The following is a 72,089-nucleotide window of genomic DNA, read 5'->3' as shown; positions in this document are numbered from 1 at the left end:
GCAATTTTTCGTCATACCAGGCCCCCATCCACCCCCATTTCAAGATACATAGGGATCCCACATTACTCCACATGCGCGCATGACGAATTACAAAGAGTGCCCACAACCCGGCACACATTAATGACATTCGGATTGTCCAGCAGGTAAACGCACCAGTTCTCATGTAGGACATACTGAAGAGATCATGCAACGACACATGCCTTTGACTCTCGAGATGTTGGCGATGATGATGATGCTCACAGTGTATCCTTATGAGCTCGGGGAAGTCTGATATACCGCTACTAAATTAAATGTTGCCAGAATATTGATTAAATATTGTACATTACCCAGCAACCGAAGACAATTAGTTTGCGGGAAAATAGGAATACATGCAGCTGATAATTAAGCATGATGATGTTGATGTTCCTGGGAGGTCAGGACCCTCCCCCGTTTCCGCCACTTCCCTCCAGGTGGCGATGGTAATGGTTTCGAAATGGTACTGGTTTCGAGATGGTGATGGTTTCGATGATAATGGATCAACGACACAGTGGCGGAAACGAACTAGAAAGCTGGCCAGTAGGTTTTCCAGAGACGAGGAAGGAGAAAGAAAGAGCATTAAACGACAGGTTAAAAACGTCGAAGGTAAAAATTGGATAGATTCAGTGAAAAAGAAGCATAGTGTAGAACTATATCGATGCCGAAAACAGCAGATCAGGAAGGAAACGTTTTATGATAACTCAAGAGGCAGTGCCCTCCTCTTTGAAGCTAGGTTAGCGTGTCTTAGAACGCGCAGCTACAAAAAAAAATTTAACGAAGAACATGACACATGCGCTGTGTGTGGTAAATCTGTAGAAACAATATAACACATCGTTCTAAAATGTGATGGTATCCATCCCGATGTCGATGCAGGCGCAGTCACTCTTCCTGAGGCCTTAGGGTTTAGAGATAACTATAGTCATGTAAATAAATCTGCGGTGGAAATTAGCAAAAAGCGATTGGAAGATTGGTGGTACAAAAGCAGAGAGGTGACATAAGTTTTAAAGTGTAGGAAGGCGTATTTTAAAGAAAATGGCGAATTTTATTAACAACTTACAGCAGAGTTGAACAAAAATAAAGGAAAAAAAAACTCAGCATGGTGGCAACTGCCACTGCCCCGTTTCAAAGGGGACGCTCGCACCTTCCATACATCCAAATCTTGGGACTTCTCTGATGACTAGGTGAACCTGCGGCGTTTTGAAAGAAAGGGCTAGATTACGTTTCGAACACTTTGCCAACCATTAAAATCATGTGGGTCAAAATAACTGGCCTAGAGTGGGCAGTGGGAACCGCTCTCTCTATCAAGAGCACCATGGTTCTCCGCTCAAATTTCTCTGCCGCGAAATCTTTTTCCGAGACCCCCACCCCCCCCCCCCCCGGGGGGGGGGGGGGGAAACACGCCTAAGTACTCATGCGCCTCAACAGAATTCTGGGCACCATTTCGTCAACCAGCCTGAGACAAGCTGCTTGAACTCTTGAACTCAGTCACTTGTTTTCCTTCAAAACTGAACTAATCAATGGTACGCCAGCGTCCTCGACGTTTTTTATCCACGAGCACTTCGCGAGCATTCTGCGAAGCCGTTTAAAGGGGCTGTGAAGGGTGCTCTAATAAAGTTGCGGCATGCATGGGATATTGAAGCACGCCGCTTCACGAATATTGTCCAGCAAGGATGTTTTAAATGCGCTTTGTAGGAGTTGAGTTATACCCCTGTCACACGGGCATTTCGAGGGCCCTCGAACCGATAGTCTATCGACTCAAAGGCGATCGAGCGCTGCCACACGGGCAGTTTCAATGGCGATCGAGTCAATAGCCTATCGAGTCAACGGAGTAGCGCAGAACTCCATCGAGATTTCGAGGGCCTTCGAGCGCTGCCCAAGGTTGCTAGCGTTGCTTCGAGCGGCGCCAAGCGCACTTTCGTACACGACACATTCACGGTGCAATAACACGAACAAACATTATTCGCATAAAATTTATTGCAAGCAGTCTGTAAAATTATTTTAAAATTATATTAGACTGGTTTTAAGCGCATTAAGCGCATTGATTTTGCGTTGCAGTCTTTGCGTTGCTTGCGTACTTAATGTTGACAACATGGCGGCACCCTGCCCGCCCGCTTCACAGCGATAACAGCTTCGTCGCTAATCCCTCAAAGCAATATCGTGTTCTAAGCTGTTGTATTCGCCTTCGATTTGTCCATTCTTACCCTCGCATAAGGTTTCCAGAGACAAATAGCTCTTGCTTTTCAGATATCATGGCGATTTCCCAGGTCTTAAGCCTGACGAAGCAGCGCTCCGACAAAGTTGGACTGGCTTGGTTTTGGCTCGTCTTGTATTAGAGTGGCTACAGCAGTGTAAGCATATGTCTCTCGCGTACGTGCAATTAAAAGGGTTTTGAACGACTTTCGCGTATGCCTGTATTTCAGCATTTAGTATACATTTATCAAATATTTTTGTTATTTTTGCAAAATCCAAAGTAGCGATTGTGGCGCCACACATCCGTGGTGTAAGACACGAGAACCATTTCAATGGCCATTGAGATTTGCCGTGTAGCAGCGGCGAGTTCGATGGCGATTGAGAATCTCGAAGACCCTCGACTCGAGGGTGATTGAAACTGGCCGTGTGACAGGGGTATTATCTGTAGTTAAAATTTGAATTTCAGCGTCTTTGCGCCTTTCCCTCTCCTCTCGTCACTTTTTGCACGCTGGAAGGTAGGCGCTCCTCCGCCGATTCCCCCTCTGGGAGCGGAGCTTCCCGACCTGCCGGAGCTAAGCGGCTTATTGGCCGTGGCCACGGTAGCTGCCTGACGTCTGAAAGAATCAAACCAATGGCCACCTCTCTCCTAGTCTACGCAGATGCGGGGGACGGAGGAGGGTGCGAGCATGAAAAAGTCGCTGGGAAGGGCTCGCCAACTTTGACGCGCGTTTATGGGTCGTCTGCTGCGTGTAGAAGAGTATTATTTGGCTCTGGTTTTCATGGCAACACAGTGCAGTGATTAAGTGAGTTAATGTGCTCTCCTCAAAAGGCGTTTCAGAGCCCCTTTAAGGTGAACGATGGGTCTCGGCAAAAGAGTTAAAGGAGAGATAACGTGTAGTGCCTCGTCGTCTGCAAGGCAGGCCGCCAACCTAACTGATGCCATACGAGAAAAAAAAAGAATGCGTAGAAACATACAAAGAAAAATCGCACACTAAAAACAGAAGCGAGCAGCAGTGTTCCCCATTAAACGTCATATTAGAAGGTTTGAAAAAGCGACTCAGCAGCACAGCGCCAGCATGTAATCAGTTCCATTCCCACCTCTTCATTAAAAGAAGGAAAAGGAATCAGCTGCCACATCACCATACATTCATCTTCGTTTTGCATTTTTTTCGCCGCTGCAACACCGCTATGCTGGTGCGTTCGCCTCGTGTTGCGGTGTTTCGGAATAACAAGTGAATTTCCGAAAAACAACTAGGAACCGGAGACAAAGGAGAGGTTATTCGGAAGGATAAAAAAGAGAAATTATATTTGCGTCTGCTTGCATTACAGAACGGGAATATACAGAGGTATTGTGAGATTCCAAAGGGGAAGACACCGATCAAAAGCTTCGACGGTGTTATACAGATTTTTTCTGGCTTCGTTCTCTTTTCATCGAATCAACATGTGTCCTTGTTAGGAGCTACCTGAATCACATTCGCCTGTGCCGACTGCTCCAATCTCTGTGAAGTCACCGTGTAAAGTGCAGCAAGATCCCTTTACTCGACTGCAAGGCAAGAGCCATGACGTCAGCGCCGTCAACGAGCATGAACACGAAGCAGTCTTGCTAGGGGCCATCAGCGCTGCGACGAATTTATTGCGTGCTTGCTGGACTGAACTTATTTGTTTGTGGCATCAAACAAAGCTACCGCGGGTCAACGTGAGTTTGGTGCTTTGCGCGGTCCCGGGAGTTTGAGCCGACCGGCAGGCAGCCGGGCAGCCGGGCAAAGGGGAGGGAAAGTGGCGTGCTCTGACAGTAACATTCCTTCCGGGAAGACCAGAGGGATGCGTCTTCCTTAGGCTCGGACTGAACGGACATTACGGCGCAGCACCGGAAGCTAAGAGGAAACTGTGGCATCCGGCTGTCCAAACAAGGAAAACCGAACACGAAGCGTCATTGCATGAATACTGCGGTGTTGGGCTGCAACTCCGCTTCGGAAGCGGCACTCGTCGGAGTAAGACGTGGCAACTGCAAAAAGACTCGACCTCAAAATTTCGACCTCACTGAAAGACGACCTCACAACCTCAAAGTCACGCGTGAGGTTGAGGTCTGATTTGCTGACCTCACTCACAAAATTTCGAGCCGGTGCCGACCTCACCTGAACCTCACCTCACGACGTGAGGTAGAGGTCATTTTGAGGTTGAGGTCGACCTCATGAGGTCGAAACATCTGACTGTGAGTTGTGTTTAATTGTTATTGAGTTCTGTACAGAAATCAGGAGCAGAATGGGAAGGCCTGTAGCAAACTGCCAATAGCACGTCTTTTGGTGATGCGCGACACAATAACCAGAGTATTTCGAGCTTTGATGTTATAATAAACAGTACATAAAAATTTTCTGATGAACTGCTACAAGAACACCGCCATCCCTTGAGCCTTGGCGGTCAGTTGTATAAACTTGGGATTTCGGGTAGCTTGATCAAATGTTCTGTGTCAGTGACGTCATTGTTTAGCCAGGTTTCAGTTAGAAAGACTATAAGTGACTGCCTGTGATGATATTGTTACGGGGAAAAAACTATTTACATTGATTTACAAGTGTTGGGGTTAGAATAAAGAGTTCCTAGCAGGGAGCACCAACACGAACAAGATGCTTCTTCTTCTTCTTCTTCTTCGTTCGTCCTCTAACGCGGGAGGCCACTTCGTCTTCCACTGCCACTTTTTCGTAACAATATGATGCTAGATACGAGCTCGCGTTTCCGAAGATAACTACGTATATTAGTAAAGATTGCGGAAAACGAAAGGTCATTTCTGGAGTTAGGTCTTGGACGACTCTTTCGTCTTGGACGGGAAGATGATTGCTACACAATGTCTTTTACAGCGTTAGGTTATTCGCCGAAAATATATCGGTAAGATGAGTTCAAACGAGCGGACCGGACCGCGGACGCTCCAGGCGGACCTCCTACCACGGGTCGCAAACATCGCTCCACTGAGTGACCATGAGCGTCCTGCGCCGAGCCCGATTGTGCGCAGCACGCTCAAGGTAAATCAAATCAGCGACGTTTGCGACCCGTGGTAGGAGGTCCGCCTTGAGCGTCCGGGGCAAGACCACAAAGCCACACTACCGGTCATCTGAGCCCGCCTTTAGGGCCGATGCACAAAGTTGTGTAGCGTAGGGAGTACGCGACTGATTTAGCTTTAGCGAAAGCAAGAAGGTGTTTGCGTGCTTTCTGAACTTGGTGGGATAAATCTTCGCCGACAGTATACTCTGTTCCTTTAAGCATTCGGCTTTTTGACAGGAGACGATATTTCGCTGTCCAATACTGCGAACTTTACTATTATTGAACGGTTCCGGCTCTCAGCGCGTTTTCCTAAGCAGTGGGTCCGTTCTATTTGCATGGGACAATGTTGGTTCCCAGATTATCGCAGCAGATCTGAATCCGTCATTCCCTAGACTGAGCGAAGGTCTTATATGTAGGCAAATCAGGGATTCCATGGAAGATTCGATTATTACGGCTTCATTGGTTTTCGGCATCATCAATACCAGCCTCTAATTCTGAGATGAGGCGAGTTGTTTTATTTCAATTAAAGTCGTTTTAAATGATTAAGTAATGGTATGACGGTTTCATAATAGGCCTCCAATTCAGTCATGCGCTCATGAAAGTCGTTAATTGTTTTGTCTGTTGTTGTGAGCTGCGCGCACCTTGAGCTCCTTTATCTCTTCCACAAGTTTCGTTTGTCCTGCGGTTAGTTTTTACAATTCGGCCCGAACAGTGCCAAGGCTGGGAGGGCCTGGGTTTGCTTCGACGTCTCCGGACAGGATTAAGAGCAGGGCGGATGGCATATGAACATATTTCCTGGAAATCGAGGCGCAAAAATGTGGGCTCGGGAGCTGCACCAGAAAACAATTGCTTATAATAGTGGTTTTTGAGGACAGGAAATGGCACAGTAACTGTCTCACATATCTCGGTGGACACCTCAAGCGCGCCGTAAGGGAAGGGATAAAGGAGGGAGTGAAAGAAGAAAGGAAGAAAGAGGCGCCATAGTAGAGGCCCCCGGAATAATTTCGACCATCTGGGGGTCTTTAACGCGCACTGACATGGCACAGCACACGGATGCCTTTTGCGTTTCGCCTCGATCGAAACGCGGCCGCCGCGGTCGGGTTCGAACCCGGGTACTCCGGCTCAGTAGCCGAGAGCTCTGCATTTAGCAAAAAAGTGCGTACGTTTAGAGACATGGAGGGCAAAAGCAAAATGGTTAGCGAACTTATCACATAACTGACAGCCCTGTGACCGATGTTCCAAAATAGAAGTATTTTCGTCTTATCATAAACTGGCACCTAACTTGGAGTGATCACGTACAACACAAAACATCATCCGGATATCGAAAAATGGGTATTATGCATCATAAGTGTAAAGGGACATCGAGAAAAGTAAGTTTATTAGCCTGTAACTAAGTAATCAGGCGCAAGTTAGAGCGCGCATCGATAGTTTGATACCGACACTTAAAGGGAGCTATAGCCGAAGGTGAAAAAGTGCCGCGGAGCGCTTTCCGGTTTATTTATAAAGATACCGCCAAACTGACGCACCGACTGTTCTAATGAACGCAAAAGTATATCTAGTCTCCATATAAGAAGAAAAATGTCTCGTTTGCAATTTATGCACTCATTTATTCGCAGAAAATTGGGTATTTCGCCTCTAGACTAACTAAAACGCATAGAACCTCGTAACATTCGCCGTCATCATAACTACTTTATTTCTCCGTTCTTTTCTCGCACAAACGCATTGAAATTGTCTTACCTTCCCAGAACCATTTCAGATTAGAACGAAATACCAGAAAATGTTCTACTGAATGAAAACTTTGAAAGGACGTTAAGGGAACATTTAAAATGAGTTTCGTTTTTCCATTTGCTATTGCAGTGTTTACCTGTCCTGTATTGACTATTTTCTTGCGAGAATTGATGACTGCATGCACGCGATACATTGTTGTTGACTGTCTACAACATTTGTTCCAAATTTCGAAGAAGCAAATTGATGTTACGAAGTTTCTTTTTTTGCCCTCTGCTCGGACCGAAGCTCTATGGTCTGCAGTATTGAATAAATGAATGAAAAAAAAAAACTACCGGGGGCACTTAAGTCTGCCTATGTGCTATGAATGCGAAAGCATTGTGCACTACTGCTGCTTCTGTTAGCTCGTTTGTGGTTGATTATGTCTGCGGTATTCTGTCCGTTTGTGTAACTTATTTCGCGTTGGCCACCAAACGACACACCATTCGGAGCTTCGTGGGTTAATGCTCAAATATGCAGAATTTGTCGCTCTCTACTTAACATTCATAGATAGCGGGTAGTCTTCATGCCACTGCACTGGCGGGTGGCTGCTCCTGTCACAGCCACCCGTAGGGGATTGTGCGACCCATGTTGCTTTTGTCGAACAACTGCTCGCGCAGCTCACGCGAAGCTCCTCCGAACTTACCCGAGTTACTACCGAGTAACCGAGTAACTCGGGTCATCACCATCATCATCATCATCATCATCATCATCATCATCATCATCATCAGTCTGACTACACCCACTGCAGGGCAAAGGCACCCACTGCAGGGCAAAGGCTTCTCCCATGTCTCTCCAGTCAACCTTGTCCTTTTCCAGCTGCGCCCACCCTATGCCTGCAAACTTCTTAATCTCATCAGCCCACCTAACGTTCTGCTGTCCCCTGCTACGCTTGCCTTCTCTTGGAATCCACTCTGTTACCCTTAAGGACCAGCGGTTATCTTGCCTTCGCAATGCCTTCCTCTCGATTTCGAATAGGATGTCGTTAACACGTGTTTGTTCCCTCAACCACTCCGCCGGCTTCCGGTCTCTTAACGTTGCACCTATAATTTTTCTTTCCATGGCTTTCTGCGCTGTCCTTAGCTTAGGGTGAACCCTTTTCGTTAGCGTCCACGTTTCTGCCCCAAAGTCGTGAGGACCGGTAAGATGCAGCTGTTGTATACTTTTCTCTTGAGGGATATTGGTAAATTGCCACACATGGTCTCAGAGAACATGCCCCATATGCGCTCCACCTCGTTCTTATTCTTCTAGTTATTTCCCTCTCATGATCCGGATCAGCGGTCACTACCTGCCCTAAGTAGACATTCCTTTACCACTTCCAGCACCTCGCTACTAATTGCGAACTTCTGTTTCCTTGCTAGACTGTTTAACATTAATCTGGTTTTCTGCATGTTAATTTTTAGACCCAACGTTCTGCTCTGCCTGTTCATGCTAACTCACTGATCATGCTTTGCAGTTCACCCCCTTAGTGACTCAGCAAGGCAATGGAATCAGCGAATGGCAGATTATTTAGGTATTCTTCATTAACTCTTATCTCCAACTGTTCCCAAATCAGGCCTCAGAATACCTCCTGCAAACAGGCGGTGAATAGCATTTGCGAGATCGTGTCTCCCTGTGTGCGTAATAACAGCGTGTTATTACGCACACACAGCTAAGTAAAGACGCGGCAGCATGAATATTAAAATTCAATTAAATTTTATTTACGATGATGCATCAGAAACCTGGCAGTTATTTAGCCACAGGGAACAGGAAACTGGCTCCGACCAGGCAGCCGACTCGGAGGAAGGCTGCTCAGAGTCTTGAGAAGGTGACTACTTCGAAGCACAATGAGCACTCTCAGACGTCGAAAGGCCATTAGGCTTGTGTAATTTTTTTGTAAAAAAAAATTTGATAAAAACGCCGCAATAGATTGATATGCATTGTAATATACATGGGGCCTGACGATGATATACCGCGCATCTCAGAAAATTCACTCGTCTTAGGCGTTCTAGCCAGGGTCCTTGGTGAATAAATAAATAAACAAAAATATGAATAACAACAGATCGAAGAATGACACTCTTGAGGCACCACTTGAGTTTCTTTTTTCTAGCAAAGTTCAATGCCCAAAGTGAGTGTCCACCTGTCTTGCTGATTTTCAACACAACAGGCCGGTTTGATTCCCTATCACGACTTAAAGAAGCAGGCTCCCAGCTTTGGTGATTCATTAACAGCAGGTTTCGCTGTTTACTCAATGCACTTCAGGTATCCGGATGCACTCCAAAGGACACTGTTGCAGCCCATGGTAGACAGAAACGCCAGATATGGACATAATAAGCGGGGCAGTTGTCACCAGATGTGTTCGACAAAATAAGCCCATAGTCAAGAGTCGTTCATTGTTTAAGTGAACACTTCAGGGACGTTTATGGTAGATGATATAACAGTCGTTGTGCGCCGGAATGTAACCAGGTGGAAAAGAACAAAAGTGCAATGAATGATAAAGGTGGAGAACCGATAAAAAAGGCAGTTGCTAGACGACTTTCATCGATTGTTTTAATAGGCGTTGTGTCACACTGGGTTATTGCACTTTTATCAAGCAGGAGACTGAAATCTCTTGCTGACCATTACAGTAACACGACCACCAGCCGAATGCCTGTCTGAGCGAAGGTGTTGCAGCTTCGGCATTAAAGGGACCCTGAAATGATTTCGATGAGCATATTCTAGTACAACAGATCAGTAGAAGTGGTCTTTTTGGGCATTCGAGTCAAATTTGAAAGTTCAGTACGGACCCTATAATTTAGAATGAATTTTTAAAAATAGCTGCTCGCGGAAGCTCGCTACCGATTAGGACGACGTGCCTTTCAGCGCGTCCCTTTCACCGATGCCGTCAGTAGGCAGACGGGGCGAGCTTGAAGGCTGGCTCTTCTGCTCACTGACGTCATCGGGGTAGGGGATGCGCAGGGACATGAGTCGCCCTAATCGGTAGCGAGCTTCCGCGAGCAGCTATTTTTAAAAATTCATTCTAAATTATAGGGTCCATACTGAGCTTTAAAATTTGACTCGAATGTCCACAAAGACGACCTCTACTGGTCTGTTTACTAGAGTATGCCCACCGAAATCATTTCAGGGTTGCTTTAAGGAACTGAAGCGGGGTGCTTGAATAACACCACAAATCTAAAATCGCCATATTTGCCTTCAGCACTGACTGCTGGACATTATATCTGAAGTCGAGCTTCAATGAACATTTGTATTTGGAACTGTGAAGAGAAAGCTGTAATCATATACGACGCCATTGTGTCTGCTGAAAAACTGCAGCAATTGTTAGTGAAATATGCCGAGTGTTTAATCTACTTTGAACCAAGCTCGGAAAGAACGAATGCCACACATGGAAAAAACTGTTTCGGCAATTGATGTGACTTTTTCGTTCCCGCAAAATGGAACATGTCCCACATTCTGGGACAAAAATGTTCAATATTGAAGAATTGTAAGATACTGTTATGTAAATATTGAAGGTAATGGTCCATTCTTCTGATGTGTAACAAAATCATTCTTTTAACGTGTTTCCATCGATCGCATCGAGCAGTCAGGACTCCCTTGCACAACCAATGGGGAACACTTCCGACGATAGCAAACACGTTAATAGCAGAAAACAAACAGAAAAACTGCAAGTCTGCCGACGGGAGATCTGCGGATGCATTGATTGCTATACTGAAATCTTTCATTGTGAAAAAAAATTGTGCTCTTAAACTCTTTCCATTTCAAAAATGCTTTTGTCCAGAACTGTTGGGCATGATAATCTGGGACTGGTTATTCGTGAACTGCCGTACCAAAAGCGTCCCAGAGTGCGCTTATTCATCATATGCTGCTTCGGTTGATTTCAGAACAAGGAAGGAGGATACGGGAGCACGTTCCCAAGTAGCGCGTTGATGAGGGGATAGGCAATGTGCAAGACTTGCGCAACCGCTCTGTCCCTTGTGCATGTCGTTACGCAGAGCTTCGTAGCCAAATAAAAGCGCATGTTTAAATAGGCCACAAAAAGAAAGGCGCAGTACATGGAAGCACGGCTGACGGATAATCGCAAACAAACCTTGCTGCGTCGGTCATTCGTTATCATGGAGGAAGGAAAGAACTCAGGAGAGGCAGTTACGTCACATTTTTTTTAACCGCTCCCCCCCCCCCCCCCCCCCCCCCCCCCCGTACACTTGGCCTCCGTCTCGGCGCACTTGCGCATGAGCAGTAGACCATGCAGCAGACGACGCCGCTTTGGCTAGCGTTGTTACCATTGGTTGCGCCGTCAGCCAGAGACTCCCAGCAGTCCATGCGAAAGCGCGTGACTTCCGGCACTCTCTTTTTTTTTTACGTGGAGCTCTGGCTGCGTTCCAATACTCTAGACGTCTAACAAGACGTCTAGTGTGACGTCTAGGAAGCAGTCTACATGTCCATGTATTGGAACTTGTCTACTGCTCACGCCGCCTCGCGGCATAATAGTGCAACTAAAGCTTATGAACAGTTGTACTACTATATTTCACAAACTGAGCAATAACGATAATTAAAAACGTGTTTTCAACAAGTTTACACATTTCTTCTGCAATGACGTTGCGCGTATACCGGACTGGTGGATGTGCCTATCGGTCAGTCTACTTGTAGCAGACGGGGCCGCTCTCCAAAGACGACGCTAAAGAGATATGCGATTATTCTTTTATTAGTGATGCTAAACTGTACATGCTCCTCGAACGTGCTCGTCCAAACGGCCCTGTAAACATAAGAAAGAATACGAAAGACTGTAATCAATATGCGCGAAATGCGATACGGCTAATATACACTGCAACAGGAAAACACATACGTGACATTAAACCTGCTGTCTGCCGTACGTGGCACTCGGAGACAGCGAGAGACCTAAATACAGCAGCGATCTTTAATCCAGCAAAGACTAAAATCAATTCGCAACATGTCGGTGTATTTGTTCTGAGAGTGTAGAGATAAAAAATAATGCACGCGAAAGAGTTGATGCAACTAATACAGCAACAGAAGAACACATTTGTTAACCGTCACGCCAGCCGTCTTAACGCCCGTCGAGGAACCCAACGACAGCGACGAGTATTCTCTAAAATCAAGGTGCTAACGATGCCGGCTCACGTAAACAGACCTACAGCGTCCGCTGCTGTAGCAAAGCTCTCAAGTGCACGATTTTCTACTGCGTGATTCCCTGCTAGGAATCGCGCGTCCACGAAGATTAATTAGCCTCTAGTTTGCGTACCAAATAACATAATAGAATGACTCACATTTTTCCTTTCCTATACTCCGTGTACAGTCCGACGCCCGCTAGAGCACGACTCGCTCATCCGCGTACATCAGCTCCGCCATCTTTAGACAGCAAGTTAGCCTGCATCGATGTGGACTTCGGCGAAGCAGTCTTATGAGACTGCTTCGCCGAGAAATGGAACGCGTCCCAAGATGGCGGCTGTCCGGCTAGACGTCTAAGTAGCCGTCTACTTGGGAGTATTGGAACGCAGCCTCTGATGGCGAGTGCGTCTCCTCAGCTTTTCCTCTTCCCTGTCCCTTATTATCTCCAAGTTTCTAGCTTGCGAATATTGCGGGTGGTGAAGGAAAAATTGGATGGCCAGGAATGAAAACCCTAACTAGCAGTGTATGGTGTTAGAAGGATCCTTTTGAGCCAGAGCATAGTTGACAGTTTCGGATAGGAAATAATGAGTCGACTTCCGTATTTCAAGAGAACTGTTTCGTCGTCTTCCCTATCCTATTCCGCCATTGTCCTTCGCTAATCCACTGCGCTCCTCTCACCTGCAGTTCCTGAATACCACTTACTTTCTCGCTGTTCTTAAGCTTTCCTGATAGCTCCTAGTTTGCCTTGCACTTGAAAATATGATCGCATGATTCCCAGTTAGACACATAATATCAGCAGGAACCATTGTCCGCGATATGAAAAAGGCGCTGCAGTTGCTCTTAGCCCAGGCCACAGGGTGAGATAAAAAGGAGCACTTATTCCTCCAGCAACAACGCGCCGATATTGTTGCCGGGGCAGGATAGCGTTAAGTGACTATAGTCAGTGGGAAAGGCTTTCCAAGAACCGAGTTCTGTTTCCACGCGTCACCCGTCTTGGCGGGGCAATGAAAGCACAATGGGCAACGTCTTTCCAGTACATTCCTCCGCACAGGCACAGTGGAGACGGTGGTTGTGTGAGAAAAAGAAAGGCACAGTATCTGTCTTGTTCACGATGGACTCCCCAACCACGATGTGAGGGAATGAACGCAGGGTTTAGCCCTAGAGGAAAACCTCGCATTGTTTTAAACTACCTGGGGTTCTTTAACAGGCACCGGCATTGCAAAGCACACGCACGTTTTAAAATTTCGACCCGCCGAATTGCGGCCGCCGCGGCTGCTATTCCATGCAACACACCACCCTGCTGAAACGTTCCATACGAACCTCTCGTGTGGAATTATGGGAATAGGGAGCCCATAAGATATGAAAAAAAATATATATGGAGATCCATATCTCGTCTGTGCAGAGTCCATAAGCATTCTACATAATTTCTATGCGATTTCCATGCAGTGTACATGGCGTCATATGGAGTCCGTAAGTTTCCATTCGTGCATAAAGTACATACCGATTCATGTGCTCCATACCGACTGCATAAAATTTCTTCTGGAAACGTACGAAATTATGGAATTCGCCATATGGAAACTTTCTGTAGGGCAGTCCTCAGCAGGCGAATTCCATAGCCGCTGGTCCACAGCGGGGCGTACTGGCGGTCTTCCAATTTCCCTTTGCTGTCCTTCAGAACGCAGTGAGCCACAAGCACAACGCTCCCTTGCGACCTAACAACGCGCCATACTATTAACCGAAGTGGAATTCTGGATTGTCAGGATTGTGGTGGTTGTCCTGGCACAAAACAAGCGTTCTGCTCTTGTCATCGTGCTTAGCAATTGCCATACTTCCTCCTTATACACATCGCTTTTCTTCCCGCGTTCTTGTCGTATGGGAGAGTTGGGCTGCCTTATCGTTGAATCTGCGCTCCGCTCTACGCTCATGGCTAGCACAACATGTCGATCACGTACGTTGCAGACTCTGGCGTTGTAATTGCTCACTCTCAGGCCCCTGTGTAGGGACAACGCGAAAGCGGGTCACTGTGATTAAACATTTTAACTCGGAGGGTACTGTTTGAACGAGTTGCAAAAATTCCTGTCGCAATTTCTGATGGACCTTAACGCGTGACATCACTGATGCTTGCCTACACGGTGGCATAATGCGTAGGCCTCGGCACTACGCTTCGAACTCACTATGTCTGCGAGAAAACGCGTAGGTGAGTGGTGGACTCGGCTTTATGCCTATTTTACTCCGTGGCGAAGACGATGGTTCGCGCAGACGACAGCCACAAGCCAACAGGGTTCTCGTCAAACTTATACACGACACGTTTGATAGTAGTGCATCTTCATAATGGTGACAAGGGCGACCGAATGAGGCTTAGGAAATAAAAGCATCATGTAGGTATCAGACTGTGGGAAGATACAATTTCTCTAGCGCTGACAGTAGATGTAACCTTTTGTCTAGGCAGATTGCGAAGTGAAGAGAGGGGCTTTATCATGACGTATTGGGAGAGGACAAACACCGAAACGAAGACCAATACATGACACACAGTCGCGTGGGTCCTTGTTGCTGTCTTGCGCAATTTGGCACGATGTTCCCCAACCACGCCCAATCCGCTGCAGTGACTTGGTGGTTGTGGTGTTCGGCTAACGGGTCCAAGGTCGCGGGATCGAGTCTCAGCCCCGGTTGCCGCATTTCATTGAAGGTGAACTGCAAAAACGTCCTGTATTGTGTGATGCCAGTGCACGTTAAAGAACCATAAGTGGTCAAGATTAAAGCCCTCCGCTACGGCGTCTCTCACGGTCCATGAGCAGCCTTGGCACATTAAACACCACATACCATACCATACCATACCATACCACACCATACCATACCATACCATACCATACCATACCATACCATACCATACCATACCATACCATACCGCCATCTCGGTAGCTCAGTGGTGATGATTCTCGGCTGCTGGCCCGAAAAATACGGGTTCGATCCCGCTCGCGGCGGTCGCATTTCGATGGAGGCGAAATGCTAGAGGACCGTGTACTGTGCGATGTCAGTGTACATTAAAGAACCCCAGATGATAGAAACTATCCCAAGCCTTCCATGGCGTCCCTCATAGCCTGAGTCGCGTTTAGACGTTAAACCCTATAAACAATACCATACCATACCATATCATATTATACCACACCACGCCACTCCACGCCACGCCATACCATGTTATACCATACCATGTCAAACCATACCCTACCATACCAGCTCAGTCATCAACTCATTAACCCCAGTGTGTTATACATATTTTTGTACATCCTATTCGAGAGGCTTGTCGGCAAATGCACAGCCGCTGGCGGGACTACACGCAAAAACTTATTAGTTCTCGGAAAGAAATGTCATTCCAAACTAGAAAGTAAATGTAATAGCTTTCACTTTCATCCCATGATAATGTTATAGGCCAGCAGGACAGAAGACTTGCCTGACGACGACCATGAGTCCCCGTCTCTGCCGCCGGTATCTAGTCCTACTCGCGACGCAAGCAACCAGCCCGACGAATTACCATCTTCTGTGCGAGTGCATCGGGGTTGCCGCAGATCCGCGCTCAGCACCTCAACCCAGATAGATAGATAGATAGATAGATAGATAGATAGATAGATAGATAGATAGATAGATAGATAGATAGATAGATAGATAGATAGATAGATAGATAGATAGATAGATAGATAGATAGATAGATAGATAGATAGATAGATAGATAGATAGATAGATAGATAGATAGATAGATAGATAGATAGATAGATAGATAGATAGATAGATAGATAGATAGATAGATAGATAGATAGATAGATAGATAGATAGATAGATAGATAGATAGATAGATAGATAGATAGATAGATAGATAGATAGATAGATAGATAGATAGATAGATAGATAGATAGATAGATAGATAGATAGATAGATAGATAGATAGATAGATAGATAGATAGATAGATAGATAGATAGATAGATAGATAGATAGATAGATAGATAGATAGATAGATAGATAGATAGATAGATAAAGAGGAGGAGGGAAAGACAGGGTTGTTAACACCTAAACCCAGATGTCCGCAGCTTATATATAGGACTGGATCATGTCCCGCAACTCTGCAGGGGCCAAGGGCACACTTTTGTGTTTGTGGGCTTTTACGCGCATACCAACGTCGACCGACGCGTGTGCATTTTCCTTCCCTGCTCAACCACACGGTAACCGGGCTACACAGCCACCCTGTGTGCAATAAACAGATGCAATCAATCAACATACAATAGCGACACTCAATGTCGCACTTTATCAGAGCGTAATATTTCATGACCGGTTGTGCCGAGATTAATTGTCATTACCGCGCCACCGATTACGAAGCTCGCTCATTCAAGTGCCGCTGTGTCTAGAGCTGCGAGGACCGTATCTAATCGCGGTGGCCGAAGTGCGCCGTGTGCACCACTGCTCTCCGGAGTCCCGAGCACATATAACTGCGGGAAGAGCGTTACTGTTTTAGCAGCAACTGAGAAGCAAGTTCATCATGCGTTTCACGCCGGCTACGAGCATTCCCGTGTTCTTCATTACGTTCGCAGCATGGGAGGCTCTCGGGCTTCCCATGGTTCATCCAGGGGCTGACTGGAAACATCCGGGTACGTTATTTTGTAATATACACTGTGTTGCGCGTAACCTGCCGCGACGGTCCAGTGATTAAAATAAAAAGAAAGGCCTACTTGTTGCAGGTGTGAAATCGAATTGTTTTTCTTGGATATCATGAAGAGAACGCGTGCCTGTTATGTTTTTACTTTCAGTAACGCTAATAAGTGTAAATGTTTGTCAAAACGCTTTAAATAAGTGACAGTTCCTCGGTGCTTGGAAATATATCCCTTTCCGAGGAGGATACGGAAGTCGCGATATTTCTTTTACTTGCTAACTCTATCTTCTTTCTAGATATACCCTGCCCCGTTCTCTTTGCAAATTCACCCAAATAAGAACTCCATGACTTGGTGGTCAGTACTGTTAACATTTCTCAACTACGTTGTACTTTGCCACTGGACGTTATCTTGCCTGTGCATTTGTTTTAAGACACTGGTATATGAACACGGCATGAAGTGCATTCCATCTTTAATCCGTTCAACTGGCGTGCTCGATGTACGATTTCTGTTCTTGCATGTACAAAGGCAGTATTCACATTTTTTAGCGAATTATACGCACAGTTCTCGCAATTTTCGGGAGGCCGCACCTTAGTTTACAACTGCGTTCTTGTTGTGAAATTCTCTCCGGCCACCTATTCAGCCATTAATAGAATAAACTGTCTTTTTATTCTGCTCACTGATGTTTAGAGGTTTCAATTAAGACTTTTCACTGTATGGTATTCATGATTAGATGTTGATGTGCAGGTCTGCACTGCCGTTAGGTTGTATTTCTTATGGAATTATTTTACGATGACTGCTGCCACTTCTTTATTACCAAATAGTTCGTTTATGTTGCGCAATGACAAAGAATGTGTTCTTAGTCATGATCGATTCAATGACTCTTTCCTGTTCATCATCATCGTCATCAGTTTAGCTGCATGCACTGCACGACAAAGGCCTCTTCCCTCTCCCCCCCTTAACCCCGTCTAATCCCACTCTCCTGTCCGCATCTGTGGTCACTACCTGCCAGTACTTAAAGTTCTGGCTCCATTGAAGGGGGGTCCCTAGAGATTCGAGCACGGGTGGAGAGGGAAATAGAGAGGGAGAGAGAGAGAAAGCGGCTGGCGGCTTGCTTTACGCATCGCTTTATACGAAGGTGAGAAATCATTTTTAAAGGCCGTTGTTTGCCCTGTTAAGGTCACCAAACGATCCCCACGCTCTGCCATTGTAGTCGTTGTTGTGTGGCCTTGGAACAGAGCGTCCAGCTCTGGATTGAATCGTGGTGTGAGGGCATGGGTTTCCATTTTTCTTCCGCCCTTTGTGCGGAGTGCTACCAAATTGGATTTTTATCTGTCTCGGGTTAACTAGTATTAAGTAGTTAACTTTTCAACTATTAGCTTTAGGCTCCTTAATTATTGAGAGACATGTAGCCGACCATAAATGAAGTCCATATCAGGTTTTAGAATTTCGAAAACACGGTTACCCTCGGCGCTGAGGGGCAACAAATTTTGGCTACATCGCGCCCAAATACATGCGCTTTCGAAAAGCTTGCAGGCAAAGCAACTTCTCCAATGCACGCAATTCGTCGAAATAGGCAACAACTATTCAACAACTATTCAGGGTTCAGTAATAGTTAAACAGCCTGCTAGTTAGCACGTCTGAGTTGTATTTGATGTTCTGCACTGCTGACTGTGATATGCTGGAAAAAGTGCTGTTCAACTCATAAAGCCTATTATTAAAGATTTCATAAAGTCTTAGCCGAAACACCCTGTGTATATGATGGCTCGCTGGTTACGTCGATGTTTATTAAGCAGCAAGAGAGGCATTTGCAACTGGGAAAATACAAATCAAATATGAATTTTTGATCCACCACTAGATTCAAACTCTTGACGTAAAGATCGAAACGGACTCCGTGATGAACAATAGGAGTGAATGAGGGTGTAGCCTGGCCTCAGAGACAAATAATATAAGGAAGAGGAAAGATGGTGCATGGCATCATCTGGGGCAGAGCCGAAGAGACCTTTGTCCTGCATTAGTTGCACTTGTGGTGATGATGTTAAGACATCCTCAGTATTTAATTATTAACTTGAAATCAATCTCTGTTATTTCCCTGTATAACGCGAGAGGAAAGCAATATGAGGCAAGCCCACTTTCTCTCCAGCGTTTAACTAAAACACGTTCGAGTTTGTTTGTTATAGCAGTGTTTCGGCAACTAAACATCTTTGCATCCGATGTCGCGGCGTTTTTACTGCGCCCTTATTTAGTCAAACAATACCACTCGCTGAGACTATTAGATGGCACGTGATAAGGAGGCTAGAACTCCGCGGTCACGCCACACAGAATCATTATTGCTGAATGAAACTGTAAGAGCATTTCTGGGAAGATTCAATGCTGTCTTTGTTGTTATCACGAGATGTGTGCCCCCATTGAAAGTGCATCACATGCATGCCCGGAGCATTATCTTGATATGTGTGGACGTATTTCACTGCTTGTGGCGTCAAACGCGTCGGGGGTGTGTTTCTTTTGTTCTCAGTGCGTCATATCTGCACTGCCGCTATCTGGAGTGTGATTGTGGCGAAAAGCGTAACGTTTCAGCACTTCAATTATGGCTTTGTGCAAGGCATACATCTATCGCTATTGCTACAGTGAGGAAACAAAAGATGTAACATAGAAAGACATTGTTGGACTCTGCTATGCCAGGGCACTAGGAGTTGGCGCGTTCGCTTTGTGCGATAACGAACCCTGAGGTGCTTCAGGAGGCGATTAACGTGTGGCTACAAGGCGCATTCGATTTCTGTCGCTATTGTAGCCAGTATTGTAGACAGTGACTCGTTTATACGCTATGAAGCTACGGCTCGGGCTCAGTGCATCTTTTTATATTGGAACGAAGCGAACAAATTATCTTGCTGGGAAATGGCATCACCAATCTCCATAAAATTCATTGCATTTTGAAGGAAAAAGTAATATTGCAGTGATTTATAGAAGCTAGATTTATACTCAAGCTTGTGACATTTCATAATGAAAAAAAAAATGTCACAAAATTCAAGGGCGTAAAAAGGCTGTGCCTCGGGAGCGACGTAACGAAATCAAATACCGAGATCATAAGAACTACAGGAGACAAAGTTTGAAGCGGTCACCGGCGGGAATTTTGCCTTTTGCCTGCCACATTACTAGAAGAAGAAATGGCGGCCACTTAACCCAATGGCAAAGTCAGTGATCATCATCAGCAGGTTCGCGAGCAGACTGACGAAACGATGATGCAGTGCACAACGAGTTTGGTGATGGTTGCCTAAAGATGGTTTATGGGGGTTTAACGTCTCAAAGCGACTCAGGCTATGAGGGACGCCGTAGTGAAGGGCTCGGGAAATTTCGACCACCTGGGGTTCTTTAACATGCACTGACATCGCACAGCACACGGGCCTCTAGAATTTCGCCTCCATCGAAATTCGAACGCCGCGGCTGGGATCGAACCCGCGTCTTTTGGGCAGACAGCCGAGCGTCATAACCACTCAGCCACCGCGGCGGCGGGGTTGCCGAAAGGGAGATGGGAGAGAGGTCTAGCACAGGCGACGCACTGCTGCCGTAGTGCAATCCAACACACACCTGCAGGACCACATCACATGTATTCTTTCACTTAATATACGGCGACACTAGGATTCGAGCCCATGGCCTGCTGTTACACCAGGAAGATGTTCTACTTCTGCGCCGTCAGTGAGTCCCTTGACGTAACAGACGACGTCAGCGGCTGGCTACGTCTCTCCAGCTGCGTGATGCAATCCCACGCACATATGCCGCTACACCGTGTCTCGTTTACGGTGAACGACGCGAAAGTGGACACGCTCGTTGATTTTGGTGCATTCTGACCATTTTGCGCCTGGTGACGCCCGCAGTGCCCGTTTCTTGCAACGACAACAACAGCAACAACAACAACAACAACAACAACAACAACTACTACTACTACTACTACTACTACTACTACTACTACTACTACTACTACTACTACAAATAATACATACACATGGTTTCTTACAGCACAGACAACGAATACCGCAACTTTTCCTCCTTACGCTGGACACACAGCCGTCGAGAGCGGCTGCCACAAACCGCTGCAGCATTCGTGCTTGTAGATGCTTACATTATAAACACGAATACATCTATATGGGAATAAATTGGGAGTAAGCTGTAATCTAAAAAGTGTCCTAGAGGACAGATTACTCCTTTTTAATTCTTTTTGTTTAGGGCGTACGCAGTCGCTCCATTAACGTTAAGGCCACCACAAAGGTTTTCTCTCTTGCCCGCAAGGCGGGCCGAGCGAGCTGACTGAAGAACACGTGATGCTTTTATTATGTGTTGCCTATATGAGAATGAGGAAATACAGAGGTGCATAATTCGTTCGCACTCACGCTGTTTTAAGATGCGGGGTTCGATAATTTATGTTCTTTCTTCGTATTGAACTCACAGGCATACTAGCTCTGGAAGGAGCGGGGCTCTTCGAGGGAGACATCATACGCTCCGAGAGCCGCTCACATGATGTAAGTCACTTTCCCTATTTTCTTGGGGCTGGCGTGCTGGGATCGGGAAAAACATTGCAACGCAGTAAAGGCATAGCGCGACCTGCTAACAGGTGCTCCAAACGTGTCCTCACCTAGCCACATGACGAATTTAGCACTCTATAGCTATCACACAGGCGCCTGTTTTTCCAACGGGACCTACCTCGTTCCATCAGGTGAATGTTATAAAAATTTGAGACAGCTCTTAGCCGCCGCCGCTAGGATTTGCGGCGTCTATCAGTACAATGGGCGAAGTGCGTTTTTTTTTTGTGAAACAATCTCTATGGATAAACGACGAGGTTTTCTCCCAGGCTTTGGGTTCTAAGAGATACCTTGGACACTTCAAAGACAGCGGCGCTTCGATGCCTTGCCTAGCTTATGTGCGAAACCCATTCGTGTTTTAACAATGGACGTCTACGAAAACGACACAAAATGGGAGCTCTTTTGGTCGGCAAAAACCAGATTTTTGAACAATATATACCTCAAATCGCTTTTTTTTTTCACAAACGGGTTGAAACATATCAGTTACTAGGTTTTCCATTGTTCCATTCCATATTTGTCAAATCAATGCGGAAAAATGTCCAATGCTCACATTTTCACAACACGGTCACCTCATCTCACACTGTATAGGACTATAAGCTAGGCGTCCAAGATGACATGCATACATCGCACAGTAGCCGAGTGGTCTATGTCTACACCACACAGGTAAAGAGGTTCGCAAATAGAACCGTAGTCATCGTCATTTATTTTTTTCGAGAAAAAATGCAATATTTAGTTTCATATTATGCGCCACGTCGTCGGAAAACATGGGAATCAGATCTCCGTTCCAAATTCCTGAAAATGAGGAGCATGTATAATCTACAAACGCACAAAACTACCCGGCGCTGGGGGAGGCAGATGCTTTAGTAGCCTGGGAGGCTACCATTCTTCTATCACCGTTTTCATCATCACCCTAATCATTTGCACTGAAGTACAAAGGTCCCTCCCAAATCCCTTTATTCCTGTCAGAAGTGTGGTGAGTTCGGCTTCCTGATTCTCGATCATGTTGGTGACGACTTCAGCGCGAAGGCGGGACGAACAGATAGATACACAACACAAGCTTTGGGTTCATGCCGGTAGTGCATTCTTCTTGCAAGTGCTGGGATAGAGCCAAGAAATTCCTTGCGAGGTACTGATCTTCAATGTTAAGCTTGCCTATGGACTGTCTGAAGTGCACGCTAAGTGGCTTTTGCCAAGTGTTTCGCTCGCTGGCGATGGACGCGGAGAGGGCAACCATACCTTACGTAGTAGAACGATCTTGCGGGCTTCATTGCAGAAAAAAAGGTTAGTACTGCGCGAATGAGACACCACGGGAAAACAGGAACAAAAATGACAGCAGAGGCGCACACTTCAAACTGTTTATTCAAGACCGAAAGGCAAACGCTATGTAAGGCATGAACCTAGGCGCACAACAATCACTGTCATTCACACAAGACCAAGTGCGGTGCGGTTTATCGGCCTTTCTGCAACGTAAAGATTTGATCAATGTTGTCTAGATTATTCAGGTCTTGTGTGAATGACAGTAATGGTTGTGCGCCTAGGTTCATGCCTTATATGGCGCTTGCCTTTCGGTCTCGAATAAACATTTGGAAGTCGGCGCCTGTTTTATCGTTTTTGTTCCTGTTCTCCTGTCGTGTCTCATTCGCCCAGTACTAACCATTTTTATACCTTACATGTCTTCGCTGTAAAGAAGGCTTCGAGGCAGATTTTTTTATCTTGACCCTTATTGAGCGAGGTACCTAGTCTTGTTAGGTTAGCTTTTTCACGCTTCCTCATGGCCTGGGCTTTCACCTCTACAGGGCGCACCTTGACCAGGCGAAAGTTGCTGAGCACTGCTTCTCTTGCCTTGCTGCCGTAGTAATAATAATAATAATAATAATAATAATAATAATAATAATAATAATAATAATAATAATAATAATAATAATAATAATAATAATAATAATAATAATAATAATAATAATAATAATAATAATAATAATAATAATAATAATAATAATAATATTAATAATAATAATATTAATAATAATAATATTAATAATAATAATAATAATAATAATAACAACAATAATAATAATAATAATAGTTTTTTTGGGAAAGGAAATGGCGCAGTATCTGTCTCATATATCGTTGGACACCTTAACCGCGCCGTAAGTGAAGGGCTAAAGGAGGGAGTGAAAAAAGAAAGAGAGAAAGAGGTGCCGTAGTGATGGGCTCCGGAATAATTTCGATCACCTGGGGATCTTTAACGTGCACTGACATAGCACAGCACACGGGTGCCTTAGCGTTTTTTCTCCATAAAAGCTGCCGTAGTCCCCAGATGTGAGAACACCGAATACACCGTCATAAGGCAGCAAGGCAAAATGAAGTTTCCAAGAAACTGCTAAAACTAAGAAAAAAGTACTTATTCTATAACGAATACATTACATAATACATAATTTTATAACGAATACATTCCTTTTTATCCAACACTGCTTTTAGGAGATAATGTAACTGTTGGCATGTCTTGCGTCTTTAGCTTCCTAAGAGAAGCAGGATTTCTCGAGAAACTCTACATTCCGACCAACCGCTTCGCTAGTTTTTTGGTAGACCTCAGCCACTTTCTCATTTCCGAGAACAAGGCTAATGTCTTTATCTGGTTCGTTGGGAGCCTCGAGATTCTTGTCCAGTCAAGGATAGCTGCAGAGGTTACCCAACCATCTTTAAAGCTTTTTGTAGTGGACATTTCTAAAATTTCTCTTCTATGTGATCATTAGGTAGTACTAACGGTTTAGGATTTTCCTATACCTTGTGCTTGGTGCATGATGGCCTTCCGAACACAACACAACACGACACAACACGACACAACACAATACAACACAACACAACACAACACAACACAACACAACGCAACACAACACAACACAACACAACAGAAGTTTTTTTAGCAGGATGGGGTGATTTAAACAAGCGAAACCTTTTCTGAAAGCAATGTATATTCCATTTTTTATTCTCGACATCTTTATTCTCGAGTGATTGTAGGATAAACTCTTTTTGTTGCAGCAATGCCATTTTTTTATCTGTTTCCTGAAACCGTATGCAGTGGATGACATTTCATTGTTCTCACTAGGACGTGAGAATAATCTTTTTCGAAACCTTCTGAAAAAGTGGGAAGTATTGACGTGGATCTAATATTTGTAAAATCCTTCCTTTCTTGTGCAATACACTCACTTCGGCGAGCTGCATTTCTTTTTCGGAAATGTTCCTTGCGATAGGCAAAGGTGGTAAATAACAATTAAACACCCAGTTATTTCTTTTGTTACATATTTCCCTACCTTTATTTTAATGCCGTCTGCGTCACTATACTTGTTCTATTATTTAAGCCAATGAAAACCGACATCACATCCAATTCTGATACCATTATTAAGAACATTTATTTATCGTTTCGATTTCTAAGAGTATTAGAATCGACCGTAGTACGTTATTTCTGTATTAAATGCATTCGCTTGGTCAGTGCCTCTCAGTTCACTATCCCCAGTCTGAACTTTCTTAACTGGCCTTGGGCCTAAATATCTATTCAGAAGTGCACTTAGTTTCCGCCATAAGTCATCTGATTTTTTCATCGAGGAGGAAAACTGAGTACAAGAATATTGACCTCGCGCGCTCCGCATTTTCGGCAATTTATTTCGAAAAGTTTTTAGCGCTTTAAATACATCAGTGCTTCATGTTTTTTCAAACGTCTTACGTAGCCTATCCTTTTTATAGATTTTCTTCAGCAATTCAGATGTGATTGACCGCTTCTTAATGTTCTTTCGTTTGTATATATGCAAAAACATTCGTTTTATATATGCAAAAAAGTATAGTGAAAACAAATTATAAGTACTTTCGGCGCTTCTTTCCTTTATAAAATAGTGCCAATCCTAACTAGAAACTTTCTCATTGAAATTGCTCCAATTCTTTATCGAGATATACTGAAATAATTTAGTAATTTCTTTTGTATTGGAAATTTTACTTTTCGGAATACACACAGAAGTGCTGTGGTGGTCACTAATATCCGCATTTATGACGCCTGCTTTAAGAACGGGCTTGTGTGTATTGTAGTGAAGCAGTGATTGCAGACTAACATGTTTAGGGTTGCAAATCACATTCAGCAGACTGAAAGAATTCAAGCCATTTACAAATTCTCTTTCTGTGGTGTTATCTGCAAGCAGGTTATTATTGAAAACGCCACCTAGATGACACCGTATTTGTTTTTACTTACGAACGATAAAAAGCATATCAAGAAAACCAAAGAAGGATTTTAAATTTCTCTTTCTGAGGCGATAGACGATAGACACCACCTTGTTTTGAATAAGAAGAAACAGAACTTCATAATCAGGGAAAGAAAACTGACATAGCACACTATACTGAAAATTCTTTTTTTTTTGCCATCAGTACTACTCGAACTCCGCGAATATTCGTGCGATTTATAAAGTTGAGATTATACAAAGAAAGCTTGAATAGATTTTTGTGTTCAGTATACCATGTTTCGGTCAACATGGCCATGTAAAAAGCAATGGCACCTAATGTGCAAAAAGTAATTTGAGATCGGCAGTCTCAGACACTGTCGACGGAGCATTTCTTACTCCATGCATTTGTTACTCTCCCCCTTCCCTCATAGTTCATAGTTGGAGAGCCAAGGTTTCCTCCTGATACTCTTTCATTGTTTATAAACCCCAAAGATAGTGGACTGGTGCACCCGCTATACACCTTACTGCCAGCGGACTTAAAGTAGCATGAGTTATTACCTGTGCAAGCCACTGATAAATGAAACAAAAAGTAATAGCAGTTTTATAGCATCAGCAGATATCTGCCTGAATTCATACACATATCCGACACGACATCCAGATTATTGGAAGGTTAATTTAAGCAGAACGACCTACGGCGACTCCATGTTGCGTTATTTACTTCCAAAAACACTAAGTGACTTTCACCAAATAAGTACTGATGTGATAAGTTGATAACCCTGTCGACTAGAGATTTTCATATACTTTTTCATACATGTAAAATGGCTGACACAATAAATTGTAATTGCTTTTCGTTATTTTGTGTTTTTAATTTTCTTGTCTGTGCATGATTTTATAGATTAATGTAATTACTCTTTGTGACTCACAAGTGCTTTTCAGTTTTCACTGAATTCAGTGGTAGGCGCCCGGGCAGGCGTCAATATCTGCATTGTATAATTCAAAAGCATTTTTTTGTATCTAGTACTTTTCAGTGCGCGCGCAGCACTCCTGTCCTTGTGCTTGATGGGGGATCGGAACTCCTCAAGCTGCTTAAAAAGCAGCTTTTTTTCTCACCTCCCGTGCTCGTGGTGAGCATCAAACAAAGGTTTGATTTGATTTCAAACGTTTCGATTGGATGGCGTCGTTATCGCAGACTGGCATGCCCAAGACCCTACGTCAGTTACAAGATGATAACGCAGTAGAAGCCCCACCTCCCAATTCTCCTCAAACTGCTGTACACCAGCCTGCAAATAGCGGCAACTCAGTGAGGTGATGCTGCAGCACGCTGATGCATTTCGAAATAGCCGTTCGCGCTCCACACTGTACCGTCGACGCTTCGACTGCCGGTGTGGCAAGCCCACTGCTTGCAAGTCGTGCCGTTTACCTCCCTCTGCATGAAATTAACTTACTTGCGATGACGTTGCAGCCACGTCATCGCCGCGCCCTTTTCCGAGAACAGTGCCGTCGCACTGCATCAGCTGATCCGGCCGGGCACCGACGCCTCGGCAGCCAGCAGCTGCTTGGTGACAGGGCTCGTTTCGTGCGGTTTATCAGGAATGTGAGGTAGCATGTGAGTGAAGCTGACTCGTTTACATTCACTCCAAGTGTGTGTTAAATCCTCTGCGCATCTGTGCTTTTGCCTGGAAAAAGCCAGCAAGCTCTGGAGGCGTATAGCGTCGCAGGGAGATGGGGAAACGTGAGCGCTAGCGACTGCGCGTCATAACAGCCGATTCCTTTGTGACGGCGGCCTCGGTATCAAAAGACGTGTTCGCAAAATCGTGCTGTTTAGCACACGTAAAGAACGCATGCCTAATTCTCACTCAAAGAAAGCCTGTTCAGTGCGGGACAGAAATGGTCCACGGTTCTGCGATAAAAACAAGGTTGTATTTTTAGTGCTATGGAATCTACGTTGTCTCGCAAAAACCACCCGGTTTCTCCGCAACAAAATGTCCTTATCGGTCAATTGACGTGAACTCACAGGAACCATTCAGAGAGCACTGTACAATTCGAAATTCCGAAGGACACTCGAAATTAGGCCCATTCCAAAAATTTGGCAGTTGGCCAATCCCAAAACATCGGCACTTGGCCCACCTCCAAAATTTGGCACTTTTCCAACCCCATAAAATGTGCCATCTGGGCCACCCTTAAAGTTTGGCATTTGGCCCACCCCTAAAATTTCGCAGTTGGCGCATCCCTAAAATTTCGCGCTTGGCCGAATTAACCTCGAGATTTGATGGTTGGGACACCGCCCCAAGTGCGCCAGTTGGTTTAAGGTTCATGTGATTTAACGTCCTAAAGCGACTGAGGCTATAAGACACGCCGTAGTGAGGGCTCCGGATAATTTCGACCACATGGGGTTCTTTAACGTGCACTGATACCGCACTGTACACGGGCCTTCAGCATAATAGAGAGTTATAGCATAGCGCGATCTGCGATCCGCTACCGTGATCCGCTTCCGTGAGGCGCCACTGCGCATGCGCAGATCGCCCTGGGGACGCCAGATGGCGCCACGTGCCCGTCAGCTGCGTGCGCCAACCAATCAGTCGTCGGGAGCAATTATTATTTTTTTATTATTTACAGAATACTGCAGGCCCTTCTGGGCCCTAGCAGCGTGTACCCAGCGGTGCCCCGCAGTAGCGGATTGAACCCGCTATCGAACCAATGTCATTCGGGTTATCAGCACAGCACCATAACCACTGAGCCACCATGGTGACTAAATTTTACAGCTGGCCCACGTGACATGGATTAAGTTGGCATAGTGGATGGATTTGCAGTTTTGGCGTGAAAGTAGGCGTGAGCTGAAAATGGCGGGAAACGATGCGGTGGTGTGGCGCTGAGCGTCGGTCTGCACAGAGCTCAGGGACGGGGAGGCAGCATGTCGGTGTCACTCCGAAGATGTTTTGAAGCGAAAAGCTTCACTACGCTAGTCAACACAGCGCTTCGCGCGAGCCGGCGTATGTCGGAGACGAGTGACGTCACGCACTGCGAAGGTGGCCGCCGCCGACTCCATCGCCTGTTTTTCTCTCTCTCTCCCGCTCCATAGTCAATATACTGCGCATGCGCCACTAGTAGCACCGGGCCACAGGTGTCCCGCCGCTGCCCAGCGCCGCGCTTTTCCTCAAAATCCAACTTAATAATAATAATAATTTGTTTTTGGGGAAAGGAAATGGCGCAGTATATGTCTCATATATCGTTGGACACCTGAACCGCGCCGTAAGCGAAGGGATAAGGGAGGAGTGAAAGAAGAAAGGAAGAAAGGGGTGCCGTAGTGGAGGGCTCCGGAATAATTTCGACCACCTGGGGATCTTTAACGTGCACTGACATCGCACAGCACACGGGCGCCTTAGCGTTCTGTGCGATGTCAGTGCACGTTAAAGATCCCCAGGTTTCAATTTTCAGTTTTCTCTTTCTTCTTTCCCTCCCTCCTTTATCGCTTCCTTCACGGCGCGGTTCGGGTGTCCTCCGAGATATGCGAGGCGGTTACTGTGCCATTTTCTTTCCTCAAAAACCAAACAAGTGAGCCGACGGCGTTCATAGAGTTCATTGGTGTTGACACCTTTGAAAAGGCTGTTCATTTTCACTAAAGGAAAGGCTTACAACCAGCTCCGTCGGTAAGTGGAGATAATAATAATTGGTTTTTGGGGAAAGGAAATGGCGCAGTATCTGTCTCATATATCGTTGGACACCTGAACCGCGCCGTAAGGGAAGGGATAAAGGAGAGGGTGAAAGAAGAAATGATAATAGGTTCCGTAGTGGAGGGCTCCGGAATAATTTCGACCACCTGGGGATCTTTAACGTGCACTGACATCGCACAGCACACGGGCGCCTTAGCGTTTTTCCTCCATAAAAACGCAGCCGCCGCGGTCCGGTTCGAACCCGGGAACTCCGGATCAGTAGTCGAGCGCCCTAACCACTGAGCCACCGCGGCGGGTATCAGTGGAGACCTCAATCTCGCTTTCATGTACGTGGCGTTGGTGTCCAACTGCAAAAGCCTGCTTTGATTGCGTTTCGCACACTGGATAGGCAGTGAGCTCTCCCTGCCACCCTGGAAGGTGGCATGTAGTTAATGGTTGATCGCGAGAGATTGACCACCAAATGAACGCTGCGGCCAAGCTATTGCTGCGGAGCCGCGTGTCAGCCACAACGGTGTCAGCGCTAATGCATTCAGGCCACATCTCTCTCTCTCACCACCGCCACATGTATCAAAGCACGAATGAGGCGTCCGCATATCCAGGGGGCCAGTTATGCGCCCCTCCTATGCTCAAAGCCATCGCCGTCTAGAACATTGTCAACGCCAATGAGCACAGCGAACGCCGACATATTTCGCTTTGTTAATCCTGGATTGGCTGAGCTAATCCACATTAATTTTTTCGTATCGACATAGAGTCGTGATGGCGAGGGGCATAATATTTAGTCACAGGAATTTACGGGAACATTCCAACGTTAAGAAAGCGTTACGGAGGGCCGGAATTTTCTTTTTTTTGTCCGCGTAGTTGCGCACCTAATGGAGACATAAACGGCTGGTTTTCCTTGCATCTACCTCGAGAACGCTTGCCTGCATACAGTCCTAAACAGCGCCCGTAGGTTCCTTAGTTTAGAGAAAATTCTGTCCACAATCTTCGCGCAGTGCTTCTGAGAGAAAGTAATTCCTTTTCCATTGCACTCATTTGCGCAGACCCACGTCAGGCGTTTATACCAGTTCCATATTTTGAGCGATCGCAAGAAAAACTGGGCGTATCGTATCAAGGCAAAAGCAAAGCGACAGGGAAACGCGCACACAGACTGGCTTTTCCTTCTCTAATAACATCGCTCTCTTTGAAGACCGCACCGTCCACTACATCTTTTTGAAGAGAAAGCTTCACTACGCTACCTCGCAAAAATTTCGCGGTGCTTGCGGTTTTGACCTTCAAGTGAGCTAGAGGTCAGACCTCTTACGGCGTGGTTTGTGTGTCCACCGATATATGTGAGACACTTCGCCATTTCCTTTCCTGAAAACCGGTTCGGGTGTCCACCGATATATGTGCGACAGTTACTGCGCCATTTGGTTTTTATTGCGAAAGCAATACTGCTCGCACTTTCGGCCCATCGGTGGTCGTGGCGCCTCCTTACACAGCTGCGCGTCACGTGACCGTGTGACGTCACGCCAGACCGAGAGACGGGGCCCCAGCTCGCGGCATCGATGGTGGAGGCGAAGCCTTGCGCGCCGCTGCTGCGGCGCAACCGAGAGAGAGCGCTCGCTGGTGTGACGTCACGCTAGGAGGATAAAAACAGCCTCCGGGAGGCGGCCGAGCGTTTCGGACGTGCGTCCGTTTGCTCTGTAGCAATCCGCTGCGTATGAAAACTGGGACTGCCATCGATCTAAAATATCGCTGGATTTGGTTTCGGAAATCGAAGCCCTGCCTACGGATACTATTATTTTGAAGGTAGGCCGAATTTTGGAGCTTTTGCGACCATTTTAGGTTCTACCACGTGTTGAGGCTGCAGGGCAGCCTTTGCTGCCTATCCATGCGCTCCGTGTCTTCGCCGGCCACGGCAGCGGACGTGGTCGCTGGGAGCTTAAACGTGGTTACCGTAAATGGAAGAACAGCTACGGACGAAGAACTACGTGAAGGAAATCGGTTCGAGAGGAGGAAAAACCGAGATGTGCCGGTGCTGGCAAGCGTCGGCGGCGGAGAGGAGCCCGCGAGGAAGAAGGGATACCGGCCGATAGGCGGCAGACGATTAGCGAAGTCGATAGAAAAACTACCGATCCGACTGCCAAGCGAGGCTTTGAAGATAGTGCTGAGACCGAGCGGAGGAGTGGGAAGCATCCTCAATAAGATTGGAAGCCTGAACATAGCCTGCGTGATTGCCCAGGCAGCTGGAGTCGACCTATGGGAAGCGGTGAAAGACACGGTGATCCTGAACTTAAAGCAGCAATCCATCCTGATCGCTACCACGGATGGAGATAGGGCAAGAAAAAATTGGAGGCTTAACAAGGTTAAGCCCAGTGGATGCGAAGCATGTTAAGCAGCTGCCGCATACACGCCCGGCGCAAAGACGCTGGCGCGGTTGCGGGCACAGAGACTGACGCGACGACGGGCGCGCGCCGCTTCATCCCTGGCGTGACGTAACATATCACGTGATGCAGCGATGATAGCGCCGCCGCCGCGTCGCGCGCGACGGCGCGAACCGAAGCGTGGAGGCCTCCGCCGGGCGACGTCCCACGGCGCGATATGAGGCCCCATCTGCAGCCGGTGTGACGTCATCACGCGACGTCACATCATGTGATCTCACTTCAGGGTCAATGGTGGCCACCGCCGGGAGGCGACCGACGGCGCGATATGAGGCGCCATCTGCAGCCGGTGTGACGTCATGTCACGGGACCTACTTGAAGGTCACTGGAAGGTCAATGGTGGCCACCGCCGGGAGGCGACCGACGGCGAGATATGAGGCCCCATCTGCAGCCTGTGTGACGTCATCACGTGACGTCATGTCACTTGACCCCACTTCAGGGTCAATGGTGGCCACCGCCGGGCGTCGCGCGAAGGCCCGAAACCTACGTTAATATGCTTCGCATAAAATACTTGACGATAAAGAGCCTGGCCACGGGCGGGGACTCCGACGTGGTCGTCACGGCCTACGGCCGTCCAAGAAAACTGCGGGAAAGGTGTTATCCATGGGATAGACCGCGCGCACCAATGAACAGCTGAAGGAGATCATCAGGATAGATGAACGCAACCCGCCCATCCTAGGGGTGAGAAGATTCGGCAACAGACAGACCATCATGGTCCTTTTTGAAGACTGACGAGTTCCCATGCGGATTTTTATGCTGGGAATGAGTATGAGGTGCTACTTACACCGAAAGAAATATGAGGTCTGTTACGTGTGTGGCAAACTGGGCCATAGGGCAGACGTATGCCCAAACCCAACAGAGAGGACGTGCCGGGGATGTGGCCAAGAAAACCCGGAGAAAGAGCACGATTGCCAACCTGAGTGCCAACTTTGCAGAAAGCCACATCTCTTGGGGGACAATAGGTGCAAGCACATCTTTAGGATACCTTACCTAACAAAGAAGAAGATATGGGAGAAAACAGAACTGCTACAACAGCAGCAGCAAAATGCGGGGAGAGCAACCAGCAGCTTCGACAGGAGCCGCCCTAGTCTAGAACCAACCCAGGCCACAGGGGGAGACCCAAGGAGTCCAGGTCGAGTTTGAGGCCAGGGTCCAAGACCGCATCGAGATTCCGGTCCAACTCTGCAACCAGGGACAACCCTGGGGCGGATGCAGAGGCGACCACCAACGGAAGGGGGCAGGGCCTGTGGGCCACACAGAAAGACCCTGGGCTGCCGTTCCGGGACCCGAACAACCCCTGGGGCCAGCAGAATGAAGCAGAAGCCAAAAGGGTGAGCTTTGCTAGCAGCCCCTCCCAGACTATAAATCGAGAACTCGAGGCTTTAAAGAAAGACAATGCAACACAGAGGGAGCTCATAGAATCCTTACATCAGGAGATTGAAGCGCTTAAAGCTCAAATCTCTAACGGCAAGGCTCTTCAGGATGCCGCGGCGGCAGCCCAGGTACCGGTAGTTAGGGAAAACACTGCGACAGGCCTGGTACGAGCCGTGTAAGCTGATAGCATGGAACAAGATGAGGCCCGACCCCCGCCGCTAAAGAGGAAAGCGGGAGACTTAGACCCAGTCAGAGATCAGGCAAAGAAAATTGAGGAACACGAGGAATATTTTAAGATCTTTCAGGAACAGATGAGAGACATGAAGGAAAAAATGCAAGCATTCTCGGCTGCGCTCCAAAGCATCGGGACAAGCCTAGGGGCCAAAATTTCCCGGATAGAGGAGTTCTTAAACGAACAAAATGGCAGCGAAACTCAATCACGGCAATCCCAAGAGAAGCCCGGAGCTTAAAGCTCTGTGGCAGTGGAACTGCAGAGGCTTTGCCAGGAAACGAGCGCTACTGCAGCAGTACGTAAAGATGAGCGGTGTTGAACCCATAGCCATGGCCATACAGGAAACATCGAAAACAGGGGCGACGATAGAGGGATATAAATTCTACGGAAACGGGAAGATGGACTCCAGGGTGGCCACTTTGGTTAAAAAAGAATCTGGCTGTCATAAAACACGACATAGAGTCCGAAGGAACAGACTCCGTCCTGGTAGAAATAATCACCGGAAGGCGGGATTTCAAAAGCATTTTTCTTCTTAACGTTTACGGCAACCCAACGAAAAAATTCAACTCAGAAGCCACCTTTAAGGAGGCAATCAAATTCGCAGGAAGCTATCCCTTAGTCATTATGGGGGATTTTAACGCGGCACATCCGGAGTGGGGCTACAAGCAGGCAAATCCCAAGGGTAGGAAATTGCTAGAATGTATCCAAGACCTGGGAATCACACTGCATAACGATCCCTGCACGCCAACGAGAGAAAGAACAGGTGGCCAGGTGGATACTTCTCCGGACCTCACCTTCAGCAGAAACATTACTAAGGCAACCTGGGCCACCACAGGGCAAACCCTACGTAGCGACCACAGCATCATATCCTTCTCATTAGGAAAGGGCATCACGGTGAGGAAATATAAGAATCCAACCATCACAGAGTGGGATAAATTTAGGGCCCTAAGGGAAGCAGAGCACATGAGTAGCATAACCGACATATGCGAGTGGACCACCCTGCTGAAGAAACACGTAGAAGACACTACAGTTGAACTAGAGGACAAGGACGCCCCACAAAACGCGGATAGCAGGCAGCCTCCTCAATCTTTTTAAGCGGAAAGAAGCAAGAGTTAGACAAACGAAAGTCAGACACAGTTTCAACGGCACAGATGAACAACTGTTCGAGCGTCTCGCAGAAATATATATCAACCAGGAACAGGCTGGACCTCTGCCCGAATATGGTGGCGAGGACAACCCGGAGCTGGATGCATCAATTACTGAAGCGGAGGTGAGTGCTGCTTTATGCAATTTAAAAACGAAGTCGGCACCCGGCTCAGATGGGATTCGTAACCAGGTACTTAAAAACCTTGATGATGCATCCGCCACGAACCTCACGGCCTACATTAGGAAAGCATGGGAAACCGGAAAGATTCCCAAAGCCTAGAAACAGGCAGATGTATTTATACCAAAACCGGGGAAACCCGAGGAACTCAATAGTTTGCGACCAATCTCCCTTACATCCTGCGTGGGTAAGGTATTGGAGCATGTAGTGCTAAACAGACTTTCCAGGCATGTGGAGGACAATAACAAATGGCCATATGAGATGGTTGGCTTCAGGCCAGGCTTAAGCACTCAGGATATAATGCTAAGACTAGAGCAGGATATCCTCAAGAACCGTTCACATGAGTTGAAAGTTATCTTAGGCCTAGACCTAACTAAGGCATTTGATAATGTTAGGCATGAAGCTATACTTCGCGGCATACAGGAAGCAAACCTGGGCCTACGAACATACACCTACATAAAAGACTTCCTCACAGGCAGGGAAGCGATACTGAAGTTTCAGGATGCAGTCAGCACCAATCAAAATAGGGGGGTCTGGCACGCCACAAGGGGCAGTACTATCCCCATTTCTTTTCAATATAGCAATGAGAGGGCTCCCATCCCTCCTCAACAAAATTAGCAACCTCAAATTCAGCTTGTACGCAGATGATATAAATCTTTGGATCAGCAAACCTGGTACATTCGATGCCAGAGATAAGCTACAGCAAGCTGCGGACATCATTGTTGAATATTCCAAAAAGAGAGGGCTAGCCTGCTCTCCTCAGAAATCAGAGGTTCTATAGTGTACACCAAAGGCATATACGGACCTAAGCCGGACATAAACATCATAGTTGAGGGGCGCAGGGTTTCCAGAGTTGAGGAAATCAGAATCCTTGGTTTCTTCATCAATTCCAAAGGCAATAACGCTAGCACAATAAAGAAACTAGAGCAGTATACAGATAAGATAGCAGGGTTAATCAGAAGGATAGCCACCAAGAGAAGGGGGTTGAAAGAGCGTAACTTGCTCAGGCTCACGCAGGCCTTCATCACAAGCAGGATCTGCTGCGCCACCCCCTACATGGAACTTAACAAAGGGGAGGTAGACAGACTGAATATAATCATTAGGAGAAGTGTAAAAGGAGCCCTCAGTGTACCCGTAAATACCTCCACTGAAGAACTTGAAAAAATGGGGGTTCATAACACATGGGAGGAGCTTAAGGAAGCAGTTAGAATTTCACAGCTTGAGCGACTTAGCAAAACCCGGACAGATAGGAAAATTATGGCATGGGTGGGGGTAGAGCCTGACAGCAAAATAGAAGGCAAGGTAGAGATACCTCTCGACGTCAGGTCCAAAATCAAAATTCCCCCCATACCGAAAAACATGCACCCTCAGTTCAACAAAGATAGAAGACAACGTAGTGCCAATGCTATGGTTAAAAAGTTCAGAGAGCTGCCTGCCGAGGAGGTAGCATACGTAGATGCCGCTGAGGGACCAGAGGCGGCTGCGGTTTCGGCCGTTGTAGACGGTCATAGAAAACCCCTGATCACAGCCTCAGTCAGAACCCAGAACACAGAAACTGCTGAAGAAGTGGCGGTGGCGCTCGCCCTGGCAGGATCTAATGCAGGATACATTCTTTGCGACAGTAAGTCCGCTGTCAGAAATTTTCGTAAGGGCTTGGTCTCTTGGGAAGCCAAACGCATGCTGGACAGCATGCCAAAACACAGGTTCGCTGCACTGTTCTGGATACCAGCACATGAGGACGTAGCTGGTAACGAGGACGCTCACCTGCTAGACCGAGTAACCTACATCCGGGCAGCAGCGGAGCAACCCATCTGCAATAATCTTAAGGATGCCCCAATCACATACAAGGAAATTACGGATAATTACAAATTAAAAAGAAGAGTATACCCTCCTCCGGACGTATCCCTTAGTCACAAAGAGGCTTATATCTGGAGGAGGATCCAGGCGGGGGTATACATATCGCCAGCCAAAATTGCTAAAAACACAGATGATTGAAAAATGCATCGACTGTGGGGCAAGGGGTACGCTAAACCACATTACTTGGGAATGTCTTAGCTCACCAGGGGCTAAACAAGACATAACTATAGTGTTGAAGCCTGGGAGGCGGTGCTGCGGAGCGAGGACCCCAACGCGCAGCGCAAAGCAACCCGCATGGCGGCTGCAGCCGTGAAGCATCAGCTACACCGTCCTCAGCCGACGGCCTCTCCTCCTGATCGGGCTTAGGCTTCGGCCGAGCCTGAGAGGGGGTAGGGAGACCACCATCTGCCGGAAATAAAGTTTTTCTGAACTGAACTGAACTGAATGGGGCTACAGCTCGGCTCCTCGCAGTGGTCGGCGCGCTGCCTTGCCAAGGGTATTGCTTTCGCAATCTTCCAGGCTTAAACAAGCTAAGCCTTCAGCCAATTTTTTTTTTGGGAAAGGAAATGGCGCAGTATCTGCATCATATATCGTTGGACACCTGAACCGCACCGTAAGGGAAGGGATAAAGGAGGGAGGGAAAGAAGAAAGGAAGAGGTGCCGTAGCGAAGGGCTCCGGAATGATTTCGACCACCTGGGGATGTTTAACGTGCACTGACATCGCACTGTACACGCGCGCCTTAGCGTTTTTCCTCCATAAAAACGCAGCCGCCGCGTTCGGGTTTGAACCCGGGAGCTCCGGATCAGTAGTCGAGCGCCCTAACCACTGAGTACCGCGGCGGGACTGCGCCATTTCCTTTCTTCAAAACCAATGTTAAAAACCAATCTACAATTTTCTTCGAAACCAAAGGGGAGGCGCATAACTGGTCCTCTGGGACTGTGGACACCTCAGTCGCGCTTTAAGCTACGTGGCGATACTGACAGATGTGCGCTCCATGTGTTGGCCTTCACAACGTTGTGGCAGAAACGCGGTACTGAAGCTATAATTTGATAATTGTTTTTTGGGGAAAGGGAACAGCGCAGTATCTGTCTCATATATCGTTGGACACCTGAACCTCGCCGTTAGGGAAGGAATAAAGGAGGTAGTGAAAGAAGAATTGAAGAGAGAGGCGCCGTGGTGGAGGGCTCCGGAATAATTTCGACCACCTGGGGATCTTTAACGTGCACTGACAGCGCACAGCACACGGGCGCCTTAGCGTTTTTCCTCCATAAAAACGCAGCCGCCGCGGTCGGGTTCGAACCCGGGAACTCCGGATCAGTAGCCAAGCGCCCTAAACACTGAGCCACCGCGGCGGGTGATATAAAGCTATAAGTCGTCGGCGTTCTTTGTGTTCATTGGCGTTAGCGTTGACAACGCTCTCGACTCCAATGATTTTGAGGAAAGGAAGACGCATAACGGGCTCCCTGGGGTGGTGCATTCCTCAGTCGCGCTTTGGTGTACGTACGTGGAGGTGGGGAGAGAGAGAGAGAGATGTGGGCTGCATGCATTATTGCTGACAACGTCGTGGCAGACACGCGCCACTGCAGCAATAAGGCGCAGCGTTCATTGGGTGAGCAACCTTTCGCGATCAACCATTAATTTAACCGCCACTTGGCAGGGTGCGCGCGTTGCTTATCCAGTGTGCGGAACGCACTCAACGTTATCGAGGCCAAGCAGCGTCGACTTACCCGATACACCGCAGCTTTCGCTCTCTAACTAGGGTCAGCAGTAGTTCAACCACAGCTATTTTAAGGCGAAAGCCTTTAATGGCTCATACTCGCGGCCATGACACCTGTCCGTCCGATGTCATGCTCTTCAACCACTTATGACTAAATAGTCATTGTTCATAGTTATAAATCATAAACAAAGTCATAGTCATGGTTATAAAAATAGTCATTAGTCACAGCCATAGTCAAAGTCATAGTCAACTGTGCGCGCACAGCATGACGTCATCAGTCTCGGCATCCTCTACTACATTGGTACCACGCGCTAAAGGTGGCGTCACCTGCGCTCGCCTTTCCACCTCCCTATGCACGCGCTGAGGTGGCGCCGCTGGTGAAAGACTTTTATTGGCTAGAAAAAGAGTACAGGGAGGTATGATTGGACCGACCCTTAAGGGGCCGGCCCTCACAAACACTAGGTGGGGTCCCTAGTACGGGACCCCAGTGGCGTCAGCCGCTGCCCGGACACGCTCAACCAAGGCCTTTTGAGCCTGTAGGTCAGAGCAGCCGAGCAGGGTCGCCTCCCAGTTCTCCCGGGTGGGGTTGGGATGAAGGGGGATAGCAAAGTTGGAGGGACAGGCCTACACCATGTGGTAGATGTCCGAAGACTTCTCCGCACAATGCGGACAAAACCCTTCTTTCTCGGGCACGCGCGGCGCGCCCGCGCCAGATGTCTCGCAGCTGCCGCTTGAGCCGGGTGTCTTTACCAACAAAGAATAGCCTTCATTCAAAGAGGTGTCCAAAGTCGCGTGTAAAAGGCTTTGGCCTCACAGCACTTCAAACCGACAAAGTGTCCCCCTGAATTTTCTTCTGTTTCACTCCTTCCTTGAACCCTTCTTCCTTCACGACGTGGTTGAGGGGCGCACCAGACCATCGTTTATAAACGGTGCACCAGACCACACCAGATCTTATACGCTCTCTAGGTCATTCCAAGGAAGAAACTGCTATGAAGGGCTGCCGTGGTCTTAGCGAACGAGCTCAATGGGCGTGGGCTTGCCTCAGCTGTGAAAACAAAACAAATAACTAATGCGCAAAGTTGGCTCCGAACTAGAGCGCGTAGGAGCGTTCTGGAGGGGAGGGCACAAACGGCAAGCTTGCATGAAGCAGATGTTTGCAGAACCCTTATAGGTGCGTCGACTGTTGCGGGCTGGTTGTAGTGGAATTAAATTCATTAAATTGGTTTCGTGCTGTGTTGCAGTTCATGAGCGTCCGCGAGCTGTAAACGTGGGTTCTATTTCTTATGGTAGTGCCCGTCTCGTTACTACTCTGGCAGACAGCCGCCGTCTGGGCGATCCACTGGTAACCTGCTAAAAAATTTGGTGTTTGTGCTCAGCTGCTTCTGCCTAGTTATGAGGTCTTCTAAGAACACTGGTATCGGAGATCTCTGTGGCCAGCAAACCGAGGGTTTTTCGGAACTCTGGGGATGCCCAGAGGCTGTGTTTGCTTGCACATCGAGTTGTGCGGCCAGCGCACACCAAGCAGTCAGGGCTGCGACGTTAAGGGCGGCTGGTGAAGCAAGCGGCGTGGCCGGACGAACGCCGGTCGTCACTAAACTGATCTCGCGGTCGTATTCAAATGCGGATGCCACCTCAGCGTGAAAGTAGTCGCAGTAGTCACTCTCGACAATGCGTGAGGTCGCGGTGGGTCTCCTCGATGAGGTTCAGGTCCTACGTCTATAGGGCAGCCGCGGACGTGGCCGGTTACTCCAGCACCGCTTCTAGAGAGGATGAGGGCGCACTGGGATCCTGGCAAAATATTAGTTGGTCCTAGAGTGTGAATTTGAAGGTCGGACACTGTAAATAATAATAATAATTGGTTTTTGATGAAAAGAAATGGCGCAGTATCGGTCTCATATATCGTTGGACACCTGAACCGCGCCGTAAGGGAAGGGATAAAGGAGGGAGCGAAAGAAGAAAGGAAGAAAGAGGTGCCGTAGTGGAGGGCTCCGGAATAATTTCGACCACCTGAGGATCTTTAACGTGCACTGACATCGCACAGCACACGGGCGCCTTAGCGTTTTTCCTCCATAAAAACGCAGCCACGGTCGGGTTCGAACCCGAGAACTCCGGATCAGTAGCCTAGCGCCCTAACCACTGAGCCATCGCGGCGGGTTAGAGTTGTTTTGTATCCAAACTGTGTCGAGTTGGGTTTTGGCTCTAAACTACATGCTGCAAAACAAGGATGCACGTTTGTGCTGGCCGGATACAAGGCGTCACTTCTTTATGTTTCCAACACATAACTTACCATATAATATTCTACCATACAATACAGCATGCACAACCACATCGCACCATACTGCGCCGTACTATGCCATGCCATACCTTAAGCTCCATACTTTACCATACAATACCACGCCACACCATGCCATACCTTACTATACACTACCATACCAAACCATACCATACTGTGCCATGCCATACCTTACTATAAACTACCATACCATACCATACTGTGCAATACCATGTCATAACATACCACACCACAAGACGTCGCACTGTATACAATACCATACTATACCATACCATCATGACCATAAAACACAACGATCATACCTCGATCATACGATGCGACACCATATCATAAGGCCTAGAAAAGGCTCCTAGTCTGAAGGTGGAAGCCTCCGCCGTCAAGTAAAACTTGTTGCAGGGCTAGTGGCTGCATTTACTGGGACGTAGTCCAGGTGCACAAGACAGTTGAAAGCTGCGCCGTGCTCTGTTTTCCCTTCTTGTGTTAGTCTAGTGTTGCGCTAGGTCTTGATTCGAAGGCTCAGGTAACGTGCATCGCACACTATGGCTCTATAACATTATCTTTGCTGGGTTAATCATCGACAACCCTTGCAGGCATGCAGCAGGTCAAGTGATCCCGGGGGCGGCAATACAAGTTTCATGACAAGAATTACTTCTTAACACTACAGCGTGACGACAGTGAAAACGGATATGCTCATGTTTTCGCCGCTAGTATCGCAGAAATAGTCATAGTCACAGCTGTTGAGAGGCGTCCCGCGGCACAGGAAAACGCGGACGGCGCTTCAACTCTCAGTTGGGCCGTCATGGGCAGTTCTTTGGACAATGCCCGTTTATCGCCTAGTAATCGAGGTCTACATCATCTGATACTCAAGCAGAAATTTTGACAGGCCAATCCTTGCCGGCTACTCAAATATTCAGCGTGCACAAACCGGCCAATAGGTCACAATTGCTGCTGAATCTTTACGTCTATGGTTTACGATAATTGCACGTCCGTTTTCATAGTCATTAATTTGTTAAAGAATGCTGAAGTCTAAGCCGAGGCCGACAGTTAACGACAGCCAGAAAAGGACTACATGTGGTAAGAGAATTTATATATCTTGGGGCTGGTACGAACCGGCGATTCATATCGTGATACCTACGAAGCGAGGGGAATAAGAATGAGCATGGCCCTCCGGCTCGTCTGAATCCATGGCCTTCCCGCGACGCGGGTTATTCGTCGCATCCCGCTGACGGCTTTGTTGGACTTTATCGTCCCTTCGGTGGTCTTTACTGCGCACGCCCGCGCGCATTAGTTACTCGGCGTGGAACCGGACAAGGCAACAGGAGGTGAGTGTGAGCCGCTGAAAGGGGAGACCTGTGTGCCTGATTGAGTATTGGTTATCCGGAAATTATACTTGCAGCAGCGGCGGCTGCGCTTCGATGGAGGTGAAACGCTAAGGGGCCCGTGTGCTGTGCGATGTCAGTGTACGTTAAAGATCCCCAGGTGGTCGAAATTATTCCGGAGCCTTACAGGAGCCTTACAGTCTTTTCTTTCTTCTTTCACTCCCTCCTTTATGTCTTCCCTTACGGCGTGGTTCAGGTGTCCGCCGAGATGTGAGACAGATACTGCGCCATTTCCTTTCCGCGAAACCCAATTTACCAAAAACCAATTATTATTATTATTAACTGTCTCCGTTCTCGGTGGACACCTGAACCCCGCCGTAAGGGAAGGGATAAAGGAGGGAGCGAAAGAAGAAAGGAAGAAAGACGTGCCGCAGTGGAGGGCTCCGGAATAATTTCGACCACCTTGGGAATCTTTAACGTGCGCTGACATCGCATAGCGCACGGGCGACTTTTGCTGCGGCGTTGTTCGAACCCGGGTACATGGGTTCAGTAGCATAGCGCCTACTTGTGTGCGTGCGGATCCGGTTTCCCGCGCTCCGGCGCGCGTTTTTTTTGTGGGCGCCTTCCTTCTCCTCTGCCTCACATTCCATCCCTCTCTTTTCTCATGCGGGAGAGAAAAAGAGGAGAGAGGGGCCCGTCATGATGGCTCAGCCGTTAGAAAATCCCCCGAGGGAAATTTAATCCAGCAATAATGTCGGTAAATATTTATGCTCTGTCTTTTTCTGCTTAACCTGACGTTTATCCGGCAGCAAAAGACGCATTTATCGCTGAAAAAAAAATCGATTTAAATATCTTCCCGCAACTCGATTCAAATCTGTGACACCTTTACCTTAAAGGACGCCACCGTTCTGAAATGTCTGACTCTGTAGTGTAGCCTCCCGAATCCGCTCTAAAAAATAACGGTCACGCATTTAACTTGTGAGTATAGAACGGTAATGACATTTGTGTGTCATTTTTTGTTGTTGTCATTTCTGCTTATAAAACTCCGTTTTCGGCGAGAGTGTTCTCCTTGTGGTTAGAAGGCTGTACACTACCGGTAGAGGCCAGCTTTTATTTATTCTTAGTGTACAGATGCCTTCAAGGGCGCTCTGCTGCTGGGCCCGAGAACGGTGCCTCAATCCCGTCGGCGGCGACCGCGTTTCCATGGAGGCGAAATCTAAGATGCCGTGTGCTGTGCGATGTCCTGGGGTCCTATATTGCGCTGTGGTGACCACGTCTTAAGCCTCAGTCGATTCCATTCAAGAATACTGCTCTACTGACCTTCTGGATGCTGGGTCAGTGTTACAGAACCTTTGTAGGCACGGATTATGTTAAGTTAAATCGGGAACAGCAATACAAAGTTCATGACAAGCATTTCTCACCCGCCGTAGTGGCTCAGTGGTTAGAACTCTCGGCTGGCTGAGCCAGAGTATCCGGGTTAGAACATGGCTGCAGCGCTCGCGTTTCAGTGTTGGCGAAACACAAAAGGCGCCCATGTGCTGTGCGATACCAGTACACGTTAAAAATCCCCAGGTGGTCGGAATTATTCCGGAGACCTCTACTGCGGCGCCTCTTTCTTCCTTTCCTCTTTCGCTCCCTCCTTTATCGCTTCCTTTACGGCATGGTTCAGGAGTCCACCGAGATGAGAGACAGTTACGGAGCCGTTTCCTTTCTTCAGAGATCAAATTTAATTTTTTGAGTGCTTTGCGCATTGAAGATTCCCAGACGGTCGAAATTATTCCGGATCCCTACGCTACGGCACATATTTCTCTCTTCCCCTTTTACCTTCCACTTTACTCCCTCCCCTAATGGCAAGGTTCGGGCGTCCACCAAGAAGTGAGACAGTTACTGCGCTTTGCAGTTCGTGATAACGAATCTTTTTAAGTAGTTATCCTAAACGCTACTGCGTGGCGCGGCTCAAAATGCTTATGCTGATGCTTCAGTGCACGGCATCCAAGAAACAGAAAAGTCACTGCTGCTGAACAGCGTCGGGCGGTACTGGAAAGCGCGGACGACGCTTTGACGTCCGTTAAGACTGTCATTGGGGAATACTCTGGATACTGCAATTTTTTCATCGGCTAATCCAGCTCCATATAATTTGATAATTTTGGCACACAAATTCTGTACAAATACATAAGTACTTACAGCATAATGGCTGATAGGGCGGTCGCACAGCTGCTGCTGATTATTTATGCTGGTGAATTATTAAAGCAAAAGCCTTATGCTGCTTATCAGCAACAAACCCCGGCGTTGCCGTCGTTTAGAGCAAAAGTGGTCACTAAAATCCCGTGTGGCGTCACCACGGTCCCGGATATCGAAAGTGATGTCGCCGAACCGAAGTGGCGTTAAGCAAACCGGAAGTTAAAACAGAATGTGACATAATCAGGCAGGAAGTGAGGTCAGCTAAACCAGAACGGAAAGCCGGTGGCGGCAGTGTGACATGTTTTAAAGCGGAAGCTTTACTGGCCACGAACTTGCTATTTCACCGTGGCGGTGCTCCGAGGAGGCACATGACGTCACAACGCTCGCCGCGGATACTAAGGCCGACCGAGTAGGGAAGGGGTTTTTCATGAAAAGCATGCAGAGCTGCCTGCGAGTCTGTAGACTCGCAGGTGGAAGGCAGGGCGGGAACGCTTTTGATGACACCGGAGATTCCGTGTACTTCTAGGGCGAGAGTGGGGGGTGTGGAGGTGACGTGGTGGCTTGGTTAAAGCGGTGCTTTATATGTACACGTATTTCAGGTGGTCTTTTTTAAAGGCCTTAACCGGAAATGCCTTTGATATCTTAGCACCAGTTACTAACTGCTAAACAATTATAGTTGACTTGTGGCCCATGATGACACACAAACATTTTCGCATTGACAGCATGTATGTAGTCTTAAGTGCCTTGAGTAATTTTTTTCGCATGTGCAGCGAAATGCAGTGACCGAGAAGGACGAACTATGGCCCAGAGGCATCGTTCCTTACGTCATTACCGACAAACTCCGTAAGTACACACGAGACATGTAGCTAGACGCAAGATAGGCAATCATGAATAGAAATTCTCTTCACTCATTTTTAAGCCTGTCAACATGACACTTGAGCCAAGTCTGGGTGTCGCTACTTGAGTACGTGAAGTTTTATTGGAATTTACTCAGACGCGTAAGGAGTTCGAAGCATAGCTACAAGAAGCAGACAAGGTAAGGGAGCAAATCATCATCATCATCATCAGCCTTACTACACCCACTGCAGGGCAAAGGCCTCTCCCATGTCTCTCCAATTAACCCTATCCTTTGCCAGCTGCATCCACCCTTTTCCTGCAAACTTCTTAATCTCATCCGCCCACCTAACCTTCTGCCGCCCCCTGCTACGCTTACTTTCTCTTGGAACCCACTCCGTTACCTTTAAGGACCACCGGTTATTTATGATCAAACCAATTAACCCTCGGCCCTCAGTCCCCAGCGGCTGCAGAGCAACTGACTACGGCGGCGGTCAGACCTGTGACGCAGCGGAGGGTGCTAAGGGAGCAAATAGAGGTGGCTAAAGTGGTCTCTTAAAAAACCACAATATAACGTTTTGTTATCATATCAACACAAAAATTAGCGTGTGCAGCCTTTATCAAATGTGTCCGGACCACAGGGCTCACTGTCGATCAGTGTACAGGGATATTTACTGGCCCCCTGAAGTTGCAGAACTCCGCGGGGTGAATGAGGACGAGAAGTTTGGTCACTCTATAGGGATCTGCAGCCGAAGTGATGCTGCATGTGCCGTGCTACATGGTTCGACATCTAACCAAGTGGCCGCGCACTTTTGAGGAAGGCTGTACACAACTAGGAGGTGTAGTTTTCAAAACTTAGAGAGTAAAACGTTTCGCATTTTTTTTTGTTTTTGCAACGCCTATTAAGTTCTGAGCGTGTGCGATTCTCTCTAGTGGTCATTCGGTAATTTTTATTCAAGACCGATTGCAAGATATCCGCAGAGACCGCAGCCTCCACCGCACGCCAGTCTTCCATTGAATTTGACTCTATGGCCTTTCGCTCTCTGTTCGACGCTGTGGTGCAAACATTGTTGGCCGCGTTGTCGTCAGACCAGCTGCGGAAGTGATCTCGCCCTGCTAAACGTTCGTGAGGAAGCGTACACACTGCCTCTCCCTTTTGAAGCGAAAAGCTTCACCACGCTAGTCAACACCGCGCTTCGCGCGCGCGAGCCGGCGTATGTCGGAGCACGAGTGAGGTCACGCACGGCGCAGGTGGCCGCCGCAGACTCCGTCGCCTGACCTTTTGCTGCTGCCGCGCTCTATGCGTCATTGTTTGACGTTCGCTGCAAGCGCGTGTTTATCGCGGAGGCCGACTATATAACCGCTTGCCAGAGAATAGGCGTGCGCAATCAATATTGAAGGAGAAGAGAGTGATACTACCGATACAGAAGTGCTACCACGGGAGTTGGCAGAACAGGAGCGAAGAAATGAAAGGCTGAAAGCTCAACGAGCGTCCGAGACACCCGAACAACGAGAAGAATGTCTCGCTAAACGACGCAGCAAAGCCGAGTCTGAAACGCCAGAAGTACGACCGGCACATCTCGCGAAACGGCGTGAAAAAGAAGCTGAATAGCGACGTTCGGCCATGTCAGCTAAGAGTAGCCAAGATGGTGAAAGTTCGGGGCTTACACACAATAAACCGTAAGCATACCCATAGGCAAAATCATAAATCATTACCATAAGCTAAACCGTAAGCATAACCATAGGCTAAATCATAAAGCATAACCATAAGCTAAACCATAAGCATCACCGAACATTTTCGCTTCGAGACATCCATGCTTAACCTTAACTAAGCCCCAGCCAATTTTTTGTTCCAGGTCGCTCCACGAAGAAGATTCGGCAAGCCATGGACGAGATCGAGTCTCACACCTGCCTCCGCTTTGTGCCCCGGAAAAAGCATCGTAACTACATTTCCATCATGCGCGGAGACGGGTGAGGCTTCTGAGGAAAACTACGCGCCATGCACTCCAGAACCCAGGAGCGTACGCTGTAAATTACCGCGTTGGGGAAAACCTTTCAGTCTTCACCATCCTGTAGTGCCCAGAAGTCACCATGATATATACACGATGCATCTGAACTTGGTCCCACTCAGGGCACCCAATCTCAGGCCCACGCTTACCGCGTGACCAAGGGTATACATATAATTTGTTTTGGGGGGAAAGGAAATGGCGCAGTATCTGTCTCATATATCGTTGGACACCTGAACCGCGCCGTAAGGGAAGGGTAAAGGAGGGAGTGAAAGAAGAAAGGAAGAGAAAGGTGCCGTATTGGAGGGCTCCGGAATAATTTCGACCACCTGGGGATCTTTAACGTGCACTGACATCGCACAGCACACGGGCGCCTTAGCGTGGCGGCTGCGTTTTTATGACCAGGGGTAGAAAATCATACAAGGAGCTCACTTCCCTGCTTCCTCATCATGTATGGTAGAGGACGACCCAGGCGACATTCTCCCGTCAACAAGACATCGAAGTGAGAGTTTTGGTGAGAATGGCTACTCCGACGCCGATTCCTGCGCTGCTTAACACAGAGACATGCTCTCAGGTAACGATCAGGGTAAAATACGAAACAAGCCGCCTTTCCAATCACTCGTCGTATTAATGCGAAAGCGTTGTATGGCTCATCAGCAACGAAACACGGCGTTGTTGCCCAAGAAAAGTGGTACCAAAACCTCATGACGTCACCATGGTGTCGCATGCCGCCAGCAGTAGACCATAAAATAGCAATGGGTGATCATATGCGATTAAACAAATCCATTAAACGAGACAGCAGTATTTAGAGATAGTTATAGTGATTGTTTGTGGTACTGGTAATTTTGGAATAATGAAGGGCGTTACTAAAATGATTAGGACCATTAAAGACGATGGCAGTGATAGATGCCTTTATATTAATGGCCTTTAGGGTGAAGGCCTTCAAGGTAAATTCCTTCAGGGTAAAGACTTTTAGGTTTAAGGTCTTTAGGTCAAAGTCCTTTGTGGTAAAGGACTTGAGGTCAAATGCCTTTACGGGAACCCTTTAGGGTAAAGGCTTTACGGTAAAGGCCTTTAGGGTGAAAACCTTCAGGGGAAATGTCCTCCGGACAAAGGCGTTTACGCCAAAGGCCTTTGTTGTAAACGCCTTTACCATAATGTCTTTGTGGTAAAGGCTGTAGGTAAAACGGCTTTATGCTTAAGGCTTTTAGTGTAAAGGCCCTTAGGTCAAACGATGTAGTCGCATTTGCAACACGTAAGGACTTAAGTGCCCATCGTAATTTTTTTGTGCACCGTTTCTTGATGCCCGTGGCGCTGTCGCCGCGGCTTGATTCTACCTTCTGAGTTTGACGTCCCGTCTGTTCTCCGCCAGGTAGAGCCGCGCAGTGACCGAACGCTCCGCGTGTGCTGCCAATTGGTCGATCAACAGCTGGTCGCCCCACTCCAGCCGCAGTGTGCATAGTGTTTTGCGCGTGTGCTTTCTCTTCTTTTATGGACTCAACACGCGTGCAACCTGTATATTTGTATTCTTGTGTAAATAGTGTATTTGTGTATGTTACCTCTCTCCCTATCCTTTCTTACGGTCCGCTCACTTCTTTTATTTCATTTCTCCATTCTGCCTGCTATCTTTTGTTTCCGCTGCTCCAGCTCAGGTGCCTCCGTAGTGATGGCACATGCCGAGGCTAGCAAACATCTTTTGCTTCCTTTTGATTTTTACTTTTTTATTTTTGAATAAACACTAATACTACTACTGCTACTACTGCTGCTGCTGAGCCCGAGGACCAGTAAGGAATCCCGGCCGCGGCAGCCGCGTTTCGATGGAGGTGAAACGCAAAAGGCGCCCGTGTGCTGTGCGATGTGAGTGCGCGTTAAAGATCCCCGGGTAATCGAAATTATTCCTCAGCCCTCCACTACGGCACCTCTCATCCTTTCTTTTCTCAGTCCCCACTTCCTTCCTTCCCTGTCTGTCTGTTGTTGCCAGGAAGAAAGAAAAAGAAAGTGCACAGGCCTGCCCACTGGCTCAAGCCGAGCCACAATCGCTACCACGTGCAGATAGTAGGAGAGTTGAAAGATGGGATAGAAAGACAGAATAGTAAAGACGCGCTAAAGACAAGGCCGATCCCGGAGGTAGTGCAATACCGGGCCAACCGGTGGCGGAAGTGAAGCATACTTCAAACTCTCCGCCACATTTACAAAAATAAGTCCAATTGGACCCGCAACAGATACTCTACGGGGTCCGGACATTCGTTCCCTCACGGCGCGGTTCGGGTGTCCACCTAGAAGAGACAGTTACCGCGCAATTTTCTTTGCCCAAAAATGGCTGTGGTTTAGCTCTGGTTAAACTTAGAGTGATGCGACAACTACGGCTAGCCGAGAAGAACTCGCTCAGTCGAAATGCGAAGTCAGTGTTTCACCGCTCCCGTTTCGCTGGGCGTTCCTTCTTTATCTTCGTCCCTGGACGTGGATTCACTGTCCCCCCTCCCCTGCCCCCTCGGTTTCGGCGGTGCGCCGCGCCGCCGGCACCTGCTCCGCACCACGTGGCCAACCACGTGACCAGCCACGGCGCCGCCACGGTGGCCACGCTGAAGGCTTGAAAGGTTAGCCTAATGTAGCTTTCGCTACAAAAAGAATTTTTTTTTTGCAGACTGAGGAGAGTTGAAAGATGTGAGACGAAAGATTGAAAGACGCGCGTCGCAAAAACCGCACCAACCGAAGCGACGACGCCAGCTGTAACAGATACCCCAGTGGCCCCTCCACGCCACGGCGAGGAAAACGAAAATGGCTTTACATACAGTCTTCGTAAACAGCCTTCACAACAGAACAGTGGAAATAATCGGCTCCGGGAGGACAGAACAAAGGCTCGCACACAAATAAGAGTTTCTTCGTCGGTAGCGCAGCATCGTCTCGGCTACCGGCATAATAATAATTGGTTTTTTTGGGGAAAGGAAATGGCGCAGTATCTGTCTCATATATCGTTGGACACCTGAACCGCGCCGTAAGGGAAGAGATAAAAAAGGGAGCGAAAGAAGAAAGGAAGAAAGAGGTGCCGTAGTGGAGGGCTCCGGAATAATTTCGACCACCTGGGGATCTTTAACGTGCACTGACATCGCACAGCACACGGATGCCTTAGTGTTTTGCCTCCATAAAAACGCAGCCGCCGCAGTCTGGTTCGAACCCGGGAACTCCGGATGAGTGGTCGAGCGCCTTAACCACTGAGCCATCGCGGCGGGTCTGCACTAGGTTCCTGTCGCCGATAAACAGGACGATTAGTTAAGGACAGAGGATAATTGAGGTGTTTTGTCCGTGATCTCTCCACACCTCCGTCTGGAGATGTCAGTTCGTATTCCCCAATGTTTTCGGTCACCCCCTCCTGCGGGCGCCGAGTGACCACACCGGTAGACAACGCGCGGACGCGACGCCCAAGAACCACTGCCTTGTGCTTGGGACTTGAATGCTTCTCGAGTCGAGGTTCGACCGGTGACGATCGGGGAAGACTCTCTCGCAGCGTCTTTGTCTCCACTCCTCTCCTCCATGCCCGCGGTGGTTGTCACGGATCTCCCCGGAGAACACTCGGCCCGAAAGAATGGACTAGGCGACAGGTGTACCCACACAGACGCACATTTAATACAACCGACGCGACACAAACACGAACTCAAAACTAACAAACAAACCTAACACAAAACACAGACTACCAACACACACGACCCGGGAACACTACTACTAGCGTTCTACTGTTGGCGGTCGGCGTTCGTGCTCACGGTTCGGTGCTCATGGAGCGTTGCACGGGTCCAGTAGCCAGCGTCGAGGTGGAGATCCAAGTGCTCAGGCTGGCGTCGCTGTCAACGTCGTTGGCGTCGTCGTACGAGCTCCCGGTCCAAGTGCCCATGGAGGTGTTGCTGGTGGTGTTGGCGTTGTGGGCACCACCCGGATGGGTGGGAACAGCGCTGGAGACACCTCTGGCCGTAGCAGGTGGTAGCGTCATCCGTTGACTCCCCGGAACGGGCTCAGGAACGGCAGGAAGTCCACGGTGCGGCGCCGTAGAACTCGAGATCACCGGAGCAGTAGCCGGCGTTGCTCTCTTCCAGCCGAGGCGTCCCTAATCCGCCGGAACCTCCGCTTCTCTGTTCTTCTCCCCAGTGCCACGCTCTCCCTCGCGCGTTTGTTGTTGTTGTTGTTGCCTTCGTGACACGGCACATACCCACGACGGGGGATTGGCCAGGGCACAGTGGGGAGACCCCATAGAATAGGGTAAACTGGTGTCAAGCTAATGATTGTGCCTTGGGCGAAATTTCAGAGTAATTTAAAAGAAAAGGAAAAAACAAAATATCGGAAGAGAATATCTGAGTATTGAATGTATGAAAATACCCAAACGCTCCTTAAATGCGGAAATTTTGTAAACAATTAGCAAGGGAATCTGCCGGTAGCTGTTATATAATTGTGGAGGTAATCGCAAACTTGATGCAATGCAAAACCCCTGGCGCTCGCGCCGAAAATGAGGAGGAGGGGAACCGACTAAGTGAGACCCAACTTCATAATGGGAATTTCTAGGTGTGCCTTGGCGTTGGTCCACGTAATACTGGTCGTCGTCCTCTTCTTCTCTTCTCCACCAGTCATCTCTCCCACCTTACCGAATACTTCTGCATCTTCCTTATTCTTGGGTTAGTACACGTCATGCTTATCGTCATCCTCGTCGTCTTCTCCAAACCTCTTACCTTTAGACATCTATTTCAAGCTTCCTATTATATGTGACAGTGGTATATCAGAATGCCCCGGCCGGCGGCCAGGACTTTTCACATACCGATGACGACCGTTGCATCGCACGTGCCGCTTTGCGGTACTTCGCGGCGACTCCGCGCACTTCCGGGCATGATGACTAAGCTCGTAGAAAAGGGATATGAGCTTGCGCTTCGTCTATCAGCGCGGCGGCAGGCTTCAACAGGAGGCCAGCGGAAAGAACTTTCGTTATAAAATTGTTGGCACAAATACGGGGGGGGGGGGGGGGGGGGGGGGGAGTGCGAGGAAATGACTCCTTCGTAAACGAAATCACACTGTTGGAATATTGCAACAATGAGCCTTCCTGTTGACGCGGTGGTGCTGAGCTGCTGTCAGCAACGAATGAAACACAAACAAGATTACTTAGGGGACAACACAAAAACACCAGCCTATTACTTCCTGGAGAGTAAATACAAGCGAGGCTGATTAACACTTATGAACAAGAGTCTTCGCGCCTTCGAAGTGAAAGTACCTTGCACTAGTATTGAGTTTCCCCTAACTAACAGCTTCTTATTTTGCTGTTCGTGGCTCAGTTGTCTTGCTCGGGTTTCATTTCCTGCTGATAGTATATATAGCCTATAGTAAATATAGATGATACCATGAGCCTCAAGCGTGTGTCAAATGCATTGTGCTGAACCACGCGAAAATGTGCTTCTATTTGTGGCGTAATAGAGAAAGATGCCAGCTTCGCAATCAATAGAACAACACGCCGGGTACGCCCAGTTCTTCAAATTACTCCTGTTGCCTGCCACTCAATACACATTGAATGACGTTTTACTCAGCCCGGCAAGCCTGTCAGGCCTTCACCGAGCTCAGCTCAAATAATTTTTTTTGTCACTACTATCGATGACTTCTTGAGCTAAAAGCGGTGAATTGGAGCTTGACACGGCTAAGAACAGGCATTACAAAGCAATAGTTTGTCCTATCGAATAATATAATACAGCATAATTTGACTATTACTTACACCCTGCCTTTACATCCTCCTTTCATTCGGACTTAGGTGTTACTCCTACATCGGCCGCCAGGGCGGTGCTCAGAACGTGTCTCTCGGCTCCGGCTGCCTCTACCGGGGCCTCATACTCCACGAGCTGATGCACGCTATAGGGTTCGACCACGAGCACTCGCGCTCTGACAGGGATGAGTACATCGACGTATTCCTGGAGAACGCCGAACCAGGTGAGGAATGCCTTAGTTGGATTGGGGACTTTTGCTGCGAGGTTCCGTTCGGGATCTCAAACAAGTGCGCAGGGCGTCAGAAACAATGTAACTGGAGCGGATATGCCCCTGTGCGTTTCGGATAATTTCTTACGGCACTGTTATTTGCGTAGAGTTTCCGTTTCAGTGGGCTGTGAGCGTACGCGACTGGAGTCCGGAGGTGTAAGGGTCAGTAGAATAAGATGGAGCAGTGACTGGGTCACTGTTCACCGAGCGCACAGTATTTTTGGCTGTTGCGTGTGCACTATTTTGACGTCACTGCACACTGCAAGCGAAACCACAACTTGTCCAGAAAAAGAGTGTCATATAAGTTACTCAAAGCACGCTGGGGTTTGTCGCTTCAGTTCCCCTAGTCACCGTTATGGGGGAAAAGAAGAAAGAGAATCGGAAAAGTTGGTGTGTCTAATCGTTCAAAAATAGGTATCCAGTCATCCGTGCGATGTACAGAGTGATCCACTCTTAGGGTCGACACGCGAGTGCGTGAATGCGCTGTTCGGAGGGCCTCTGCGTCCGTCCGAGCAGCGCTTCAAAGCGAAGTGGGACTACGCGAAGTACCACCTCCAGGTTTTTGTGCGCGGATACCAGTTTGCCTCAATGCTCGGCCTTGGCGAACGCATTGGCGCTGTGAACAGCGAGTCCACACATTCGCGTGTTCACCCTAACAGAGGATCAGCTTCTACAGTGAGTGGGCTGTTGAAGAAATGCCGTGACTGACATACAGCTTCCGTGTATGCGAAAATTGCGAAATAGGACTAGCCTTTCAGTTATGATTGGTGGGAATATAATGCCCTATTTTAGTGAATGTGTCGGTGCGTTCGGCCACGGCTGTGAGGTTGTGTGGAATATGCGCAGCTGCTTAAAAGATGACGCGCTAACAACAGCTGGTCGGCTGTGTACGCAGCCCCGTTTTATTTTGTGCATGTTGTCCCTCAAAGAGAACATTATATCGAACACAAAGATTGGTTTAATAGATACGTTTTCTTTTACAGCATGGAATTCGAGACAGTGTCGCGAATTGGCCAGCTTAATGGTGCCCCTCGAGAATAAAGCATGCAATCGTTGCATCCTGACAGCTTCACATGCTGGGCTAGAACTTGGATGTTGACATTAGGACAGAGCCGGAGGCTTTGCAAAACGGTGCGTAAGATGGAGAGACAGTAGGTTCGCAACACGAATTAGTGCGAACTCAATGATGTATGCATAGCTGTAGTCAATAGGACCAAATGGACAAGGACAGGGCGTTGAGTCGTTTCAATAAGATGTTGACGGTTGTGGAGTGAAGCACTTACTGCATGGAAGTCACGTCACAATTATTTCCGTTCAGTGGGAAACTCGACGTCGTCGTAGTCTTCGGCAGCGTGAGCAAAAGTTCTCCAGAGAAACAGGTGACCCTCTCGCCACCTAGGTCGCGTGAGCTTGTGACGTCAACACAACCTCAAACCATGGCAGGTGGCAGTTAAAAATGACTGGTGGCGAGAGGTTGCTCGGGAAGAGCAACCTGGGGAGAGCAACTTAGGTCTCACAAGCCCTCCTAGTGGCTGTGTTTGAAACAGCCACCTGCCGTGGCAGTGGCACATTGCTTAAGCGCTGCACCTAAGCGCAAGAAGTGACATGATGACTCCCAGAGATTTATGAATGTGAAGTAGAGAATGAAGTGAATGAATGAGAATTCTGCCTATATGGCATATGTGGGCCCATAAGGCTATAGCCTCATACCCTGTAGGCGGAGCTTTGGTGTCTTCCTTCTTCAAGTAAGTGTTACAACTTTGCTTAACGAGCGCACAGAAATGCTATAATTACATGCTACAATGCCTAAGCGGTGTTGTGGCCATCGCTAACCATATACTTCCCTTACTCCCCCAGAAAACAGAGAACAGTTCGACAAGCTGGCGCCATGGGAGAACCGTCTGCTGGTGCCTTTCGATAAGAACTCGGTCATGCTTTACGGCTCAAAGACCTTTGCTCGTGAGCCAAGGCTGAACACCATGCTTGACAAGAACGGCAGGCAACTGAAAGAGGTCTACGACAAGCCAGGAATGAGCCGCAGCGATGTGCGCAGGATAAAATTACTCTACGGATGTAAAAAATAAACCACCACGCCTACACGACAGAAATAGCAAATGTTTGCTGATTTCAAACGAACCTGTTGGCACACAACAGAAACCGCGGGCATAGTTTCTCGTGCTGAGCTGCTACTACGATATCGACCGAAGAAAGGAAGCACAGGAAGTCTATCGGATGCCTGGAGAACCGGACAAAGGTAAGAAGAGGAGGGTTCGTTAAAGCGTACTCTTATGTACGAAAGAAGCTAGGAGTCACTGATGCTGAGGAAACCTGAGAGAAATGAGTTGAAGATTGAAAATTTGTTTTTGAGGAAAGGGAATGGCGCTGTATTGTCTTGCATATGTCGGTTGATACGCAAACCTCGCCTTAGGAGAAGAAAGGAAGGTCGGAGTGAAAGAGGAAAAAGGAAGAAATGCGGTAGTAAAGGGTACCGGAAAAGGGTTCCGGAAAAAGTTTGACCACCTGGGGATCTTTAGCGTGCACAGAAATCGTACAGCACACAGGCGCCTTTTGCGTTTCGCCTCCATCGAAACGGGGTCGTCGCGGTCCAGTTCGAACCCGGATACTCCGGCTCAGTAGCCGAGCAGTCTAACCACTGAGTTACCGCGGCGCGTGCAGAGAAATAGAACTTTCTTTTTCTGGAGAACGGTGGGAAAGGGATCTTCTTTAGGGTAAGAAGAAATAACGCTTTGAGCAATCCTCTCGACCAGATTGTGTCAGAATTAGGGATGTTAGGTCGCAGCATAACTCAAGGAGTACTGAATACGCAGGCGATAAGAGCTTTTGTGAAATTACCACATGCAGTGGTTTCGACGCTGGACCGCAAAGATAACCTGTGCAGTTGTTATACGCTTCCGGCGTCGTCCATTCCCGTCGTCATTAACATATCTCTTCATGGTTGTTTAACCTCCTTCAACTTTCTGTATGTTTAGTAGGTGGCGTGGCACTCGATTTTCATGGTGGTTACAAGCTTTTGTTGAATAATAATCCCTGTCGATACGATGCGGCAGACACACATATGCCGCCTGAGGGGTAGGAAATTTCTTACAAAATCGTAGGACTTCAATGTAGTTAAACCAATTAGAAGAGCGAGAGATGTGTTTAACATTGTTGGCTCATGGTTTTGGTTTGCTTGGCCGTCGGCACGTCTGGCGACGGCATTAGACTCAGGATAAGCTCTGATCGAGGTTAAGCTGATCTATGTTGGCGCCGCAGGTGGAAGTTGTTGAAGACGACGATGTGCAATGCATAGCGCGAGAGTGTGTTCCAGTTTAAAACTACGAATAAGTAATAGGAAATTTGGCATGCACCGATATACGTTTTTACTTCTTTACAAAGCCTATGTCAGACTCATTTTGGAATTTTGTTGTGTACTCTTTTCTGGCTCCCCTAAATATGATTCATCCGTAGCTGCTGTAAGAAAGGCACGCACTACGCCTCTGCCTTGATCTCCCTCAATCAGTTTCCACCGCAGTTCTGTAGCTGGAGGCCCGTATTCCCGACCCTAACTCTCGTTTCCTCCTTTTAGATGTCAGGACTTTTTTGCGGGCATTTGAGTCGGCTCCTGGTGTGGCTACACCTTTTTTTGTCTCCCACCCAGCCCTCTTTCTCACTCCTCGTTGACCAAGGTTCCGCCTCCCTCAAATTGTTTTTACTCAGAACCTTTTATCGAACATTAGTGTGCATTTAAATTTTGTGTGCAGAGTTGGTTACGCAACATCTTCTGTGGATATTGCTTTTGATTATATTTTCCCACCTAATGCGAAGCATCTGCCTGCCAGGGCACTAACTGGTCTCCTCTCTGATCACCCTGACCATTTCCTGCACCACAATGTGATTGCTACAGATGCGTCTGGGGCCGGCCAGAAGGCAGCGGTTGGTACTTTTTCAGTCTCCCTCTTGGAGCTTTTCGGCTCGAGTTCCGGATTGCACACCCATTTTTCTAACAGTGTTTATGGCCATTGGCCTGGCTGCTTTGAAACTTCCAACAAATATTTCAAAGGTTACATTCCTCTCAGATTGTCTCTCTGTTTTGTTGGCACCGGAGTCCACACGGGACGCTTTTTTGAGCCGCTCACTAAAGTTTTTTTATTCCTGGATGGTCGATAGAGGTGAGCTTCGTTTGGATTCTGGGTTGGTGCGGTATTTTACAAAATGATGCGGCAGACTTTTTGGCAAAATCAGCTCTCAATGCACCTGTTGCCTGTAGCGTCCCTGTTCCTATTCTTTTCGGAATGTCTTGTTTTCAGCGTTATCAGTTTATAACCGCCACGTGCAACGATCCCTTGCTCTCTACCGTTGACTACAACATCTCATGTACCTATGGAAGGCCCGTGCGTGTAAATCCCGGCAGTGTGAGGTAGCAATGATTCTCATGCGGTGCAGGATCCCCCGCTTAAATATTTACTTAGGTATATGTGGGATCAGTACCGCAAGCCTCTGTGCGGCTTGTGGTGAAGTAGAAACATTGGGGCATTTCCTACTCTCTTGCCGAAGCTTTGGGCATCAGAGGAGAACACACCCAGAAATTCCCATTACAAAGCTGGGACTCACTTTGTGGGTCCCGCTTCTCCTCTGCCTCGGTGCGGGCGCCAGACGTTTTGCATTGCATCAAGTTTGCGAATACCTCCACAATTACATAAGAGCTACCGGCAGATTCCCTCGCTAATTGCATCCGAATTTACCGCTTTTAAAAGATCTTTCAGGAATTCTCATGTATTGAATTCTTCGATATTCTCTCTCGTTATTGTTTTTTTTCTTTCATCTTTAGTTATTGTGATATATCACCCAAGGCACTACCATTAGCTTGACACCAGTTCACCCTCTTCTTTGGTCTCTCCTCACTGAACCTTGGCCAATCCCCCGTCGTGGGTATGTGCCGTGTCACTAAGGCAACAACAACAACACGAGGCGTGTTCGGCGCTGCGGCGAAAGTATATAGCATATAGTGCTCCGGTGCACTGGTCAGCGATGCGGATCTGTTCGCACTGCCGCGGGTTCGAATCTCGGTCGCGGCAATATTTATTTCTTTCATTTCACACGCAAGAAACTTAACGTTGCGTCGCTGTTGCTAGGGAACAGCTCAAGACCACAAGATGGGTGGACAAGATTCATGCCAGGGGTTAGTGAGCGTATGAGTGCTTTCTCACCAATGTACCATTGTGAAGCTAGTCCAGGCTTCAATGTAAGTTCCTTCCATAGCGGGCGGAAGAAAGCCGACAGGAGCGCCGTATAATTGTCATGACACAGGTATCCAGCAGAAAAAAAAGTGCATTCCCTGAGCGGGATTTGAATCTTCGCTAGCGGAAACTGCCAGTGCCTTCGACAATCCGCCCATCGCTGCAGCCTATGCCTCTGCGTGCATGCGCAGGAACGATTTATTTTTAGCATCAGTGTAGTCACCAGGTGCGCTGAAGTAGTTGAAACCGAAACGAACTGAAGTTTCCTGGCCCCTGACAACGCCGTGGACAATAAACGAGCTGGGAAAAGTGAATGTTAAACGAATTCTTCGTTGGGCTTTCTTGCTGCCACAAAAAACTGGGCCACTCGGTGGAGGCGACAGCAAAAGACGTGCTCGGTGGTCGTAGAAGAACAGATTCGCCTCAGCTCGCGTCAGCGCTCAGTTTAAAGGTGATAAAGAACTTCCGAGGTGCAGCACGCCAGGCAACCAGTACGAGCTCTGACAACGAAGAATCAGACAAGGGAAGAGAATGGAGGGAAACGTTATGACATATATTACTGAAGTGAACAGTATCCTAGACGAAGGAGCATAGGGTATGCATTTTTTACTTGTGGCGTTCATGAATTTGAGAGTAATTATTAATTATTTTTGAAACATAATTGATTAGAAAGCCGAATAAAAAAATTGGCGGTGGTTTAGCTCTGGTTAAACCTGGAGTGACGCGATAGCTACAGCTGGACGAGTGGAACTTGGTCACGTGACCAACCGCGTGGCGAACCACGTGATACGCCACGGCGCCGCGCCGCCGGCAGTTGCTCCGCACCACGTGACCAACCACGTGACAGCGTGGCGGCGCCGCCACGCTGCAGGCTCGAAATGCTACCGTAATGTAGCTATCGCTGCAAAACAACCACATGCCGCCAGTGGGATCCGAACCCACGACCTCCGAATTTCGGGACCGGTGCTCTACCAACAGAGCTACAGCGACAACTGTTCAATCATTTGCTTTCGAGGGTTTTTTTTCTGTGTAGTGTAAGCGAACCTTGAGAGTGTTCACTAGAGCCATCCTCGTCCATAGCGGCGGACGTAGTACGTCCTGCATTACCGCGAGGGCCACGTAGGAACGTGATCTAACCGTGAGGCTGGGAAGCTGTGCGAGAACCCTCTTATGCTGCCTATGGCATCAAGACTGCCAGAATCGAGGCCATCGTTAGCTACTGAGGAGGTTCGGAACTCACCAGGGGCATGTGGTTGTTCTTTACTGCTTCGTAATCAATTATATTTAAAAAATGATTACATAAATAATCACCCATTGAAGAAAAACAAAAAAAAATGATCTCCTCAGCTACTTGGTCTCGGTGACTGTTGTCTTTTGTTATAAAAGTAGAATCAGGTGTGCTTGGCTGAGATCATTCGAGGTAAATCTGATTGCATCTCACGTCACACAAGTGATAAAGCCACGTGCTGGCAGCTTTATATTGACCTCACGCAAACAGCATGGCGACCAATTAAAAAAAATCGATTAATGTGGCGGCTGTGCAACCGCAGATAACCTTGGGGCAGGTGCTCGCCGAGGGGCTTCAAGGTCAATCAGTGCGTTGGTGTGTGCCCGCGACGGATCCTCAAGTGGTCTAAAATGGTAGTAGTAGTGTGCTGGGCGCGAGGCAGGGGCAACGCTGTAATTTGAACGAGTGTACAATGTAGGTTATTGACCAAATGGCAGTGATTCGAGGAGTATTCATAGCAGTCATGACGTATGCCTGCGTGGCCTATCGCGTCCCGTGTCATGCATCAGCTGCCCAATCTGATCTCAACCTTCGGCGCTGCTACTGCGTGTAGGCAGAGCGGATAGCGAGGTCGCTCTGCGCGCTGCAGCGCTGTGGTGTCTTGTCGCTGCATGCGTACAACTTTGTCGAGGATCGGAGGCTCAGGCTGCTTCGTTGCACTCGTTCATAGATTGCAATCGTGAATAAAATGACCATACGTGTAGCAAGTTCTACTCCAACTACAAAAACAAAGGTTGTCGAAGTCACGACGGAGAGAGCCAGGTACTGTGTCCAGAACGCTGTCGAGCACCCACGTGATTAGAATCATGTAGACCTGTGGTAGGAGTCGTCTGATCACAGCATGTATGACCTGATGCAGCTGTGGCTGAGTTCGTGGTTGTCGGTAACGACGTCGACAGCACAGAGCCGTGTACTTACTATTGACGGAGGCATTTATGACTGCCACGAATTTGATGAAGATAAGGACTGCGAGGCTGGCCTACCGCCAGTTGCGTTAATGCCCAAATGTGATTACTGAATCGCGTCCTTAAAGAAGTTTGTCAGCAGCGAGGATCTCGGTGAGGACTATGACCAAGCTTAAGAGCTTGGCGTCATATGTATTACTGCTTAGAAGCAGACATACAATACTTGATTTTGTAATAAACGGGACTTTTCTCTTATATTACAATGTTGGGTTTATTATGCGATATTCACATGTTAACTTAGGGCACAACATGATTACCGCGACCATTAGTTACAACAGAATGCGCTCGACTGTGTGTGGAATGAGCCCGCACAGCTTAAGTTGGCTTGCACGTATTTATGCGAGCTTCTCGTAATGAAAAAGCTGTGGCAATAGTCGCCAAAACTTATCTTCGCACCATGCTTTCTTATTCAAAACCGCGAGGCACCGACATCGCTTGCACAGAGTGCAGTATTGGAGAATATTTACAGCTTGGGGTTGTGTGTAAAAACATCACTGCATTGACTCTCTATCTAGACAGCCGTTTATCTTTCCAATGAACACAGTAGGCATGCCACCTAATATGTGTAGAGTCTTCATTAAACTGGTTTGCGAGGTCCCTCAAGAATATATTTCCCACACTTGAGTCAACATCACCGGCAATTTTGTTTGTGACATTTCATTTTTGAGCTTCCACGTCGGAAACCCTCAGTAGCAGTCAGAAGTTCTGGCAAAGTAACTCAACGACCACACAAAAGTAAGATGAACATCTGTTGAAGCTAACGAGAAGGCACTCAAAGGTGCACTAAGGAGGATTCTGAGCTCGTCTTCGCACCGAGGGAAATAGATCTACACGATCCAAGCATTCTTAGAAACTTCGAATTATTGTCCTCTGCGGCCGATTTCCAATCAAATTAAACGTCCCGGCTCCCGCCTTTTTTTTTTAACTCACCTTCGAAAAGAAGGGAGAGTGAGCCAACGCGTGGATTGCCTTTCAGCCAGCCGCGTGGCGGCTTGCCGTTTTTGCATCGGCGGAGTGATACCTAAAGCAACGCGTATTTTTATTTCCGTGGGCTTAATTTGCTTCTGTGTTATCTGCGACTGAAACTATTTGTTCATGGAAACTTAAAAACAAAATAAATACGAAGCCGCCACATCACTGGTTGAAAGGCACTCCAGGCGTTGGTTGACTCCTACTTTCGCAGACGATTTATCAGGATGCGTTGTTGGGCAAGTTGGTTCATTGCAATAGGAAACATTGGTTGCGCTTTTTAGACAATCACAGGACAGGATCGCGCCTGTCCTGTCTTCTTACATGTGATTGTCTAAAAAGCGCAACCAATGTTTCCTTTCGCAGACGAGTTCAAAAACAAAGGCGGGAGCCGGGACGTTTAATTAGATTTTATAAGTCGACACACAGGATAATTCGAAGATTCTAAGAATGCTCGGAGCGTGTAGATGGAGTTCCCGCGGTAAAAGACAAGCTCAGAATCCTCTTTAGTGCACCTTTAAGTCGTCTGAGGATCGTAAACCGGTGCTACGAATATCAAAGTCAGAGGGACAGAGAACTTGGTTAAGCTAAGAATTAAGAGCCGTGCGAACGCCGCTCCCTGAATGCTACACTCTCCGGAATTTTGTTTTAAACAGCGCACTGTGAGAACCGACGATTTTACGCAGCGTGCCCAGGCGTAACCACGGTGCCCGATTATATCTGTTGTGCAGTGGTAGCACACTACCGAGGGCCAACTGTAAGCCTCTGCCGATGAGAAGAAGGTTTATCGCTTTAGGTGTTCGAGTCTCACCTGTGGAACTAATTCTTGGAGCAACTTGATGATGCACTCCGTCGCTTTGACACTTATGTTCACGAACCTTCCTTTACAAACCAAGTTGTGCAACTAAAGAAAAAAAAACACAACTTCATTCATTACCTTCAATGGCAAGGTTAGAAAATGTACGATGTTTCTGGTTCTCTAAAAAGTGTGGCATTGTTGCTATGCTGAGCGAAATTCTGCACAAATGCGATTGCTGAACAGCCTGAGACTGCACATGAATGAAAAAGATGGCATGTTTCTCTCAATGCGTTGTTACCAAAGAAAACATTAAAATATTAAAAAAAATGTTTAGAGGGAGGTAAAAAGAATAAATAATGATAAAACGAGATCAAGAATGGCCAACTGCTTTTTTTCGCAGTACTTGAGGATTTCCGAGTTCATAATGTACCCACCCGGAGGATCGAGTGAGCCTTTAATACTGTAGTTCATCATGCTCAATCGCATTGCACAGGGAAATTTAGAATCCAGAAACGAGTTTCCTCGCAGTAAAAAGTCGCTATGCACACGAGGTGGTGGTTAAGGAAGTTGAATAGCCCTTGTTGCCACACTTGCACTAACGGCGCAGCTTAACTAAAATAAAGCTACACGTTGCATTACATCATCGGATGCGTGCCCAGACACAATTCGAACGGAAATTAATGACGGTCACAGCACGTCGCATCGTTCAGTAGGATTCAGAGGCGTGCCGAGCGCGCACCGGAATGCTCGCGCAAACTCCTTCACTTGCTTCATCGCCAGATCACAGGCACCAAGCGAGTTGCCCGAGTTACTTCCGCCGCAGCTGACGAAGCACAGGGACATGAAGAGGAGCTGCTTTCCGCTGTAGGAGCCCAGGAGCGGGAAGGGCCTGCGCTTCGACGTCGCGTCGGCCTCGTAGGCTTCGATGAGGGCGTCCGCTGCGACAGCCCGGCTCAGAGGGCGGTCGATGTAAAAGCCTTGTGAGGAGTCTTCTTCGACGCAAGCGCTCAAGTTGGCGATGATGGCACTAGTCCTCGAGTCAAGGGCGTATGCCGTGGTGAGCAGCCAGGCCAGCGCAGAGGCCACTTGTCCGCCCAGGCCTCCGTAGTTGACCGCAGCGGGGAGCCGGACGTCAAACATTGGGAACGATACAGACACCGGAGTGAGCCGGAAGGTCCTTTCGTTGACAAACGCCACCGATAGGCTCAAGGAGCTAATGGAGTGGGCGACTTCCTCGTCCACTGCGTTCCCTGCAATCCGCGACAGCGCGCGCCAGTTTTCCAATAGCGAGTGAGTCATATCGAGCGGTATGTAACTGTGAGTATGGTGTCTCCTACCATCGAAAGGAATGACTGAACTGTATAACTCAGCCCAGTTGGCGACGACGGTGATGTCTTTTTTGAAGTGCGGCCACCTCGCCAAGCGACGCTGGAAAGCGTCCGCAATGGCTCGAGTCACACGCTCGGCGCTGGCGCGCGTGCTGCGGCCGTCGAATTCGCTCTCGTGGTTGCCAAAGAGAGCACTTGGCGAGAGGAGGTAAGCGACGCTCAGGCAGAAGGCGCCGTAGCGGGCAGACGCCACCTTTTCATTGCCGCCATAGTAGTTGACAATCAAGCCTTTGTTCGCAAAGAGTGCGGCCACTTGCACCGTGGTCCAGGATGCCAGGAGGTGCGCATACGTGTCTCCGTTCTTTTGCCAAATGTCGAAGAAGGCACCAATAAAGTTCGGACCTGTCGTTACGACTTCGACCGCGGCGGGGTCATTATGGCCAAGTTGCCGAAAAGTGTTGAGCCAGTCCACATTGGAAATGCCAATTCCTGGTGGCGTAATTAACGGCACAGGAGACAACGTGCGGACGTAATAGTTTGGAACCAGCGAAGAAACTACCGTTTTCTCCAGGTCGACTGTTTCCGCAAGGCTCACCTCCTTAACGTTACCACGTCCATGTCCGAAGCTTCTTCTCAGGTTTGTAAAGTAGGCCTTGAAGGACATGCCCGATGCTGTGTACGCCGCCTGTTCTATGATTCGGTAGAACAGCCCGCCGGGGTTCACCATCAGCGTAGTCCTGTTCCCAGATTGCTCTGGCACGACACGGGCGATGACGTCCCAAGCGAGATTCAGTGAAGTGAACATCAAGGTCCGCAGAAGATTCGCGTGACCCTGAGCGTACGGCCACGTGATGCCGGCAGCGGCCAGAGCTCGCTTGATCTCCGCCAGGTGGTCGGAGTGGCCGCTGAGCACTTGCTCGCAGCTGCTGTAGACAGCGGCTGCCCGCTGGATGCTGTTCTGGCCGGAAGGGGGCACGCGGATGGTTTTCACGCGTCGTGTCATGTGGTCCTGCGCCCTCTGGTAGAGCATCTCACGAACACTGAGGACTTGACTACGCTCCCAGCCGCCGCACACGAAGCGTGTGAAGCTGTGGCACGGGCTGACGGAGGCGTTGATGGAAGACGCCAAGAGGCTGGTGTACTCGCGGCAGACGGCCGTCGCACACTTGTCCGCAGTGGGCTGGGCACCCTTGCTGAAGAGGATGATGGCGAGCACAACAGCAGCGATGACAGCGAAGATGTACGTTAGGAGGGCGATGATACCCATACGTTTCACTGGATTCCTTCGGTGTGCCTGCGGGTGCAAGGTCGAGCTACTGTTTCGCTTTGTGCTTGGTCGGCAATAGGACTGCGCCGCTGTCATGACCTGTAGGCGGATGCAATTCAAGAACGAAGCGGCTTTTCCCATTCAAAAGACCCCCTTCCTGCCAATGGCGTCGGCCGATTTTCATGAGCCTGCCAGCGTAACAATACAAGCAGTGGCAGATGAAGGGGATAGTCCCCTCCCTCCGTGGGCGGGGATACTCCCCAATCTGCATTGTCACGCCGCTTCATGCACCGTCATGTCAGCAGGTTAACGAGAATTGGACGACGCCATAGGCTGGAAGAAGAAGACCATTAACGAGTTAGCCGTAAGAGGGAAAGCACAGGAGTTTAGGATAGCGCTGCAAAACAGATACTCGGCTTTAGCTGAGGAAGATGATCTTGATGTTCATTCAATGCACGATAACCTGACATCAATAATTACGGAGTGCGCAGTAGAAGTAGGCGGTAGGACAGTTCGAAAAGATACCGGGAAGCTATCTCAGGTGACGAAAGATCTGATTAAGAAGCGCCAAAACATGAAGGCATCTAACACTACCGATAGAATAGAACTAACGGAGCTATCAAAGGTAATAAATAAGCGCAAGGTAGCCGACATAAGGAAGTTTAATATGGAGAGAATCGAGCATGCTATAAAGAACGGAGGTAGCCTAAAAACAGTGAAGAGGAAACTAGGCATAGGTAAAAACCAGATGTATGCATTAAGAGACAAGCAGGGCAATGTCATTAGCAATATGGATAAGATAGTTAACGTAGCCGAAGAGTTCTACACAGACCTGTACAGTAGCCAATGTAATCAGAGCGCTAATGAGAAAGACAGCAGTGCACAGCAATGCGTCATCCCGCCAGTAACGAAAGATGAAGTAAAGAAAGCCTTAGAAGCAATGAAAAGGGGAAAAGCAGCTGGGGAGGATCAGGTAACAGCAGATCTGTTGAAGGATGGAGGGGACATCGTGCTAGAGAAACTAGCCACCCTGTATACGCAATGCCTTATGACCTCGACTGTACCAGAAGCTTGGAAGAATGCAAACATTATCTTAATTCATAAGAAGGGAGATGCCAAGGACTTGAAAAATTACAGGCCGATCAGCTTACTATCCGTTGCCTACAAAGTATTTACTAAGGTAATCGCTAATAGAGTCAGGGCAACGTTAGACTTTAATCAACCAAATGATCAGGCAGGCTTTCGTAAAGGATATTCTACAATAGATCATATTCACACTATCAATCAGGTGATAGAGAAATGCGCAGAATATAACCAACCTCTATATATAGCTTTCATTGATTACGAGAAAGCATTCGACTCAGTGGAAACCTCAGCAGTCATACAGGCATTGCGTAATCAGGGGGTAGAAGAGCCTTATGTCAAAATACTGGAAGATATATATAGCAACTGCACAGCTACTATAGTCCTCCATAAAGTCAGCAATAAAATTCCAATAAGGAAGGGCGTCAGGCAAGGAGACACGATCTCGCCAATGCTGTTCACCGCATGTTTGCAGGAGGTATTTCGAGGCCTGAATTGGGAAGAGTTGGGAATAAGAATAAATGGAGAATACCTAAATAATCTGAGATTTGCTGATGACATTGCCTTGCTGAGTCACTCAGGAGGTGAACTGCAAATCATGATCAAAGAGTTAGACAGGCAGAGCAGATCGATGGGTCTAAAAATTAACATGCAGAAAACCAAGGTAATGTTCAACAGCCTAGCAAGGGAACAACAGTTCACAGTTGGCAGCGAGAGCCTAGAAATGGTGCCGGAATACGTCTACTTAGGGCAGGTAGTGACAGCTGATCCGGATCATGAGAGGGAGATAACTAGAAGAATAAGAATGGGGTGGAGCGCATATGGCAAAATCTCGCAGATCATGAGTGGCAGTTTACCAATTTCCCTCAAGAGGAAAGTGTACAACAGCATAATCTTACCGGTACTCACCTACGGGGCAGAAACGTGGAGGCTAACGAAAAGAGTTCAGCTTAAGTTAAGGACAACGCAGCGAGCCATGGAAAGAAAAATGATAGGTGTAACGTTAAGAGATCGGAAGCGGGCAGAGTGGGTGAGGGAACAAACACGGGTTAATGACATCCTAGTCGAAATCAAGAGAAAGAAATGGGCTTGGGCAGGGCATGTAATGCGAAGGCAAGATAACCGCTGGTCTTTAAGGGTAACGGAGTGGGTTCCAAGAGAAAGTAAGCGTAGCAGGGGGCGGCAGAAGGTTAGATGGGCGGATGAGATTAAGAAGTTTGCAGGCAAAGGGTGTATGCAGCTGGCAAAGGATAGGGTTAATTGGAGAGACATGGGAGAGGCCTTTGCCCTGCAGTGGGTGTAGTAGGGCTGATGATGATGATGATGATGATGATGATGATGATGATGATGATGATAGGCTGGAAGGGGGTCCTCTGACGTGGAAAAACTGCTTCGTTCTTGAGTTGTATCCGACTATAGTATGGATTATGCCTACTTTACTGTAATGCTGTTGCTGGGTTGCAGCTACACAGGCAAGCAACGTAATCATCCTTCAGGGAGAGAGTTCAGAAGCGCGATATGTGAAATGTAAGAAAACGAGATGTTGAGATACTATGAGCCACGTGATAACTACATAATATTTCGCTCAATTAAATTCAAATGAGAAATACACTTTGTCATTGGAACGTACTGTTTTTGCGAAAATAACTATGTGAAAGGTTTTGCTGCACAGCCGTACAGTAGGGCCCTTTCGGAACACTAAACAGCAAAACGTCTCGAGATGTGAGGACAAAGGTTCTGCTAACCTTACTGAGATCTACAGCTTAAGGGCTGCTATAAGTGCTCCGCCACACAGAGAAGAAACAAACCCCTTTGCCTGGTTACTTTTGGTGAAGACTGTACGTGCACGGAGAGCGAACATCGGTCTCATGCTGGCAGGTTTCGCCGTTCAGTCGCTAAAAATACGTGCCGCATTGCAGCCAGGAGCTGAACGGATTGAAATACCGATCACCAACAATGCACTGCTTATTTAATTGGAAGCATTAAGTTCATACCCTCAAGTTTTCTTGGCCTTCCCTCAAATATATTTGGTGACAGGGTGATTATACGCATGCTCTGGTTCATGCTAACTTTTTATCAGAAGTTCAAAGTGCAAGGAGTTTTTTTTAGAGTTATGGTGTGTGAATAGATATGCACCGCCGATGTTCCACATCAATTGACAGAGAGAAATATTCTCGTCCTCACACTTATATAACTCATATAACAGAATGGCCGTAAGAAAAATGCTTAGAGGCGAACACCTTGGGATCTTAATTTTGAGCAAAAGTGTACTATCAACGACAAGTGTGTCCAGGGCGCGCAATAGGTGACTACAACGAAGAGCAGCGACATCTCACGGCACGGGACTCCAAGATTGCGAGTGCGCTTGACGCATCTAATTCACGCACCTACGGGGTCTTGTTTTTCCATTTGCCTTTCGTTGACGGTTTGTCTGCCCTATTCCTTTTTAAGGCCATAGCGTTAAGGAGCTAGTGTAGCAGAAAATCTGATGTCGTCGGCGTCCTTAAGCATGAGGAAAAAATCCACAAAAAGACCCCCAGAGAAGCAACCTAGGAGGCAGGTGGGCCACCTAGGTCATGGGACCTTCTGCCGTCATCACAACCTGCCCTCCGAATATTGAGCAAACAGCGCCCCGTGGTGGGTGGCAGTTAAATTAATGATTATTCGCGGGACGTTACTAGGGAAGAGCAGCCTGGGTCCCACAAGCCCCATCGTTGGCAGCCCCTGCCATCTCAGGACAGTGGCGCATCACTTAACCGCTGCGCCACTGCGCCAGCACTGTATGAGGTCTCCCAGGGATCTATTAATGTAGAGAATGACCAATTCTCCGTATATGGGCATTAACCCAATAACGCTATCACGTAGTATTCTTAATGCGGAGCTTAAGTGTCTTTTCCAATTTTTAACGTGATAGCGTTAGGAGCGTCATGTAGGCGAATACTGACCGGTGGCGTCGACGTCTATGTGAAGCCTCCACTTGCCTGATGGTGTTTAGGGTAATTAGCCTCCCCCACCTGCCAACTTCCATGTGTCAAACGCCTTCTCTCTCCCCCTACCCCTCTCCCCATTCCACTTGCAGGGGAGTGAAGGGAGACACCAGACGACCAATAACTCAGCAAAAATGAAAATGACCCGAAGGAAAAAATATTGGAGGTGACGGTTAAGCTCTGCCCTAAGGGTACAACGCGACAGCGTTAATGGTTTAAGGCACATACGTGCGGAACTTGCTAATCTGCGCATAATAGCGATAGATCTCTGAGAGTACTCCATACCTTTTCTGACGCAGTGGTGCAGCAGTTAAGCAATGCGCCACTGCTATGCGACAGCAGGTGCTGCCACCGGCGGGACTTGTGCGAGCTCTTCGCGAGCAACCTGTCGCGACCAATCATTAACTGCCACTTGCTACGGTGGGCAGTTCGCTCACAATCTGATGGGCACGTAGTGATGATCCCACAAGGCCTCGAAACTCAAGTGGCCCGCTTAGGTTGCTTTTCCGGGGATTTTTTGCGGATTTTTCGTTCACATTCAGCTGCGCATACGGCGACAGCGGACACCGGCGTTTCGGCCACAAGGGCTCCTTAACGCTATCTAGTTAAAATGATTCAGACAAGAGCAGCCCTACGTGCAAAATATACAGCATCCCGAAGAACTATACAGTATGTGTGCAAAAATTAATCTTGCGGGAGCTATTCCTTCCCGCATTACTCGGGAGGAGCAACCTGGACCTCACAGACTCCAGTGGTGGCAGTGTTTGGAATAGCCGCCTGCCGGGGCAGTGGCGCATCGCTTAACCGCTGCGCCACTGCACCAGGAGGGGTATGAGGGCTCACCGCGATCCAATAGAGTGTGTCATTTTGAGTAGTTGCCTAGTCGGAGTTGGACACAATCAGAATTGGAGTAGAATGGAGAGTGAAAAACAATGGACTCAGAATTGTAATAGAATAAGAACTGGAATAGATTGACGAGCGAAAGAAGAATGCTGTCACATTTCCTCCGCATCAAATCAAATTGATTGCCCATAAATTCTTTCTTTCCGCTTTGCACCTCTGCGTCGCTCTCTTTCTCTGCCGTCTTCTTAACTGTTCTCCTGCACCGTTAATAGTTGCCCTACAGTTTTTGAGCACACTCTTTATCATTTTTTTCCTGCTTGTTCTGCTTTGTTACATAACCTATGTTCTCTGCTTATTGTGCTACTGTTCTTTGTTCCTTTTTTCAGGTCTCAGCTGTTACCTCTCGGACGCCTTCTTTCATCTACTCACCGTGCCTAGAGTTCTAAGTATTTGAGTGCTCTGTTTTCTTGTTTTACATCTTTGCAACAGAAACGACATCTTGGCACAACGAACTTTTTTATAATTTCTGTCTTGTTTTTTTTTCATCCGTGTTTTCTCGATAGAATTGTGTTTTTTTTTTAATTTTGAGCATTCAGCTGCTTTATATAAGGCTTGATTGAACTGCGTTCAATCCAGGCAACTTTTTGCTGTTCCGGGCTCCCACTTGCTTTCTTTTATATTTTTAAAATAATTTTATGAGCGTAGAAAAAAGGGTTCATCTTCACGCGTCTGGTCTGATGCCTTTAGGCTCGTTTCCAAAAGCAGCTGTCACGATAAGTAGCCAAGATGGCATGCGTACCGGTGTGTGTCGCCACTCTGATAAGGCGCCGGCAAAAAAAAAACATCTGAATTTTATTACAAGCATGCTATGCAGCGAGCGAGCTGTCAGAGCGCTGCCGCACTTGCCAAACCGAATGAGCGGAGCACCGTTCTGTGTAAATTCTCGAAAACTAAACGTTTTGACAGATTTGCCTGTATGGTTGGGTTCGAAGACTTATAATGAACTGCACCCCCCCCCCCCACCCCCCTTCTGTACTTAAAAAAGACGCTAGCTACTGCCCTCAGTCACCCCTGATGCAGGAGCCGAGTCGGCTTCGAAACGTTGGGTTAAGTTAAAATTTTTGGTTGGAGATGTGCAGTTCATTATAAATGTGTAAATTCTCGGACGAACATCATTGACAGCGCAAATGGGCACGCCATGTGTAGTACCACAGCCAAGTGCCGAGGCACCAGATGACACATTAATACATTTATGCAAGCGCTCGCGCATCGTGGAATTTTTCATTCATAGCACAACATATGCCCTTAGCACTATTTGAGCTCTAATATTTGAGCTCTAATAATGAGCTCTAGCTACTTCGCACCCCGAAGTTGACCCTCTGTACCCTTACCTACAACGACCCAACCAAGCACACTCACGTGTCGAGCTTGCTGAAAGTGTTCTTCGGGCGGTGCCTTGGGGCTTGGCTTGGTGCTTCGGCGTCCCTCCGAGAGAAAGGGGCCTGGTTCCGAATAAGACCGCTCCAGTACTCTTCTGGGGTCTCCCAGTGTGCCACGGCGATCGGCCTCTCCAATGTCGCTTGCGATCGGAGGGTGCTGTTCCTCTGTGCCCCGCGCTACGCTTTGGCCTTGAGTGGCTTCAGCTGGAAGGTGGCCGTGTAGACAACCCAGTGATTACGTCCTTGCAACCTTGGAATTAGGCATCATTGAGTTACGCACGCGGAATGGGCATGCGAAGTGTTCGCCTTTGCATTGAATATTACCGCACTTTCGTTTACAATACTGGAAGGCATGGTTTTCGATTTCACATCACTGCTGTACGGCCAACATGTGTGAGCATGCGCAGCGTCCTCAGTGATCGGCGGCCGTAGGTACAGTGCGAGTGATGCGTCGGGCAACATTCATAGTCCTCCCTTCAAATTCAGCCATCGCGCCGTGAGCGAGGCGTTCACATGTTTGACAAGCCGTGTTGCATTGTATATGCACTTCACGTGAACGTCTTAAACTGCTTTTAAATGAGACGTTTATGCGTTTAACACAAGCACCGGTGCTGCTCCAAGTCGCATGCGTATTCATTCTTTCGATTTTCCTGCACCTGCCCTTTGAAACACCTTTGCTAAGCTGAATTTGACTTGTTCTTACAGAGAGAGAGAATACACTTCATTACGCTGTTTTTGTATTTGCCACTAAGTTGCTTACAGGAAACAAATGAGAAGTATAATCAACACCCCGAAACAGTGTACAGTAACGACATGAGACATGAGATGACAACGGACAAGAATCGTCGGGGGGGGGGGGGGGGTAGAATTTTTTGACGCTTTATGCATGTTCCTCCAAAAATTTGGTATGGTTTAGTTTTCATGGGGTGTAATGGCCCAAATGACTCAGGCTATGAGGGACGGGACGCCGTAATGGAGAGCTCCTGCTAGTTTCGACAACCTGGGGTTCTTGAATATGCTCTGACATCGCAAAAAAAATTTGAAGCTTTAAAAATTTTGCTCCGACTGTATAACAGCTTGTGACTGAAGGTATGCTGAGTGTGTGTATCGCATCTTCTTTGCTATCAGACAGGCGTCCTTTCGGC

General features: G+C 47.9%; 1 protein-coding gene and 1 pseudogene across 1 annotated transcript; one reads left to right on the top strand and one right to left on the bottom strand.

The window, feature by feature from the left end:
• The first annotated feature begins 16,539 nt into the window (after window positions 1-16,539).
• LOC144108001 (astacin-like metalloprotease toxin 5) lies at window positions 16,540-54,852 on the top strand. Its single transcript, XM_077641261.1, has 6 exons — window positions 16,540-16,737; window positions 21,181-21,251; window positions 44,676-44,748; window positions 46,596-46,710; window positions 52,519-52,694; window positions 54,597-54,852. Exons 1-6 carry the CDS (start codon window positions 16,629-16,631, stop codon window positions 54,821-54,823), a joined length of 771 nt encoding a protein of 256 aa, XP_077497387.1. The 5' UTR covers window positions 16,540-16,628; the 3' UTR covers window positions 54,824-54,852.
• LOC144108934 (U2 spliceosomal RNA) lies at window positions 48,851-49,032 on the bottom strand (annotated as a pseudogene).
• Window positions 54,853-72,089: the final 17,237 nt, after the last annotated feature.

This window comes from Amblyomma americanum, chromosome 10 (assembly GCF_052857255.1).
Source record: "Amblyomma americanum isolate KBUSLIRL-KWMA chromosome 10, ASM5285725v1, whole genome shotgun sequence".
NCBI classification, from domain to species: domain Eukaryota; kingdom Metazoa; phylum Arthropoda; class Arachnida; order Ixodida; family Ixodidae; genus Amblyomma; species Amblyomma americanum.
The sequence above is the reverse complement of the archived record's forward strand: the minus strand, read 5'-3'. Positions and strand labels throughout refer to the sequence as shown.

Excerpts from the sequence above, each read along its gene's own strand:
- LOC144108001 (XM_077641261.1), top strand. The coding sequence starts at position 16,629 with ATGCGTTTCACGCCGGCTACGAGCATTCCCGTGTTCTTCATTACGTTC. Across the intron at positions 21,252-44,675 it reads CCGAGAGCCGCTCACATGAT|CGAAATGCAGTGACCGAGAA; the intron begins GTAAGTCACTTT and ends TCGCATGTGCAG. Across the intron at positions 44,749-46,595 it reads CGTCATTACCGACAAACTCC|GTCGCTCCACGAAGAAGATT; the intron begins GTAAGTACACAC and ends TTTTTGTTCCAG.